Genomic DNA, 72089 nt, shown 5'->3' on the forward strand with positions numbered 1-72089 from the left:
ACCAAAAAGGAAATACACCTATGACACTCCCATAATCATAAGCTTTCTTTTGAAATAACATATGTGTAGGTATGCTCTATAACTTTCGAGTGTATAGAGGACAGACAGACAGACAGATGAACCGCTTTATATATATAGATATAGATATATATAGATTCCTGCTACTATTTCTTATTTTCTTATAGCTGACAGTCTCTTGGATGCGAGTGTGGATTTTATTCTGTATCTGTCAGTCTCTGGAATGTGAGTGTTGTGTTATTTCACTATCTTCTGCTTCTGGTATGCAAGTCTTGGATTTATTATGCACCTATGCTCTTCTGGTAAGAGAGTGTGAGTTTCACTCTGTATCTGACAGTCTCTGGTATAGGAGTGTGTGTTTCACTTTGTATCTGACAGTCTCTGGTATGTGAGTGTGAATTTCACTCTGTATCTGACAGTCTCTGGTATGTGAGTGTGAGTTTCACTCTGTATCTGACAGTCTCTGGTATGGGAGTGTGTCTTTCACTCTATATCTGACAGTCTCTGGTATGGGAGTGTGTCCTTCACTCTGTTTCTGACAGTCTCTGGTATGTGAGTGTGAGTTTCACTCTGTATCTGACAGTCTCTGGTATGTGAGTGTGAGTTTCATTCTGTATCTGACAGTCTCTGGTATGTGAGTGTGAGTTTCCCTCTGTATTTGACAGTCTCTGCTATGTGAGTGTGAGTTTCACTCTGTACCTGACAGTCTCTGGTATGTGAGTGTGAGTTTCACTCTGTATCTGACAGTCTCTGGTATGTGAGTGTGAGTTTCACTCTGTATCTGACAGTCCCTGGTATGAGAGTGTGAGTTTCACTCTGTATCTGACAGTCTCTGGTATGTGAGTGTGATTTTCATGCTGTATCTGACAGTCTCTGGTATGTGAGTGTGAGTTTCAGTCTGTATCTGACAGTCTCTGGTATGTGAGTGTGAGTTTCACTCTGTATCTGACAGTCTCTGGTATGTGAGTGTGACTTTCGCTCTGTATCTGACAGTCTCTGGTATGTGAGTGTGAGTTTCACTCTGTATCTGACATTATCTGGTATGTGAGTGTGAGTTTCACTCTGTATCTGACAGTCTCTGGTATGTGAGTGTGAGTTTCACTCTGTATCTGACAGTCTCTGGTATGTGAGTGTGAGTTTCACTCTATATCTGGCAGTCTCTGGTATGTGAGTGTGAGTTTCGCTCTGTATCAGACAGTCTCTGGTATGTGAGTGTGAGTTTCACTCTGTATCTGACAGTCTCTGGTAGGTGAGTGTGAGTTTCACTCTGTATCAGACAGTCTCTGGTAGGTGAGTGTGAGTTTCACTCTGTATCTGTAAGTCACTGGTTTGTGAGTAATGGCATTATTCTGTATCTGTTATTCTCCGGTGCCTGAGTTTTATTTTCCTCTTTATCATTCAGATTCTGGAGTTTGAGTGTGGGCTTTACTCTGTACCTGTCAGTCTCCGGGATGTTATTCTGTATCTGTCACCTTCTGATGTGCAGGTGTGGATTTCACTCTGTACCTTTCTGTCTCTTGTATGTGATTGTGGTGTTAGAATAACATTTTCCTGGACAAGATTGCTGGACAAGATTTTGCTGGAAAAGACACAAACAACAAATTCGCTGACTGGGACTAATTGAATCACTGCACAGTGAGACATGCCACTCTTACGCATGGCTGGAACAAAGTTCATCTCGTGTCCTGACTGGGACTAATTGAATCACTGAGGACTAACAAGGTTCACTGGTATCCTATCATCAAACTAATCGCTTGTATCCTATTATTGAACTAATCACATTCCACCGGGGAACAAGACGGAACGAAGACCTGAAGAGGCAGAATTGGCAACACAAGTGTGTAAACACCTGACTGGAGGAAAATAATGATATGCGCTAATAAACGAATTGATTGGATGAATGTAAATTATCTAAAACCAACTTCTTGGAATTGTATATAAGCTCGGCACGTAATACAATCGGGGAGAAGGTGCTCTCGCAGAAGCTTCTCCCAGAGCTCTGTCATTTAATAAAGTTGTCTCTCTTACTCAAAGTCTAGTTTCCGAGGAATCATTTTTCCTACAACATATTGGCGCTGCGAGCAGGGTCCATGGAGCTGAACAGTCGTTCGAATCAGTGACCAGGGTGAGTAGTCAGATTTTTGACCGCCCATAAATCAGAGACACTCGACAAGGCGACTGAACGGCGAAGCGGCACCAAAACGAATCTGGGACACAGACTGAGTGGGTAAGAGACACTACTTGATTTGTATGTGTGTATTTGTATTTCTGTAATAGTAACTAAGTAACTAAGAAAAACCTCGGATCAGGAGGACACTTGTCTCAGACACCTAGCCTCAGGCCGGTTGTTAAGAGGGCAAATGCCCCACGCGAAGGCCAGGACCATGAAGTAGGTGCTGAGACTCGAGACTCCAAGGTGTTCTAAAGTCGTGATACTAGTCGAGTATGGTTAACATTTTTTGCATTATATCGTGTTGCTAAGTGAACTAGGAGATTATTAGTGTCAGTGTTGTAGGACCCTGATCAGGTAAACAGACACCGGGGAGGGGTAGAAACCCCGTCCAACAAGCAAGCGTTACACGTCCGGGCAGTTTTGAGAGAAAGACAAACCCGTACCTCTGAGAACGCTGGCATAGAGTGCGACAAGAAGCTCGGGTATTCTTGGAAGGAAAGAATAGGGGGGCTCTCTAAGGAACAGATCTCCAGACACGAAGGAATGATCGGTGAAGCAGCGGCGATGTCTGGTGAGGAAGTTAAGAGGGGACCTTCGGGCTCCCTCACATATTCTTATATGACAAACCGACAGTCGTTAATTAAGAAGATGCAGAAAGACGGGCGGGATGTGTCACAGACTTTAGAACTCCAGAGAAGCTGGTTGACTAAACAGACAAAGGGTAAAACCAAGAAGGCAGGAGTGTTATTAGTACGATAGCAAAATACTGCAGATGTTGGAAATCCGAAATAACAACAGAAAATGCTGGAAAAACTCAGCAGGTCAGGCAACATCCGTGGAGAGAAATTTGAGTTGACGTTTCGGGTTGGACCCTTCTTCAAAACTGGAAAGAAAAGAAACTAGATCGGAGGCAGGGCTGCGATCGGACAAAAGAATAAAAGAAACAAAAGAAGTAAAAGAGATTAGAAGCTAGACGAGATAGTAATAGGCTGGGATTAGGTGTAAAGTGTACTGGCAGGGCAAAAGATAGCTGCCAGGTGTGAGAGAGAAACAAAAGGAAAGGGGGGGGGTGGAAAAGGAGTGGAACAATTACAAGAGAAAATGAAATGGGGGCCGAGCTTATGATCTGAAATTGTTGAACTCGATATTGAGTCCGGAAGGCTGCAGACTGCCTAATCGGAAGATGAGGTGCTGTTCCTCGAGTTTACGTTGAGCTTCCGTGGAACAATACAAGAGGCCAAGGACGGTGAGGTCCGAGTGGGAATGGAGCGGTGAATTAAAATGACAGGCGACCGGAAGCTCGGGGTCACCCTTACGGACTGAACGGAGGTGTTCTGCAAAGCGGTCACCCAATCTGCGTTTGGTCTCCCCAATGTAGAGGAGACCGCATTGTGAGCAGCGAATACAGTATACTAGATTGCGAGAAGTACAAGTAAATCGCTGTTTCACCTGGAAGGGGTGTTTGGGGCCCTGGACAGTGGGAAGGGGGGAGGTATAGGGGCAGGTGTTACATCTCCTCCGCTTGCACGGGAAGGTGCCAGGCGAAGGGGAAGGGCTGTTTGGGGTGATAGAGGAGTGGACTAGGGTGTCTCGGAGGGAGCGGTCCCTGCGGAATGCTGAAAGGGGAGGGGAGGGGAAGATACGTTTGGTGGTGGGATCACTTTGGAGGTAGCGGAAATGCCGGAGGATGATCCGTTGAATGTGAAGGCTGGTGGGGTGAAAGGTGAGGACAAGGGGAACCCTATCGTGGTTCCGGGAGGGAGGGGCAGGGGTGAGGGCAGAAGTGCGGGAGATAGAACTGACACAGTCGAGGGCAGTGTCAACCACAGTAGAGGGGAATCCTCGGTTGCGGAAAAAGGAAGACATGTCTGAAGCACTGGTGTGGAAGGTGGCGTCGTCGGAGCAGATACGGCGGAGGCGGAGAAACTGGGAGAATGGAATAGAGTCCTTACAGGAAGCGGGGTGGGAGGAAGTGTAGTCCAGGTAGCTGTGGGAGTCAGTGGGCTTGTAGTAAATATTGGTCGATAACCTATCCCCAGAGATGGAGACGGAGAAGTCGAGGAAGGGAAGGGAAGAGTCCGAGATGGACCATGTGAAGGTGAGGGAAGGGTGGAAATTGGAGGCAAAGTGAATGAAATTGTCAAGTTCGGGGCGAGAGCACGAAACGGCACCAACTAGCAGGACTCATTGAACAAGTAAACGTAATAAAGAAAGTTGCACAAGACAAAGTACAGATGGTTACGGAACTAGAGACAAAGGCAAAATGTCAAGCAAAGATTATAAAGGAATTAGAGTGTAAGGTATACGAGGGGGGGCGAATGGGGACTTGTCCAGACACCACCTCCCTTCCCCCATATTACAGTGCAGAACCAACAGCCCCTGCAGGCGAGGGGGACGTTGAAATAGTTGAGATGGCTCCTGTGAGTCGGGGCGGGACATTGGCTAATCCCACCGCCAGTACCCAATAAAGGCGGAGGCCAGGAAGGCAGTCATGGACATAGTGAAGGGGCTAGTAGAAAGGGGTATCCTGAGGGAAACCACGAGCACTACTAATTCCCCCACATGGCCAGTAGAGAAGCCTGATGGGAGCTATAGGTTGACTGTAGACTATACGGCCCTCAACAGGGTCACTCCTAAATTACACCCCATCGTTGCCAGCCCCTCAACAATTTTGAATGGGCTATCCCCTGAACAGAAGATATTCACCGATTTAGACATAGCTAACGGATTCTGGGCACTCCCATTAGATCCGGAATCACAAGAGAAATTTGCATTCACAGTAGGGGATAAACAATATACGTGGACCCGATTGCCACAGGGATTCCATAATAGCCCAGCTATTTTTCACCGCGTCATGAGTGATATCCTAAAACAGATAGAAGTACCTAAAGGAAGCACTATTTTGCAGTACGTCGACGACACACTAATAGCCTCGGAAACAAAGGCAGACCATCTGGCAACCCTATATTTAGTACTAAGGGCCCTAGAGACGGCTGGCCTCAAGGTAAGCCCTAAAAAAGCACAGATAGGAAAAACTCAGGTCCTATACCTGGGACATCTAATCTCCCAAGGACTTAAAGAAATGCCACAGGACAGGAAACATGCTGCCCAGGGCATGCCGAGACCCGTAACAGTACGCGGAGTCAGGAAGGTACTGGGGCTCTTTAATTATAGTCGAAATTTTATCCCGGGGTTTGCTAAGTTAGCAGAACCTACACAAAGATTAGTGAAAGGGGGTAAACCCGCGTTGGAACCGATAGATTGGGGACCGGAACAAGAGGAAGCTTATACTCAACTAAAGTCTGAGCTAGTATCAGCCCCAGGGCTAGGACTGCCAGATATGAGTAAGGACATCCACATACATTGCAACAATGAAGAAGGGTTTTACACAGCAGTAGTTACACAGGATCATGGTGATAAAAGAAGGCCCGTCGCCTACTATTCCACAGCGGAGGGACCAGTAGTCACAGGCTCTCCCGGTGCATAGCTGCATTGGATTGTGCGGCTTGGGCAGTAAAGGTTAGTGAGCCGATAGTAATGACAGGAAACATTTAATTGCACACTAAACACACTCTGGTAGAGATGCTGAATACCGGGAAATTAAGATCCGTCTCGAACATGAGACGTGCCAAGTGGGAGGCCGTCCTCCTCCCTCCGAGTAAAGCAGTAACCATTGTTAGAGACACAGGGGAGAACCCGGCAGAAGGAATACTGGGAACTGGGGAGCCCCACAACTGTGGGGACGTAGATATGAACCTGGAAGAAGATAGGATAAAAGACACCCCTTTAGCGACAGCGGAAGAGACGTTGTACGTAGATGGTTCACGCAAGTATATAGCTGGGCTGCCCCGAACGGTGTGGGTGGTGGTTAATGGCGAATTAAAAACCGTAGAGTCAGGACGGATTGATGGAGGCCTATCGGCCCAAGTGGCAGAGCTAGTGGCTCTCACCAGGGCACTAGAGTTGTCAGAGAATAAAATTGTGAACATTTACACAGATAGTAGGTATGCCTTTGGGGTGGTCCACGATTATATGACTGCATGGGGTAGGAGGGGATTCATTACTACGGGAGGCAATCCCATAAAACACCAGTTGAGGATAGAAGCCCTCCTAGAAGCTAGCGACAAACCCCAACAGGTAGCAGTAATTAAGATTAAGGCACATGAGAGGGAACCGGACCGGACTAGCCCGGACTGGTTAAATCACCAGGGGAACCAGGCTGTGGACCAAGCAGCACAAAGGGCGCTAGAGCAAGAAAGGATCGAAGAAGTACCAATAGCCACTGTGAGCAGCTCCGAGGACGAGATAAGTATTGACGAACTCCATGAGGACACCCCCGACGTCGAAACAGGTACGTGGGAAGAACAAGGCGCAAAGCGGGGAAGCGATAATGTCTGGCGAAAGGACAACAGGGTAATGGCCCCCAAGTGCATTCAAAATACGCTATTAGAACTCCACCATGGGCTTGTACACTCAGGGAGAGAAGCGATGATGGGAAGCCTCAGCAAAGAATGGTGGTGGAAGGGGATGGGAAGAGATATCGCGAGATACTGCCATCGATGTATCACCTGTGCGCAGTATAACGCCGGGCGACCCATAAAAGTCAAAATGGGACATCAACCAAGGCCGCGAGGGCCCTGGGAGCATATACAGATAGACTTCACAAATCCCCTTCCACCGTCACACGGCAAAACCTACTGCCCCGTGGTCATAGACCAATTCACCCGCTGGGTAGAGGCTTTCCCCACGTGAAATTGCACCGCTTTGACAGTTGCCAGAGTCTTAGCTGAAGAAGTAATCCCCAGGTGGGGAATACCAATTCAAATGGACTCTGATCAAGGTACCCACTTTACCGGGAGTGTCATAAAAATGGTATGCCAATTAATGGGAATTAAACAAAAATTCCACATCCGATACCACCCTCAAAGTTCGGGCATGGTGGAACGAATGAACCGAACCCTTAAAAATGCATTGGCAAAGGCAATGCAGACGTCAGGGAAAACCTGGACTGAAGTATTGCCCATTATCCTAATGAAGCTGCGAGCCACTGAAAACCGAACGACAGGCTTGACCCTTTATGAATTGATGACAGGAAGGGTGATGCAATTGCCAGAAGGCATCATAACAGGTGGGGCCGATGTAGGCCCTTTAAAAGATAGACTAAAACGATACGTTCTGGAACATAGCACTCAATTAAAGGAGATGCGAAAGAATGTCCGCGATAATTTGGCAGGAAAAATCGTAGAGCAAGTTATTATCTTAATGGCAAGAAACTGGAAAGTACTGAAGTACAAAGGGATCTGGGGGTCCTGGTGCACGAAACTCAAAAGGTTAGTGTGCAGGTGCAGCAAGTGATTAAGAAGGCCAATGGAATGTTGGCTTTCATTGCTAGGGGGATAGAATATAAAAATAGAGAGGTATTGCTTCAGTTGTACAAGGTATTGGTGAGACCGCACCTGGAATACTACATACAGTTTTGGTGTCCATACTTAAGATAAGACATACTTGCTCTCGAGTCAGTACAAAGAAGGTTCACTCGGTTAATCCTGGGGATGAGGGGATGGACATATGAGGAGAGGTTGAGTAGATTGGGACTCTACTCATTGGAGTTCAGAAGAATGAGAGGCGATCTTATTGAAACATATAAGATTGTGAAGGGGTTGGATCAGGTGGATGCAGGGAGGATGTTCCAGATGATGGTTGAAACTAGAACTAGGGGGCATAGTCTTAGAATAAGGGGCTGCTCTTTCAAAACTGAGATGAGGAGGAACTACTTCACTCAGAGGGTGGTAGGTCCATGGAATATGCTGCCCCAAAAAGCTGTAGAAGCTACATCATTACATAAATTTAAAACAGAAATAGACAGTTTCCTAGAAGAAAAGGGAATTAAGGGTTACGGGGAGCGGGCAGGAATTTGGACATGAGTCTAGTTTCGGATCGGTCATGGCCCTGTGGGTAGCGGAGCGGGCCCAGGGGCCGTGTAGCCTGATCCTGCCCCTGTTTTGTGTGTCTAATTCTGTTAGATTCAGGAGATAGTCCTGTCATAGTGGATTGGCGGTTAGGATCAGATCAGCCATGATCTTATTGAATGGCGAAGCAGGCTCGAGGGGCAAATTGGCCTACTCCTGCTCCTGTTTCTTATGTTCTTATGTTCTTATAATCAGGAGGACAAGGATCGGGCACAAGAGCTCACAATGACGGCTTATGTTCCCTCAGCGGGTAGTAAAGTCATGGTGAAAACTCTGCCCAGCAAACCAGGGTTCGCCCCAAAATGGAGTGGGCCATATGAAATCATAATCAGTGGGGATACCTGTGCCTGTCTAGACATAAGGGTTAAAGGAGTATGGAAGCATTGGACACAATTGAAAGTATATAAAGACAACTGACTGGCTACTTTCTGAATCTGTTTTACAGGTGATCTGCATACCCTTTGTCATAAAATTCCTGTAAAGACTGGACTGTAGTGATATATTAATCATGTTTAGAGTATTATGGGTAAAGGCGTTATTTCATATTGTCACAGGAAGCACGGTACCCTATTTACGTAAAGAGAGAGGATTGCATGTAAATACCTTTCTGTATATGTCATATGTCTATGCGAAAAAAATGGGCCAAAGCTCCAGCTGGGTGTGCGCCCATGTGCCCACCCACACGGGGGGAGGAATCCCATTAAGGCCTATCCCCTTTAAGGTAGAGTGGTTATTATACTCTAATACCACCTGGAATAAGGAGGATACCATACAAACCCAAAATAGCTTGAATCCAGATCAGGGGGAACATGAGTGGAAACAGGCAGGGTATAACCCCACAAACTTTAAAGGATGGTTTCATCCCCAGTACGATAATCAAAAGGTATCCAGAAGAGCTATTATTCAGCACAGGGGGAAAACTAAACAATGCAGAGGGGGAAGTCTGCTTGGTAAACTATGACGAGACAGGGTTAGTGGTTGGATGGAGTAAGTGCAAGTATAATTACACTTTCACCAAAACCAGTACTAAACCACCAGCTGCCCTAGAATGGCCCTACATGGGAATGTTTAATTTATCTGAAGTGCTAAACCGGACTAGCAATCTACCCTGGAGGGGAATACCTGGGATCATGTACCAACTTTGGAACAAATTTGAGGCCTATAATAATACCTATTTCATTAGCTGATATAAGGCATATCCATGGCTTCCACGAACCTGGACTGGGTCATGCTATATAGGATACGTAGTACCATACATCCATTATTTATCCTCCCTAACCCTCCACTACGGGTACCAGTCGTTATGGCAACCAGCCAAGCGTATTAAGAGAGCTATTAAGGAAACCGAAAGATTCTGGGCTATAGCATTCCCCTGGTACGGAACAGGAAAAATAGCAAGGGAATCCATAAACATGGCAGCAGTGCTCGAACAAATAGCCAACGATACGGCTGAGTCCCTGAGAGAAATGAGTGCCGAAATGGTGGTGATCCGGACCACCGCCTTACAGAATAGGATAGCCCTAGATTATCTGTTGGCTGCTGTACATATGTCCCAGATAGCTCCGAGAATATCACGAGCCTAGCAAATCATATCCAAGAAGAAATAAAGAAGCTCCATCAACCCACAAGCACTGGGTGGCTTGATTGGTTGCTAGGTAAAACCGGGTGGGGAGCGTGGATGATGCAAGGGATAATAATAATAGTTGTAATTTGTATGTTGATGTGCTGTGCGCTGAGCCTTATAAAGTTGTGTTGCCAAACTGCTATGAAACCCGTGATGCTGATCGCCTCTATCGAGGAGGAACACACCAACCTGCTACCAAGGGATGAAGAACACCAATACGACACTGTCGAAGGAACAACCGAACCCCCGGACATAAGTCAGTGGCTGTAAGCACCGACAAAAGGGGGACCGAGGATGGTCATCTGGGAGCAAATGAATCGTGCTCCAGGACCAAGAGGAGGGATTTTTAGTATACAATTTTGCTGGACAAGATTGCTGGACAAGATTTTGCTGGAAAAGACACAAACAACAAATTCGCTGACTGGGAATAATTGAATTACTGCACAGTGAGACATGCCCGCTTATGCATGGCTGGAACAAAGTTCATCTCATGTCCTGACTGGGACTAATTGAATCACTGAGGACTAACAAGGTTCACTGGTATCCTACCATCGAACTAATCACTTGTATCCTATTATCGAACTAATCACATTCTGCCGGGGAACAAGACGGAACGAAGACCTGAAGAGGCAGAATTGGCAACACAAGTGTGTAAACTCCTGACTGGAGGAAAATAACGATATGCACTAATAAACGAATTGATTGAATGAATGTAAATGATCTAAAACCAACTTCTTGGAATTGTATATAAGCTCGGCACGTAATACAATCGGGGAGAAGGTGCTCTCGCAGACCGTGTGGTTGCAGACGCTTCTCCCAGAGCTCTGTCATTTAATAAAGTTGTCTCTCTTACTCAAAGTCTAGTTTCCGAGGAATCATTTTTCCTACAACAGTGGTATTATAGCTGTAAATGTCAGTTTCTAATACGTGAGTGGGGTTTTATTCTGTACCTGTCAGTTTCTGTTATATGAGTAAGGGTTTTAATCAGTTACTGCCTGTTTCTGTTATGGAAGTGTAGAGTTTCTGCCAGTCTTTGCTTGTGGGTGAGGGTGACAGTCTCTGGGATGTGAGTGCAAGTTTCCCCCTGTATATGTCACTCTCTGGGATGTGAGTGCGAGTTTCTCTCTGTATCTGTCAGTCTCTTTTAAATGTGCATTGAATTTATCTATAGCTGTCAACCTAGTATATGAATGTGGGATTTCGCTTAGCAATATCCGTCTCTAGTATGTGTGTGTGGATTATCCTCTAACTCAGTTTCCAGTATATTGATGTAATGTTTTGTCTGTCAGTTTCTGTTGTAATTGTGTAATTTACTATGTACCTGTCTGTCTCTGCTTTGAGAATGTCTGCTTTATTATGTAGCTGTCAGTTTTTGCTACTGTTTGAAAGTGTGGGATTGATTCTGTATCTGTTAGACTGGTAATATATGTGAGTTTGAGAATTATTATGCAATTGACAGTCTATTATACTGTACTATTCTTGCTCTGTGTGAATGCTGGATTGCATTCATTCTCCACCTGTGTAAGCTAATGCTAGTTTGTGATCATAAGTGACTGTCTCAGGATTTGGTTCAGTCCATTATCTCCGATTCCCTGGTCTTGTATGGTAGTTGTTGGGTTTGATAGTCCATGTACTGCCAGCAGCGAGCATTGACTCCATATCAGTGTCTATCTGTTCGTGTGTGTGAGTAAGGGAGTGAAAATGGATCTGCCTATCATTGCAATGTCTTTGAGCTTTGAAATAATATCTTATTCTGCTGCTGCAAATGACATAGAAACATAGAAGATAGGAGCAGGATTAGGCCATTCAGCCCCTCGAGCCTGCTCCGCCATTCAGTTTGATCATGGCTGATCATCCAAATTAAGTACCCTATCCCTGCTTTCTCCCCATATCTCTTGATCCCCTTAGCCTTAAGAAATATATCTAACTCCTTCTTGAATATATTTAATGAATTGGCCTCAACTGTCTTCTGTGGTAATGAATTCCACAGGTTCACCACTCTCTGGGTGAAGAAGTTCCTCCTCAACTGAGTCCTAAATGGCTTACCCCTTATCCTTAGACTGTGACCCCTGGTTCTGGACTCCTCTGCCATCGGGAACATCCTTCCTGCATCTATTCTGTCTAGTCCTGTTAGAACTTTATAAGTTTCAATGGGATCCCCTCTCATTCATCTAAATTCTTGCGAATATAAGACTAATCGACCCAATCTCTCCTCATACGTCATTCCTGCCAACCCAGGTATCAGTCTGGTGAATCTTCACTGCATTCCCTCCATGGCAAGAACATCCTTCCTCAGATAATGACAACATTCCTCAGATAACGACTGTGAGATTCATAATGTAACTCTGGAAATTCGGATCAAAGTGGGACTGTTCCTGCTGCCTGTGATAATAGGACTGAGGCCAGTTCTGTGTCTCTGCGCTCTGTGAGTGATAATGTACTTACTCTGTGTGAGAAGGAGCTGCCTGCACTGTTCCTTGTATTCCGGGTGGAAGAAAGATCCTATTCATGCGGGCGCATTGAAGTATTTTGCTATGAGAATAATAATACGAGATTAATATTAGTTATAAGATAACGACAGGTTCCAGGAGAATATAAAAATAGAGTTATAATTAATGTGTTTGTTTGCAATAAGGTAAATTATCTGGCGAGGGGAAACCGCGATACAAACAGTGCCATTGTCTGACCTCACTGCAGCACAGCGGCACTCAGATTCTCCACACCAGGTGTGTAGGACGGTTCTACAGTAAGCTATCAGCATCCAGACACAACCCAAACCCAACACTGGACCAGGAATTGGACCACCCCATTGCACAGTCCACGGTTTCATTTCCCATTCCAATGGGGCAACCTATAAAATTCAGAAAGGCTTCCTGGAATATAACCACAGGTACCTGGGCTGTACAAAGAATTGTTTTCAATCTATTGAAACCGAGTTGAGGGCCTGTGCAGTTAACAGAATATCTTAGTGCCTGGATCCTGATGTATCTGAGAGAGCTGCACGGTGGCATAGTGGTTAGCACTGTTGCCTCACAGCGCCAGGGACCCAGGTTCAAATCTGGCCTCGGGCGACTGTCTGTGTGGAGTTTGCACATTCTCCCCGTGTTTGCGTGGGTTTTCTCCGGGTGCTCCGGTTTCCTCCCACAGTCCAAAGATGTGCGGGTTAGGTTGATTGGCTATGATAAATTGACCCTTAGTGTTAGGGGGGTTACAGGGATAGGGTGGTATATGTGTTGGTGTAGGGGTTACGGTGATCGGGTGGGATATGTGTCGGTGCAGGCTCGATGGGCTGAAATGGCCTCTATCTGCACTGTGGGGATTCTGTGATTCTGTATCTCTCGATCACCAGCAGCAGTGTTCTGGAGAACTCAAAGCAACGAAAGTAAATATCCGATTTTTGAAATGTGATCTTTCTCCTGCTGCCTGGAGTGGATGCACTTTGTGAAACTGCTCACATCCTCACTGTCAGGCTGTGTTTCCACTGTTCACTGTCCTAGAACAACAGACACGTTGAGATTGGAACTGAATCAGGAATATTCACTGCTGATTTGAGGAAAGAAAGCAGCAATGATTTGAACGAGCGAGGTGATTTGCTTTCTCTGTATTCTCCCCTCACAGTGAAAAGCTCTTTTAGTCTTCCTGGGTGTCCATGCGCTCAGTGTTCTGTTTCCATTCAGCTTTTATATATCAGACAGATGGTGAGACGGGGAACCGGAGCTTTCCACCTCACAATAGGTTAAACCGAGCTACTGTGACAAGAGGCCAACTTGTGAGATTATTCTCCTTCAGAAGTTTGCTTCCTCCACAGATACTGTCGGGGATTGTGGAATTCAAGGGTTTAAGAAAAGTCATTGGATGGACTGTAATGTCTCCAGTTCGAACTCTCGGAGCCCGCTGTAACCTGAGGCTACTTCGGATTGGTCGCTTGATTGAAATCTCATTACCTTAACAAAAATAACTATTGGCCTCAATTGAAGAATTTATAAATTAATCTTGAAACAATCCGCTAAATTCAAAAAAATAAATACTTTTATTTATAATTAATAAATTCGACAGAGACAGATTTTAAAATGCGGCAGTTTCCCTATTTGTCTGATAATGTCATCACCAGATTGATAGGACGTTAGCCGGAATGAATAAACTGACGAAATCAGTGCATTAAACAGGCGGCTCCTTCAGAGAGGATGTGGGTGGCTCTTAAACGAGCCGTTTTGTTTTTTTTGTCAGTAAATTGTGGAGTTTTACTTGGAGCTGGCGTTCTTGGCCACCCCGGGCTTGGCCAGCTCCCCGGACAGCACCAGACTCACGGCGGTCTGGATGTGTGGACACAATCCGCACTCTCCAAACTATTAGAGGTTGGTGCCATCTACTGGCCGACAGCGAGTGCTGCAACAAGAGACAATCATTCAGCAGAAACCATTTTGATTTCGACAGATACTTCAGTACCCTGTTTATGTTCCGCTTAAAACCATTGCCAAGTAGTTTATTGGTCCAGCTGAAAACTCCAAACAACCATTAAATGCTGGAAAAACTCAGCAGGCCAGGCAACATCCGTGGAGAGAAATTAGAGTCAACGTTTCGGGTCAAAACCCTTTATCAAGACTAAAGAGTCACAGGGAATGAAATAGAATAAGATGCCGGGCTGGGAGACAACAAGAGAAGAAGAAACATTAAGAGGTATTCAAAACGAGCGAGATGGTGATAGGACTAGTGGAGACAAAAGCCAGCTCTAGATTAGGTGTGAAATGCGCTGGCAGAATGGGAGACAGCTGCCATCCGCAGTATTTTGCTATCGAACCATTAAATGCAGATGGACACGCTCACCCGATTCTAGTGTGAACAGTGTGGTTGATCATTGAGTGTGGGATAGACACTTCCTCTGTCATTCTGGTACTATGTGCCAATGTGGGATTCACTGTTGAATATGGGATAGACACTGTATCTGTCACTCTCTGGTACTGTGCGTCGGTGTGGGATTGACAAAGGTGCCTATGATAGACAACGCCTCTGTCACTCTCTGGTACTGTGTCAGTGTGGGATTGACAGGTGAGTATAGGAAAAGCACTACCACTCACTCACTGGTACTGCATGTGAGTGAGGGAGTATTCGTTCATACAGGATAGCAATTGTATATGGCACTCTGTTACTATGTGGCAGCGTTTGATTGTCAGATGAGTGGTGGATAGATAACTTAATTGTGAAAAGTGGCAAATGATTTTCAAAGTAGATTTTAAGATTTAACATGTTAAATCAGATCTGGTATAATTGTGACCCATAGAACAGAACAGTAACCAGCCCTTTCAAAGATAATGTGGGTGGCTCTGAAAAGAGCCTTTGGGTCATTAGATTGAATCTTGTTCGGTTTACTTGCTCTTGGAGCTGGCGGTGCTGGTTTTCTTGGGCAGCAGCACCGCCTGGATATTAGGCAGCACCCCGCCCTGAGCGATGGTCACCTTTCCCAGCAGCTTGTTGAGCTCCTCGTCGTTGCGAATGGCCAACTGCAGGTGTCTGGGGATGATGCGGGTCTTCTTATTGTCGCGGGCCGCGTTGCCGGCCAGCTCCAGGATTTCAGCGGTCAGATACTCGAGCACAGCAGCCATGTAGACCGGGGCTCCGGCACCCACACGCTGAGCATAGTTGCCCTTTCGCAGGTGCCTGTGAACACGGCCCACAGGGAACTGCAGTCCGGCCCGGGATGAGCGAGACTTGGCCTTAGCCCGAGCTTTACCGCCGGTTTTTCCTCTTCCAGACATTTCCACAATCAACACGGTCAGAGAAAGAATGAAAGTCTCCTCCCACATCTGCCCTTCTTATACCTTCTGGAGGAATGCAGACAGCGAACTTGTGATTGGTCGCACTGTAGTGAATTTCATTGGTGTTTTCCGGTGACCAATCACAGTCTGCTTCTCCCACCAATGAAAAGAGGTCGGAAATAACTGCCTCAACAGTCAGACCACCAACGGTTTTTTAAATTTCAAAAGCCCCGCCAATAATTTTTAAATTGAGGATTATTATGTTAATAAATTCACCATTAGCCAAAGATTTCCAAGCACGTTTTATTCCCGTTTGTCTTATTCCATATTTCCTTTGCACAGTCCGGGCTGTGACAATCAGCCTGTTCAATTTCAGAATGTAACGGGCGGGATTCAACCCCCATTGATTCTGTAAGCGGACACATTCCAGCTCAATCTTTGTAAAAGTGAGGTTTCAATAATTGTCGATGGATCCTTTGCACAGGCGGGAGTGAAAACAGAACCGGGGGCCCTGTGAAAAGAGAAGAGGGACAGTGTTCAAACTGCCCCCGTTCCAGTCTCTGTTAGAACTCCCATTCTGGGCTGTTACACTGCAAGAAGTCTCGGGTTAATAAACCCCCAACAGTTATTTTTAAAACCTGAAAATGCCTTGAGAGAGAACGATGTGACTGGAATCTGAGTCTTACCCGTAGAACAAACCTTAATTCGTCGGCAGGCGCTGTAAATGAACCTGTCTGAGAACAAAGGGAAACAGAAGATAGGAGCAGGAGTAGGCCATTCGGCCCCTCGAGCCTGTTCCGCCATTCAATGAGATCATGGCTGATCATACAAATTCAGTACCCTCTCCCTGCTTTCTCCCCATATCCCTTGATCCCTTTAACCTTAAGAAATATATCTAACTCCTTCTTGATTATATTTAATGAATTGGCCTCAACTGCCTTCTGTGGTAGAGAATTCCACAGGTTCACCACTCTCTGGGTGAAGAAATTCCTCCTCATCTCAGTCCCAAATGGCTTACCCCTTATCCTTAGATTGTGATCCCTGGTTCTGGACTCCCCCGCCATCGGGAACATCCTTCCTGCATCTGGTCTGTCTAGTCCAGTTAGAATTTTGTAAGTTCCAATGAGATCCCCTCTCATTCTAAACTCAAGCGAGTACAAACCTAATCGACCCAATCTCTCTTTATACGTCATTCCTGCAATCCCAGGTATCAATCTGGTGAATTTCCGCTGCACTCTCTCCATGGCAAGAACAGCCTTCCTCAGATAAGGCGACCAAAACTGCACACAATACTCAAAGTGTGGTCTCACCAAGGCCCTGTACAACTGCAGCAAGACATCCTTGCTCATGTACTCGAATGCTCTCGCTATGAAAGCCAACATACCATTTGCCTTCTTAACCGCCTGCTGCACCTGCATGCTTACCTTCAGCGACTGGTGCACAATGACACCCCGGTCTCGTTGCACTTCCCCATCTCCCAATCTATTGCCATTCACTTAATAATCTGCCTTCCTGTTTTTGATACCAAAAGGGATAACCTCGCATTTATCCACATTATACTGCATTTGCCATGCATCTGCCCAATCACCCAACCTGTCCAATTCACACTGGAGTTTCTCTGCATCCTCCTCACAGCACATGCGCCCACCCAGCTTTGTGTCATCTGCAAACTTGGAGATATTACATCTAGTTCCCTCGTCTAGATCATTTATATATATTGTGAATAGCTGGGGTCCTAGCACCGATCCCTGCAGTACCCCACTAGTCACTGCCTGCCACTCGGAAAAAGACCCATTTATTCCAACTCTTTGCTTCCTGTCTGCCAACTAGTTCTATATCCAAGACAGTACCTTACCCCCCAATCCCATGTGCTTTAACTATGCATGCTAATCTCTTATGCGGGACCTTATCGAAAGCCTTCTGAAAGTCCAAATACACCACATTCACTGGTTCTCATTTATCTATTCTAGTAGTTACATCCTCAAAAAATTCCAGTCGATTTGTCAAGCACGATTTACCTTTTGTAAATCCATGTTGACTTTGTCCGATCCTGTCACTGTTTTCTATGTGCTCTGCTTTTACATCTTTTATAATGGATTCTAGCATTTCCCCACTACCGATGTTAGGCTTACCGGTCCATAATTCCCCATTTTCTCTCTACCACCTTTTTTAAATAGTGGGGATATATTAGCTATCCTCCAATCCATGGGAACTGTTCAAGAGCCTATAGAATTTTGGAAGATGACCAGCAATGCATCTACTATAAACTGCGATAGGGTGACCTAAACTGTGTTAACAGGAGCCTGGTTGCGATGCCTCGAATCGAACTTCAATGAACTCGCGAGGGAGGGCAGCGAGCCACACCACGATATAATGATCGCCCTAATTTTAAAATGTTAGACGCTGTATTTACAGATCATTCGCCATAGGTCTTTGGAGCTTTAGTCAGGACGTGTAAAACACTTTGCAATCATCTTAGACTGAACGGAAACAAGATCTTCAGGTTATTTCTCTCCAGTTTAAAATAGTTTCTGAGGAATGGTTTTCCTGTTGCACCACTGGCTGGCGGCCAGGAGATGGCACCAAACTCCAATAGTTTGGAGAGTGCGGATTGTGTCCACACATCCAGAGCGCCGTGAGCCTGGTGCTGCCCGGGAGCGGGCCAAGCACGGGGTGTCGGAAGGGACAATAGCAAATAAATTTCACAACGCACTGTAAAAGCACAAAACAAAGCAACGGCTCTTTTCAGAGGAAGTCGCAGCATTAATATAGCCGAATTATTCATTCGGGATATCGTCCTTTTATAGAATCACAGAACGATTCCGAACAGATAGGCGTTTCTGTGGCCGCAAACGTGACTCCAGGATGGTTTGTTGCCTCCCTGGGGCCAGTGTCTGGGATGTCACTGAGCGGCTACAGGGCATTCTTAAGCGGGAGGGTGAGCAGGCAGAGGTCGTGGTCCACATTGGGACCAACGACATAGGAAGGAAGGGGGATGAGGTCCTGCATCAAGAATTTAGGGGGCTAGGTAACAGATTAAAGAGCAGGACCTCGAAGGTTGTAATCTCTGGATTACTCCCAGTGCCACGTGCTAGTAAGTATAGGAATGGGAGGATAGAGCAGATGAATGCGTGGCTAAAGAGTTGGTGTAGGGGGGAGGGTTTTACTTTCCTGGATCACTGGGCCTGCTTCTGGGAAAGGTGGGACTTGTACAAGTCGGACGGGTTGCACCTGAACCAGAGCGGGACAAATATCCTTGCGGGGAGGTTTGCTAGCACTGTTGGGGGGGGTTTAAACTAACTTGGCAGGGGGATGGGATACAGAGGGGAGCTGAAATAGGGGGTGATGTGCTGCCAATTATAGAGAAAAAAACAAGTCAGCTTGGTAGACAGGGCAAATATATAAGGGCAAGGCTGGATGGCATCTATTTTAATGCAAGGAGTCTTGCAAATAAGGTGGATGAACTGAAGGTGTTGATAAACACATGGGAGTATGATATTGTTGCTATCACGGAGACATGGTTGAGGGAGGGGCAAGACTGGCAGCTCAATATTCCGGGGTACAGAATCTTCATGGGAGACAGAGGGGGAGGTATAAGAGGAGGGGGTGTCGCAATATTAATTAAGGAGTCAATTACTGCAGCAAGGAGGGATGATATATTAGCAGGTTCCTCTAATGAGGCCATATGGGTGGAGCTTAAAAACAAAAAGGGGGCAAGCACTTTGCTGGGAGTGTGCTATAGGCCTCCAAACAGTCAGGGGGAGATAGAGGAACAGATATGTAGGCAAATCTCAGAGAAATGTGCAAATAATAGGGTAATAATAATGGGGGCTTTCAACTTCCCCAATATTAACTGGGATAGTCAGAGTGTGAAAGGCTCAGAGGGTGTAGAATTCTTAAAGTGCATCCAGGAGAGCTTTTTGAGCCAGCATGTAGAAAGTCCTACAAGAGAGGGGGTGGTACTGGACCTAATTCTAGGGAATGTGGCCGGCCAAGTGGAAAAAGTGCTAGTAGGTGAGCACTTTGGTGATAGTGACCATAATATGGTAAGATTTAAGGTGGTCATGGAAAAGGACAGGGATGGGCCGGAAATAAAGGTTCTAAATTGGGGGAAGGCCAATTTTAATAGGATAAGGCAGGATCTGGCCAAAATGGACTGGGATCAGCTACTTGTAGGAAAATCCGCATCGGAGCAATGGGAGGCTTTCAGAAGGGAGATTGAGATCATACAATGGCAACATGTTCCCATAAAGGTCAAGAATGGTTCCAAGAACCACAGGGAACCTTGGATGTCAGGGGATATACGAGAAGGGATTAGGAAAAAAAGGAGGGCTTTTGGTAGATACAAAAGGCTAAAGACGGAGGAAGCCCTAGAGGAGTACAAAAAGTGCAGGGGGATACTTAAAAAAGAAATTAGGAGATCAAGGAGGGGCCATGAAATAACACTGGCGAGCAAAATAAAGGAAAATCCTAAGATGTTTTATAAGTATATTAAGGGTAAGAGGATAACTAGGGAAAAAATAGGGCCCATTAGGGACAAAAGTGGCAATCTGTGTGTGGAGCCGGAAGATGTAGGCGGGGTTCTAAATGAATTTTTTGCTTCTGTTTTCACTATGGAGAAGGATGATGTAGACATAGAAATAGGGCGGGGGGACTGTGATATGCTCGAACATATTTACATCGAGAGGGAGGAGGTATTGGCGGTTTTAGCTGGCCTAAAAATGGATAAATCCCCAGGCCCGGATGAAATGTATCCCAGGCTGTTGTGTGAGGCAAAGGAAGAGATTGCGGGGGCTCTAACACATATATTCAGGACCTCTCTGGCCACAGGGGATGTGCCAGAGGACTGGAGAACCGCTAATGTAGTACCATTATTCAAGAAGGGAAGTAGGGAAAAACCAGGGAACTACAGGCCAGTGAGCCTAACATCAGTGGTAGGAAAATTATTCAAAAAAATTCTGAGGGACAAAATTTGTCTCCACTTGGAGAGGCAAGGATTAATCAGGGATAGTCAACATGGCTTTGTCAAGGGAAGATCATGTCTGACTAATTTGATTGAATTTTTTGAGGGGGTGACTAGGTGTGTGGATGAGGGTAACGCAGTGGATGTGGTATACATGGATTTCAGTAAGGCCTTCAATAAAGTCCCGCACAGGAGACTGGTCAAGAAGGTAAGAGCCCATGGAATCCATGGTGCCTTGGCACATTGGATACAAAACTGGCTTAGTGGCAGAAGGCAGAGGGTGATGGTCGAAGGGTGTTTTTGTGACTGGAAGCCTGTGACCAGTGGGGTACCACAGGGATCGGTGCTGGGTCCCTTGCTGTTTGTGGTCTACATTAATGACCTGGATATGAATGTAAAAGGTATGATCAGTAAGTTCGTGGATGATACAAAAATTGGTAGGGTGGTAAATAGCGAGAAGGGTAGCCTCAGTCTGCAGGACGATATAGATGGGTTGGTCAGATGGGCGGAACAGTGGCAAATGGAATTTAACCCGGAAAAGTGCGAGGTGATGGACTTTGGGGGGACTAACAAGGCAAGGGAATACACAATGAATGGAAAGACCCTAGGCAAGATGGAGGGTCAGAGGGATCTGGGTGTGCAAGTACACAGATCCCTGAAGGCGGCGGAACAGGTGGATAAGGTGGTAAAAAAGGCATATGGGATACTTGCCTTCATTAGCCGAGGCATTGAATATAAGAGCAAGGAGGTTATGATGGAGCTGTATAAAACACTGGTTAGGCCACAGCTTGAATACTGTGTGCAGTTCTGGTCGCCACACTACAGGAAGGATGTGATCCCGTTAGAGAGGGTGCAGAGGAGGTTCACCAGGATGTTACCAGGGCTGGAGCGCTTCGGCTATGAAGAGAGACTGGGCAGATTGGGTTTGTTTTCCTTGGAGCAGAGGAGGCTGAGGGGGGACATGATTGAGGTGTACAAAATTATGAGGGGCATAGATAGGATGGATGCTGAGGAGCTTTTTCCCTTAGTAGAGGGGTCAATAACTAGGGGGCATAGATTCAAGGTAAAGGGCGGGAGGTTTAGAGGGGATTTGAGAAAGAACTTTTTCACCCAGAGGGTGGTTGGAGTCTGGAACTCACTGCCTGAAAGTGTTGTGGAGGCAGAAACCCTCACAACATTTAAGAAGCATTTGGATGAGCACTTGAAATGCCATAGCATACAAGGCTACGGACCAAATGCTGGAATATGGGATTAGATTAGACAGGGCTTGATGGCCGGCGCGGACACGATGGGCCGAAGGGCCTCTATCCGTGCTGTATTACTCTATGACTCTATTAGCAGGCCGAGAGGAGACTTGATTGATGTGTATATGAAGGGCCTACATAGAGTGGACAGGAAAGACCTATTTCCCTTAGCAGAGAGATCAATCACCAGGGGGTAAAGATTTAAAATAATTGGCAGAAGAAGTAGATGAGAGTTGAGCAGAACTTTTTTCACCCATAGGTTGTTGGGGGTCTGGAACGTTTTGCCTGAAAGTGAGGTAGAGGCAGAAACCCTCATCATATTTAAAAACTATATGTTACGCCCTTGAAGTGTCATAAACTGAAAAGCTAAGGACCAAGATCTGGAAAGTGGGATTCGGCAGCATAGATATTTTTTGTGCTGAATCCTTCTGTACCGTAAATGTCTACGAATCTGTGAATAAAGATCATTCAGCCCATCGTGCCTATTTTGATTTAAAACATCCACACACCAAGATATAGAACTTGGAGTAAAAAATAGATCTACACCGATCACAACGTAAATCAACTGTCTACCCTCGCTCCCAGCTCACTGCTCTCTCTTTGAGCTGGTGGGTGGCTCTTAAAAGAGCCTTTGTGTTGTGTTTGGTGGAAAGGGTCGAGTTGTTCAGCCGTCGAATCCATAGAAAGTGCGGCCCTGCCGTTTCAGAGCGTACACCACATCCATGGCAGTGACTGTCTTGCGCTTGGCGTGCTCAGTGTAGGTGACCGCATCCCTGATCACATTCTCCAGGAAAACCTTCAGCATCCCGCGGGTCTGTGAGTGGGGCTTTGTCCTGCACCTGTCATTCTCTGGTATGTTAGTGGTATTTCTTTCCTGCACCTTTCAGTTTCTAATATGTGATTGGGATTTTTTCCTGCACCTGTCAGTTTCTGGTATGTCAGTGGGGTTTTGTCCTGTACCTGTCAGTTTCTGTTATGTGAGTGCATTTGCCTGTCAGTTTCTGTTATGTGTGTGAGGTTTTCTCCTGTACCTGTCAGCTTCTGGGATGTGAGTGTGGTTTTACCCTGTACCTGTCACTTTATAGAATGTGAGTTGGAATTTGTCCTGTTCCTGTTAGTTTCTGGTATGTAAGTGTGTTTTTTCCTGTACCTGTCAGTTTCTGGTATGTGAGCCGTGTTTTGTCCCTTAGCTGTCAGCTTCTGGTATGTGAGAGGAATTTTATCCTTTACCTGTCAGGTTCTGTTATGTGAGTGGGGTTTTGTACTATAGCTGCCATTTTCTGATCTGTGAGTGGGGTTTTATCCTGTACCTGTCAGCTTCTGGTATGTGAGTGGTGTTTTGTCCTTTACATGTCAGCTTCTGGTATGTGAGTGGAATTTTATCCTGTACCTGTCAGGTTCTGTTATGTGAGTGGGGTTTTGTACTATAGCTGTCATTTTCTGATCTGTGAGTGCGGTTTTGTCCTGTACCTGTCAGCTTCTGGTATATGAGTTGGGATTTCTCATGTACCGATCAGTCTCTGGTATGTAAATGGGGTTATATCCTGTACCTGTCAGTTTCTGGTATGTGAGTGGGGTTTTGTCCTGTACCTGTCAGTTTCTGGTATGTGAGCGGGGTTTTGTCCAGTACCCGTCTGTTTCGTAATGTTTGTGTTCTTTTTTTCCTGTAGCTGTCAGATTCTGGTACCTGAATGGGGTTTTGTTATGTACCTATCAGTACCTGGTAACTGAATGGGGCTTTATCCTGTACCTGACAGTTTCTTTATGTTAGTGTTCATTTTCCTGTAGCTGTCAGATTCTGATACGTGAGTGGGATTTTGTCCTTTACTTGTCAGTTTCTGATCTGTGATTTGGGTTTTATCCTGTACCTGTCTGTTTCTGGTATGTTAGTGGGCCTTTGTCCTGTACCTGTCAGCTTCTGGGATGTGAGTGGGGTTTTGTCCTGTACCTGTCAGTTTCTGGTATGTGAGTGGGATTTTGTCCTGTACCTGCCAGTTACTGTTACGTGAGTGGGGATGTTTCCTGTACCTATCCGTTGCAGGTATGTGAGTGGGGCTTTGTCCTGTACCTGACATTTTCTGGTATGTTCGTTGTGTTTTTTTCCTGTACCAGTCAGTTTCTGTTACGTGAGTGTGGATATGCATTTGCCTGTCAGTTTCAGATATGTGAATTACGTTTTTTCCTGTTACTCTCAGTTTCTTGTGTATGAATTGGGTTTTCTCATGTACCTGTCGATTTCTGGTATATGAGTGGGTTTTTTTCCTGGACCTGTCAGTTTCTGGAACATGAGTTGGATTTTGTCCTGTTCATAAGAACATAAGAAGTAGGAGCAGGAGTAGGCCATACGGCCCCTCGGGCCTGCTCCACCATTCAAAAGGATCATGGCTGATCCGAACCTAGACACACGCTCCCCGTAACCCCTAATTCCCTTATCAGCTAGGAAACTGTCTATCTCCGTTTTAAATTTATTTAATGTCGCAGCTTCCACAGCTCTCTGAGGTAGCAAATTCCATAGATTTACTACCTTCTGAGTGAAGAAGTTTCTCCTCATCTCAGTTTAGAAACGGCAGCCCATTATTCTAAGATTATGCCCCCTAGTTCTAGTCTCACCCATCAGTGGAAACATCTTCCCCGCATCCAGCCGAAACCAAAACTGTTTGCAGTATTCCAGGTGTGGCCTCACCAGTACCCTGTATAACTGAAGCAAGAGTTCCCTGTTTTTATACTCCATCCCTCTCGCAAAAAAAGCCAAAATTCCATTGGCCTTCCTGATCACCTGTTGTACCTGCATACTAACCTTCTGTGTTTCATGCACCAGGACCCCCAGATCCCTTTGTACTGTAGCACTTTGCAGTTTCTTTCCATTTAGATAATAACTTGCTCTTTGAGTTTTTCTGCCAATGTGCATAACCTCACACTTTCCAACATTATATTCCATCTGCCAAATTTCTGCCCACTCACTTAGCCTGTCTATGTCCCTTTGCAGGTTTTTTATGTCCTCCTCACTCACTGCTTTCCCTCCCATCTTTGTATCGTCAGCAAACTTGGATACGTTGCACTTGGTCCCCTCCTCCAAATCGTTAATATAGATTGTAAAGAGTTGGGGTCCCAGCACTGACCCCTGCGGAACACCACTAGTTACTGATTGCCAACCCGAGAATGAACCATTTATCCCCACTCTCTGTTTTCTGTTAGATAGCCAATCTTCCACCCATGCCAGTATATTACCCCCAATCCCGTGATTTTATATCTTGTGCAGTAATCTGTCGTGTGCAGTAATCTTTCGTGTGGCACCTTGTCAAATGCCTTTTGGAAGTCCAAATACACCACATCCACTGGTTCCCCTTTATCCACCCTGTTTGATACGTCCTCAAAGAATTAGAGCAAATTTGTCAAACATGACTTCCCCTTCATAAAACCATGCTGACTCTGTCCGATTAAATTATGCTTATCCAAATGTCCTGTTAATGCTTCCTTTCTGTTAGTTTCTGTAAGTAAGTGTGTTTTTTCCCTGTACCTGTCAGTTTCTGGTATGTGAGTGGTGTTTTTTCCTTTACCTCTCAGCTTCAGGTATGTGAGAGGAATGTTATCCTGTACCTGTCAGCTTCTGTCATGTGAGTGGGGTTTTGTGCTATAGCTGTCATTTTCATATCTGTGACTGGGGTTTTGTCCTGTACCTCTTAGCTTCAGGTATGTGAGAGGAACTTTACCCTGTACCTGTCAGCTTCTGTCATGTGAGTGGGGTTTTGTACTATAGCTGTCATTTTCTGATCTGTGAGTGGGGTGTTGTCCTGTACGTGTCAGTTTCTGTTACATGAGTGTGGATATGCATTTGCCTGTCAGTTTCAGTTATGTGAATTAGGTTTTTTCCTGTTCCTGTCAGTTTCTGGTATATGAATTGGATTTTCTCATGTACCTGTCAGTTTCTGGTATGTGAGTGGGGTTATATCCTGTACCTCTCAGTTTCTGACATGTGAGTCGGTCTTTGTCCTGTAAATGTCAGTATCTGATATGTGAGTCGGGTTTTGTCCTGTACCTGTCTTTCAGGTTTGAGAGTGGGGTTTTGTACTGTGCCAGTCAGTTTCAAGTTTGTGAGTGGGTTTTGTGCTGTATCTCTCAGTTTCTGATATGTGAGTGTGGTTGTTGTCCTGTGCCTCTCAGTTCCTGCAATGTGTGTGGGATTCTGTCCTGTGCCTGTCAGTATCTGATATGTGTGTCTGAATTGTCCCTGTACCTGTCAGTTTCTGGTATGTGAGTGGGTTTTTGTCCAGTACCTGTCAGTTTCTGGTATGTGAGTGGGTTTTTGTCCCGTACCTGTCAGTTTCTGGTATGTGAGTGAGGTTTTGTCCTGTACCTGTCAGCTTCTGGTACGTGAGAGGGGTTTTGTCCTGTATATGGCAGTTTCTTTATGTTATTGTTCTTTTTTCCTGTAGCTGTCCATTTCTGATCTGTGAGAGGGGTATTGTCCTGTACCTGTCAGTTTCTGGTATGTGAGTGATGTTTTGTCCTGTATATGGCAGTTTCTGATATGTGAGTGGGGTTTTGACCTATTCCTGTCAGTTTCTCGTCTGTGAGTGTGGTTTTGACCTGTTCCTGACAACTTCTGATCTGCGAGTGTGGTTTTGTCCTGTACCTGCCAGATTTTGAAATGTGAGGGAGGATTTGTCCTGTAAATATCAGTTTCTGATATATTATTGGGGTTTTGTTCTGTATCTGACAGTTTCTGTTATGTGGGTGAGATTTACTAATGTAGCTGCCATTATCTTGTATGTGAGTGGGATTTTGTACTGTACCTGTCCATTTCTGATATGTGAGTGGGGTTTTTTCCTGTACTAGTCAGTTTCTGGTATGTGCATGTGTTTTTGTCCAGTACCTGTCAGTTTTTGTTATGTGAGGGGGATTTTGTCCTATGTCTGTTAGTTTCTGGTATGTGAGGGGGATTTTGTCCTGTGTCTGTTAGTTTCTGGTATGTGAGGGGGATTTTGACCAGTTCCTGGTATGTGAGTGAATTTTCCACTGTACCTGTCAGTTTCTGGTATGTGAGGGTGATTTTGTCCTGTACTTGTCAGTTTCTGGTATGTGAGTGAATTTTCCACTGTACCTGTCAGTTTTTGTTATGTGAGGGGGAATTTGTCCAGTACCTGTCAGTTTCTGGTATGTGAGGGGGAATTTGTTCTGTACCGGTCAGTTTCTGGTATGTGAGTGCAATTTTGTCCTGTAGCCGTCAGCTTCTCATTAGATGTTATCTGTACCTGTCAGTTTCTGGTGAATGACAGTGGATTTCACTCTCTACCTGTCTGTAACTGCTATGTGAGTTTCAGTTTCTGTCTATCTGTCTGTGTCTAGTATGGGAGTGTGGATTTTACTCAGTAACTGTCTATCTCTGGTATTTGAGTGTAGGTCTTCATCTGTATCTGTCAGTCAATCTCAGTTACAGTAAGTGATTGTGATTCAATCTCAATCTGTCATTCTGTGAGTGATAATGTACTTACTGTGTGTGAGAAGAAGCTGCCTGCACTGCTCCTCCTGTTCCGTGTGGAGGAAAGATCACATTTATTCTGGCTCAGTGAAGTATTTTGCTCCGAGAATTATAATATGAGAACAGAATTAGTTATACGATATGGATGTTGTGGGTAGAATATAATAATAAATCAATAATTAATGTGTTTGTTTATAATAACAAAGTAAAGTATCTGGGGAGAGGAAACTGCGATACAAAATGTGTCATGGTCTGATCTCACTGCAATACATCGGGTCCCAGATTCCCCACAGCAGGTGTGTAGGACGGTTCTATAGTAAGTTATCAGCATCCAGACACAAACCAACCCCAGCATTGGACCATGAATGGGACGACCCTATTGCTACAGTCCAGGTTTATATCTCCCAGTCCCATTGGACTACCTATCAAATTCCGCAAGGCTTCCTGGAATATAACCACAGGTACCTGGTCTGTACAAGCAATTGTTTTCAGTCTATGGACAGAAAACAGCGAATTGTGGTAAATGGCTGTTATTCAGAGAGAAGGATGGTAGACAGTAGTGTTCACCAACTGTCAGTGCTGGGGCCACTGCATTCTTTATATTTATAAATGACCTGGAAATTGGAATACAAAGTAGAATTTCTAAATTTGCAATTCACACCTCATGTGGGGGGGTGCCATAGAGTGAGGATGATACCAATCGACTGCAAGAGGACATAGAAAGATTGGCAGAATTGACAGACAAGTGGCAGATGGAATTTAAACAGAGAAGTGTGAGGTGATGCATTTTGGCAGAGGAAACAGGGAGAGGCAATATACACGTATTGGCACAATTGTAAAGAATGTGCAGGGACAGAGGGACCTGGGAGGTAATGGGCATAGGTCCCTGAAGGTGGCAGGACATATTGAGATAGTGTTAGCAAAGGATATGGGATCTTGGGTTTAACAAATAGAGGTATTGAGTACAAATGTAGAGAAGTTATGCTGAATCATTATAAAGCATTGGTTAGGCCACAACTGCAGAATTGCATCCAGTTCTGGTCACCACACTTTAGGAAGGATGTGAAGGCCCTTGAGAGGGTGCAGAGGAGATTTATCAAAAAGTTCTGCAGATTGGGGATCTTAGCTACAAGCAAATGTTGGAGATGCTGGATTTTTTTCATTAGAGCAAAGGAGGTTGAGGGGTGATTTGATAGAGGTGTACAGGATTATGACAGGTTTGGATCGGCTAGACGGGGAAAGGCTCTTCCCACTAGTTGATGGTACCAGGGCTAGGGGACACAGATTTGAAGTTTTGGGCAAGAGATGGGGTGGGGGGGACGGTGGTGTGAGGAAAAACATTTTTACGCAGCGAGTGTTGAGGACCTGGAACTCGCTGCCGACGGAAGTGGTGGAAGCGGACACATTCAATGTTTTCAAGGCGAGACTGGATAGGCACTTGAGGGAAATAAACTTGCAGGGCTACGGGTTAGAGCGGGGGAATGGGACTGACTGGATTGCTCTGCAGAGAGATGGCACAGACTCGATGGGCCGAATGGCTTCCTTCTGTGCCGTTATGACTCTATGACTATGGCTCTATGATTCCATTGAAACCGAGTTGAGGGCCTGTGTAATTAACAGAATGTCTCAGAGCACGGATCCTGATGTACCTGAAGTAGCGACTATGTATCTCCCAATCACCAGCAACACGGTTTTGGAGAACTCAACGCACCGAAACAAAATCACCGATTTTTGAAATGTGTTCTTTCACACTTCTCACCTGGTGCCTGCAATAGTTGCACTTTGTGAAACTCCTCACATCCTCACTCTCAGGCTCCAATCCACTGTTCACTGTTCAAGAACAACAGACACCGTGTGACTGGATCTGAATCAGGAATATCCACTCCTGCTTTGGGGGAAGAAAGCAGCAATGATTTGAAAGTGCGAGGTGATTGACTTTCTATGTTACCTTACACTGTACACACACAGCCCGAGAATGGCCTCTCCCTTCCCCCACTCACTCCACGTTCCGGAGCGAGTTGCTGCTCCACGCTGTCTCTTACAAAATGTCCCCGACTGCCGCTGAACTTAACCCGACTCAAAGCCCATCTGCGGACTCAGTCCCAATGCGATGTGTTGCTGTGAGGAGGCTGCTGTTTGCTCCCTTACTCGGGCCCGTGATATCTCCGCTCCCTGATGTGTTCAGCGATCATCAGCCGAGCACAGAGGAAACGGCCCCCGCTGGCAGAGCTGGGGGAGGAGAGCTCGCATGGGCCCTTCCTGTCGCTTTAAACACTGTGCGGGGAGAGGGGGAGGAGCAGGCAAGTGTTTATCACGCATGCTCAGACCTGTCTTCCTGGCACTCAAATTTAATATAGCAACAACAACAACAACATGAATATATATAGCGCCTTAAACGGAATAAATCGTCCCAATGAGCTTCTAATGAGCATTATCAAAGAAACATTGACATCGAGACTGATAAGGAGATATTAGGAGAGGAGAAAGCGACTCTGGACACGCGTCAGTTGCTGCCGGTGAGTGTGAGAGCGACTCGAATCCTATCCCTTAAGCGATTTGTCTCCCCAATACTGTATGGAACAATGGAGAGGAACAGGCTCTGTCAATCTCTGACACTGAACTGCTGGTGAGTGGGGAGTTTAATCAGTCTCTGCCTGTCTCCGCTCTGAGTCGCCGACAGATACCAGACAAGATCCCGGGCCTGTGTGACTGTCACGCCCTGTGTCTGTCTCTGTGCCTTGTGTACAGGATCAATCCTCAGTCCCACTATCCCCCAGCCCTGCCTGTTATACCTGGAACGATGCTGAACCTCTCAGTTTTCGATCTATTGAAACCGAGTTCAAGGCATGTGCGGTGAACAGAACGTCTCACTATTTCTGTGAATAATACTGTTATCTGAAAGCAGGCTAGGATCCACACAGCCAAATTGTGACACGTTCCTGCCCCTAAATCTAGGTAACAGAGAGTGCGTGGGCCGCCTGGCTCAGAGTAGGAACATTCAGACTGATACAGCCTCTCTCTCTCTCGCTCTCTCTCTCTCTGGTTGCTGTCTCTGGGTGTTGAGAATGGAATGCATCGGACACCAGTTCCTCAGTTCTGCTCCTCAGTTTCGGAGAGAGAGATAGAGCGAGGCTAGATGGGTGGTGAGATCATAAATCAAACATATTCCTGCCTGCGAACAGTATAATACCTTCAATCCAGATATGAGTGAACACAACCAGGACTGTGATTGGCTCCTGCCCCTGAATCTGGGGAACAGACACTGTGAGGAGCGCCGGCCTCAGAGTGTTTAACACTGACTGAGCTGGGAAACTCCAACTAATCCCCAGAATCGGCAGCACAGTCCGAGCGGAGAGGAAAACCTATCCCGGGAACTGTTAATCTGGGAACAGATTGTGCTGTGAATGAGCATTGTGTCAGCGAGAGTGTGTTAAATGGGCGGGAGGGTTAGACTAATGTCACTGTGTTTGTGTGTCCGCTCTCATCGCCGGATTTCAGAGACCCTCTGCTGTAAAATTCAAAGATTTCCCTGTCATAGGATCGCCCTGCCCCCCTGCTCAGCCCTGAAGTGGGAATTAAACATGAAGTTTTAGTTGATTTCAAATTTCAGTCAAAAAACAGAGAACATGTCGGCGATCGGGTGAGAGAGCGCGATCAGTGCAGCAATGAAACGGCTTTAAATAGAAATTGCTGCCTTGAATTCTGATGATACTTTCTCGACAGCAAACACCCCGGTCTTCGAGACAGAAAGAGGCCAGTCTGGGAATGTGGAGTGCCCGAGTTTAATTGGAATCGGAGAGTTAATGAGGAGAGAGAAACACAGAGAGGCTGGAGGGGCCGGGAGCTGACAGCAGGATGTCTCCGCCCCGTCCGCTCGCTGCCTTTAAGTTGCTCTGTGCCGCCGCCTCTCGTTTCATTTCTCACCCGGCTCTGACTGTCAGAGAGATTTTCTACAGAGACGCGGACATGACTGAGACTGCAGCCGCCGAAACGGCTCCAACTGCCGCCGTCGCTCATACCCAGTCTCCCAGTAAGAAGAAGAAGGCGGCTCCCCGCTCCAAGCCAGCCGGTCCCACGTTGGGCGAGCAGATCCTCAAGGTTGTGGCGAGTGGCAGCGATCGCAAGGGGATATCGCTGGCCGCGATAAAGAAGGCTCTGGCTGCCAACGGCGTCGATGTGCTGAAGTTAAGTTCCCAGATCAGGTTAAGTATCAAGAGGCAAGTGGAAAACGGCTCCCTGGAGCAGACAAAGGGCACGGGCGCCGCGGGTTCCTTCAGGCTCGCTAAGAAGGAATCGCAGCGGAAAGAGGGAAATAAGGTGAAGAAACCAGCAGCCAAGAAATCTCCAGCCAAGAAACCAGCAGCCAAGAAAACGATCATCAAGAAGGCATCAAAGTCAAAAAAGACAGCGATAGCGGCGTCTGGGAAAAAGGCGGCGGTGAAGAAGCCCAAGAGCCCCAAGAAGGCCACAGGCGGAAAGGTGAAGGCAGCTAAGAAGGTGGAAAAACCGAAGGCCAAGCCCAAATCAGCAAAGTCTCAGAAAGCAGCGAGCAAAAGAAAGTAAAAAGGACAACTTGTAAACATGTGAAACTAAAGGCTCTTTTCAGAGCCACCCACGTCTTTCCAAAAAGAGCTGATCACGGAATCAAATGATCCATGTCCCGGGGCCGCGCTCAGATTCCCGATTGAAATCTTTTCAAAGTAACCCCGGCTCCCTGGTGATTCGCTGCACCCACCCCTTCCCCAGTGTCTGCAATAAAACACAGAGAATGGGATGTCCCGGGCCCGCCTCACTCTAACTGGGGGGGTGTTCGGCTCCAGGCTCAGTTCATGGTCATTTTCAGTTCACAGGTTCAGGGTGAGAGTCTGTGAGACGGAGACACTGGCAGAGATACCCCGCGTCACAACTCAAACCGCAACACATGAGATTCTCCAAATCACCTGGAATAAGGTGTTTGTAAACTGCTGAACCCGTCTGTGTGGGGAGACGGAATAAGGTCTGAGATTGACATGGAAGGAGACGGGTTGACTTGTGACAGAAGGATCTGTATATAGGCGGGAATATTACTGATTGTTAATGGTAACAGGACCTTATTTAAAAGATTCTGGTTTCAGGAAACCCTTGAATATGAAGTCCAAGTCTGTAAGGGTTTGTGTGGAGCGCTGTGTTTCGGTTCTACTGTCGATAAACGGTTTGAATATGGCGATTGCAGAAAGCTGGAGGTGGAGCTGGAAGATCAGAGGCCGCTCTCTGCTCTGTCTGTCACTTTTGAAATTGTCTCCTCCCCTCCCGCTCTCTCGGTTTAATCTCTCACTCTGTCTCCTCCCCTCCCCTCCTCTCTTACTCTGCGCTTTCTCAGTCAGGTCGGAGTCGGCTGTATATAAAAGCAGCCAGAAGCAGTTTCTTTTTCATTCAGCAGAAAGTTTGACTGAGGAATCATCATGACTGGACGAGGTAAAGGAGGCAAAGGACTGGGCAAAGGCGGAGCCAAGCGCCACCGTAAAGTGCTCCGTGATAACATCCAGGGCATCACCAAACCAGCCATCCGCCGCCTGGCTCGCCGTGGCGGTGTCAAGCGGATCTCGGGTCTGATCTACGAGGAGACCCGCGGGATGCTGAAGGTTTTCCTGTAGAATGTGATCAGGGATGCGGTCACCTACACTGAGCACGCCAAGCGCAAGACGGTCACTGCCATGGTTGTGGTGTACGCTCTGAAACGGCAGGGCCGCACTCTCTATGGATTCGGCGGCTGAACATCTCGAATCTTTCCACCAAACACAACACAAAGGCTCTTTTAAGAGCCACCCACCACCTCACAGAGAGAGCAGTGACCTGGGAACGGGAGCTGGGGTAGATTGTTCTCAAAAATAGATTGGGGTCAGAAATATTATTAACAGATATGTGATGTGTTCTTTAATCTTTGAATTTCGCTTTCGGTTGCACCAGGTTTATGGAGAGAGTTATTTCCTCAGACGGAACATTCCCACTCGGTGTAAAGCCACATCGCGTCTACACATTTGTTCATTGTGCAGTTATACTGTAACGATTCTAATTTTAATAATTAGCCGGCTGGTCGGGCACAAGCCGTTGAATGGGTTACTGAAAAGAGTCCAACTTGTGAATTATTTGCAGCCAGACGGTGGTGTCCGGCACTGATACTGACAGGGTTTGTGAAATTGTGAAATTTCAGTTCAATCATTCGGGGACCTGAAATTACCGCAGTTTGAGCCGCTCTAACCCGACCTTATTTCTGATTGGGGATCCGCCTCCCAATCCCATTTCTTAACCAATCACAGAGCCACAGATTAGAAAGTAAGTATGTCATTGGTTGAAATTGTCGACCAACCGAAAAGTTTGATTTTTTTTGTTTTAGAAAAAGCCCGCCAATTCCAGTGCCGGGATGAAGTGAATTAATCTAAAGTCTAATTTCAAGGGAACGATTTTAAAACCTCGGTCCATTTGTTCTGTTATTCTGCGTTCACCGTCAGTAATTCCTGGCGCTGTTCTACGAACAGGTTTAATTTGTCAGCCTCTTATCTGTAATCGGCGGCAATAAGTCTCCATTCAGCAATCTAAAATGTGCCCAGATCGCTCACTGCACAGTTCCCGAATGACAGATTATTGGCCGAGGCCCTTCTCACAGGCTCCACGGGGACAGAGAGAAGCGACTGAATTCTGATCCTCTCCCCTGAAAGCGGCGGCTAACGTCACAATGGGACGGACGGAGGGAAATTCTGAATGGGCTGGAGAGGAGAGGTGAGAGGAATCGAGTGGAAGAGCGGGAGATTGGCGCGGGTTCCTTTCCCCGCTCCTGTCAGCATCAACAGCCCAGAGTGCGGGCAATGGGATGGGCCCTAAAGCACCAAGCCCAGGAAGTTACATTTAAGACATTAAATGATTCCCGCAATGGTCCTTTTAATACGTGCAGAATAAAATCGATTTGTTTCAAAACGGTTATTTCCTGTACTAAAGCTGGCGGGATTTTTGAAATGGGCGATTAATCACAGCTCAGCCAATCGGGGCCTTAGTTTCCAGCGTTTCATTGATTGGTCAGAGTTGGGTTTAAAACAGCTGGGCTCAGGTCTGCAGCCAATCACTGCTCGGGGCGGTCCCTCAGTAAGTATAACAAGGCGGACACACAGCAAACTCCGCATTAACAGTCCGTGTGTTCCAGAATGTGTTGAAAATGGCCAGGAGTAAACAGACAGCGGACAAATCGACCGGAGGGAAAGCTCCTCGCAAACAGCTGGCGACCAAAGAGTCCCGGAAGAGCGCTCCAGCCACGGGCGGAGTGAAGAAACCCCATCGCTACAGACCCGGCACTGTGGCTCTGAGGGAGATCCGCCGCTACCAGAAATCCACCGAGCTGCTGATGCGCAAACTGCCCTTCCAGCGCCTGGTGCGGGAGATCGCTCAGGACTTCAACACCGACGTGCGCTGCCAGAGCTCGGCCGTCATGGCCTTGCAGGAGGCCAGCGAGGCTTACCTGGTGGGGCTCTTTGAGGACACCAACCTGTGCGCCATCCACGCCAACGAGTGACCATCATGCCCAAAAACATCCAGCTGGCCCGCCGCATCCGCGGGGAGGGCGCCTAAACTCACCCTGCCCGGCTTCGGACTTTAGCACCAAATGCAACAACGGCTCTTTTAAGAGCCACCAAATCAGCAAAGGAAAGAGCCGCGATCGGCGCAAGGCAAATTGGTTCCTGAACGCACCGTACCGGTCTTGTAGTGTTAATGTAACTGCGGATTTATAAACTTGGGCACTGAATATCTGACTGCATTTATGATCGAGGTTAAACTGTGAGTGAGCTGCCCAGTAGACTGAATGATCTCGCCCAGTGAGTCGGAAACTATAAGTGGCAGTTATGATAGTAAATTGATCTAATTCCACATACCGGGATAGATCCGAGAGAGAACGAGGTGCCTGAATCCTGAATTTAACCTTTAAAACCAACTCTTAATGCAGGGACAGGTGGGAAATTCAAAAACTATTTGGAATATTTGAAAATTAGCCAGTGCTGTAATTCTGGTTCGATCCTGTCTGCCAATTAAAAGGGGAAATGTTTGTATGGTTCCGGATGTATATATTTTTCCCTATGGAATTATTGTCCCAATAAGAAACGGTAAGCCCAACAACCGCGCTCTCAGTTTATACTCGGCTCTAAACATCGGTTCATATTCGGCTCTCCTAGCAACGTGTTCATTGAGTGCCGGTCTCCCGTGTGTGGTTTTTTCCTGAAGCCAGACCTTCTCTATATGGATTCACTGATCTGAATATTCGCCAACAGCAAGCCCGCTGCACTGTTTGTGGATCTGGATTTCTACATGTTCGACAGATTACTGAAAATGGCTAAACAATAAGCAACCCTTTCACAAATAAAGTGGGTGGCTCTGAAAAGAGCCGTTGGGATATTAGATTGAATCTTGTACGTTTTACTTGCTCTTGGAACTGGCAGTGCTGGTTTTCTTGGGCAGTAGCACCGCCTAGATATTAGGCAGCAGCCCGCCCTGAGCGATGGTCACCTTTCCCAGCAGCTTGTTGAGCTCCTCGTCGTTGCGGATGGCCAGCTGCAGGTGTCTGGGGATGATGCGGGTCTTCTTGTTGTCGCTGGCCGCGTTGCCGGCCAGCTCCAGTATTTCAGTGGTCAGATACTCGAGCACAGCAGCCATGTAGACCGGGGCTCCGGCACCCACACGCTGAGCGTAGTTGCCCTTTCGCAGGTGCCTATGAACACGGCCCACAGGAAACTGCAGTCCGGCCCGGGATGAGCGAGACTTGGCCTTGGCCCGAGCTTTACCGCCGGTTTTTCTTCTTCCAGATATCTCCACAATTCACTCGTTCAGAAAAATAATGAGAAGCTACTCCCACATCTGCCCTTCTTATAGCTTCTGGTGGAATGAAGACAGCGAACTTGTGATTGGTCGCTCTGTGGTGAATTTCATTGGTTTTTTCCGGTGACCAATCACAGTCTGTTTATCCACCAATGGCAAGTTAGTGGAAATAACTGTTCTCAACAGTCAAACCGCCAACGAATTTTTAATTTCAAAAAGCCCGCCAATATTTTCCTAGACCAGCGAATAAATTCACTATTAGCCAAAGATTTCCGGACTTTTTTTTATTCCTTTTGTCTTATTCCATCTCTCCATTCCAGTTCAATCTTTGTAAATGTGAGGATTCACAGATTATCGATCGATCCTTTGCACAGGCGCTGCTGCGGCAGTGAAACCAGAACAGGGGGTCCTTCTGTAAGAAGGGAAGAGGGACAGAGTGATCAAACTGCCCCTGTTCTGGTCTCTGTACGAACTCCCATTCTGGGCTGTACACTGCAGGAAGTCTCGGGTTAACAAATGGGTTGACTCCCAAGTGGCATTATAAAAAAAATTAAAAGGTCTTGACAGAGAACGAAGTGACTGAAATCCAAGTCTCACAGAAACATAGAAGATAGGAGCAGGAGTACGCCATTCGGCCCTTCGAGCCTGCTCTGCCATTCAATGAGATCATGGCTGATCATCCAAATTCAGTACCCTGTCCCTGCCTTCTCCCCATATCCCTTGATTCCTTTAGCCTTAAGAAATATATCCAACACCTTTATGAATATATTTAATGAACTGGCCTCCACCGCCCTCTGTGGCAGAGAATTCCACAGGTTCACCACTCTCTGGGTGAAGAAATTCCTCTTCATTTCAGTCCTAAATGGCTTACCCCTTATCCTTAGACTATGACCCCTGCTTCTGGACTACCCGGCCATCAGAAACATCCTTCCTGCATCTAGTCTGTCCTGGCTTGACAGAATTTTATAGGTTTCGATGAGATCCCCTCTCAATCTTCAAAACTCCAGTGAGTATAAGTCCAATCGTCACAATCTCTCCTCTTACGTCATTCCTGCCATCCCAGGTATCAGCCTGGTGAATCTTCGCTGTACTCCTTCCATGGCAAGAATGTCCTTCCTCAGGTAAGGCGACCAAAACTACACACAATACTCAAGGTGCGGTCTCACCAAGGCCCTGTACAGCTGTAGCAAGACATCCTTGTTCCTGTACTCGAACCCTCTTGCTACGAAGGCCAACATACCATTTGCCTTCTTAACCGCCTGCTGCACCTGCATGCTTACCTTCAGCGACTGGGGCACAAGAACACCCAGGTCTCTAGATGTGTGAGTTAGGTTGATTGGCTATGATAAATTGACCCTTAGTGTTAGGGGGATTAAATACGTGGGGTTACGGGGATCGGGTGGGATATGTGTCGGTGCAGGCTCGATGGGCCGAAATGGCCTCTATCTGCACTGTGGGGTTTCTGTGATTCTGTTTCTGTGATTCTTTGCACTTCCCATTCTCCCAATCTATTGCCATTCAAATAATAATCTGCCTTCCTGTTTTTGCCACCAAAGTGGATAACCTCACATTTATCCACATTATAATGCATTTGCCAAGTTTCTGCCCAACCACCCAATCTGTCCAAATCGTACTGGAGTTTCTCGACATCCTCCTCACAGCTTACCCTCCCACCCAGCTTTGTGTCGTCTGCAAATTTGGAGATATTACATCCAATTCCCTCGTCCAGATCATTAATATATATTGTGAACAGCTGGGGTCCTCGGACCGATCCTTGCAGTACCCCACTAGTCACTGCCTGCCACTCGGAAAATGACCCGTTTATTCCAACTCTCTGCCTTCTGTCCACCAACCAGTTCTCTATCCAAGTCAATACCTTGCCCCCAATCCCATGTGCCTTAATTTTGCACGCTAATCTCTTATGTGGGACCTTATCGAAAGCCTTCTGAAAGTCCAAATACACCACATCCACTGGTTCTCCCTTAACTATTTTACCAGTTACATCCTCAAAAAATTCCAGTAGATTAGTCAAGCATGATTTACCTTTTGTAAATCCATGTTGATTTTGTCCGATCCTGTCACTGCTTACCAAGTGCTCTGCTATTACATCTTTTACAATAGATTCCAGCATTTTCCCCACTACCGATGTCAGGCTTACTGGTCTATAATTCCCCGCTTTTTCTCTACCACCTTTTTTGAATAGTGGGGTAACATTAGCTACCCTCCAATCCATGGGTACTGTTCCAGAGTCTATCGAGTTCTGGAAGATGACCAGCAATGCATCTACTATTTCTAGGGCCACTTCCTTAAGTACACTGGGATGTAGATTATCAGGCCCTGGGGATTTATCGGCCTTCAATCCTATCAATTTTCCTAACACCATTTCCCTACAAATACTGATTTCTTTCAGTTCCACCCTTTCATCAGGCCCTATGTGTCCCGGCATCTCTGGGAGTTTATTTCTGTCCTCCTTTGTGAAGACAGAACCAAAGTATGAATTTAGTTGGTCTGCCATTTCATTGTTTCCCATTATAAATTCCCCTGATTCTGACTGCAAGGGACCTACGCTTGACTTCACCAATCTTTTTCTCTTCACATATCTAAAAATGCTTTTACAGTCAGTTTTTATGTTCCCTGCAAGCTTACTCTGATATTCTATTTTCCCTTTCTTAATTAATCCCTTTATCCTCCTTTGTTGAATCCTAAACTGCTCCCAATCCTCAGGATTATTGCTTTTTCTGGCCAATTTATATGTTGTCTCCTTGGATCTTATGCTATCTGTAGTGTATGTGCCTTTAAGAGCCCCCTGTGTACTGTAATGCTGGTAATGGCCACTCAGGCCATATAAGCCTGTATATTGTGTTGTATCAGTTAGTTCACCTCCAGACTTTGTTCAGTAAACACCTGTGAAACCAACTCCTGCCTTCAGTGTCTCTATTAACACACGGATACAACAGTGGCGATGAATTGGAAACGGACTTACCTGCAATTCGGCAGCACCTCAAGGACATCGATTCCTCAGACGTCCAAAGTCGAAGAAAAGCAAGAAAAAAAAACTGTGGCTTCACCAGCTAGCCGAGCTGGTGGCAGGTACTGCAATAATCCTTCCTGGGTGGGCTGGGGCTCCATCGGCTGGCTCTGCGGCGAGGCCAAGCAGCGAAGGCGGAGGCAAGCAAAAACAGATGGGGGGGAGCACTCGGGAGACGGCCGGCACTGCAAAGCAGGTCGGCGTTCGAACCTAGCAGAGGGGGATAAAGTCCCAGAGAGTCCGGCGGGAACGAGTCTCCACCTGTAAATAAATTAAAAAAAAAAAAAAATACGTGGAAAACAGCGTTGTCAGCAGCAGCAGCGGCGGAAATGCGAGGGAAGCGCCATTTTTTTCCAGGATGCCTAAGGCTGGCAATATTGATGCTGTTGATAATGATATAGAGGATTGGACCACATATGTGGAAAGAGTGGAGGTATATTGCAAAGGAAATGGAATAGAAAATGATAAAAAGGCGTCAGTACTTTTAAATCTAAGCGCAAAGACATACGGGCTGTTACAAAACTTAATCACTCCAGCCAAACTAAAGGACAAGAATTTTAAGGAAATTGTTGATACCCGACAGGAGCACTTAAACCCAACACCGCTGCTGATAACGGAACGATTCAAATTCTTCAAGAGGAATCAGCACAAGAATGAAAGTAACGCTGATTACCTCACCGAATTAAGAAAGCTATCAAAGCACTGCCAATTCGGGGCAGGACTGGCAGATTCTCTTCGAGACAAATTCGTCTGCGGTCTCCTAAGTGAGGGAACACAGAAAAGGCTGCTTTCTGAGAAAGATTTGACACTGGACAAGGCTTTCAGTATGGCTGTATCATACAAAGCAAGCCGCAAGAGGAGCTGCAGAGATACAGCAAAAGACACAGGACTTCGGCACCCATGAAATGACACAGGGTTTCGAGAGATGTTATCGCTGCGGCAGACCCACCCATGACCAGAGGGACTGCTGGTTCAAGGACAAAGCATGCAGGCAATGCGGAAAGATTGGACACATTGCATGGGTATGCCGATCTGGACAAAAAAAATCCACGGACAGGAAAAAAAAAATCAATAAAGAAAAGTACAGAAAGGTACAAATGATGATGGACAGTAGCTCCGAAGACCAGAAGAGTGATAGCGACTCCGGAAACAAGAGACTAAGCTGTCTCAAATTACATAATGTAATTGCCAAAGAAGATTACCAGACCATTTGGATTACCCTCACGATAGCAGGGTCCCCAGTTAAAATGGAGCTAGATACAGGATCAGCTCTGACCGTCATAAGTCGACGGGATTATGAGCGGCTATTTCCGCATATACCTTTAAAAGACACATCCATTATCTTGAAAACATATACAGGGCAGAAAGTATACCACAAAGGAAAAATAAGGGTGCCTGTTGTATACAACGGCAAGGAAATACAGAAGTTGTATTTATATGTTCTACAAGATGGTGGTCCACCACTGTTGGGACGTGAATGGATCAGGAATATACGTTTAGACTGGCACTCCATTCAAGCACTGACGGTGACCAGTAAGAAAAAAAATGATGATGACGTCATACCTGAACGATTAAAAGACATCTTGGCCAACGCCAAGGAAGTGTTTCAAGAGAAACTAGGAACCTTGAAAGGCATCACCGCCTCAATAAAAGTGGAAGATGCGGCAATTCCCAAGTTTTTTAAGGCAAGGCCGGTGCCATAAGCAATTCGTCCAGCAGTCGAGGCAGAGCTGGAGAATTTGGAAAAGGCAGGCGTATTATCCAAGATAGATTGGAGCGAGTGGGCAACACCCATCGTCCCGGTCATGAAGAAGACGTTGAATAATGATTAATCTGAAGAACAGAGAAAAATTCGCATCTGTGGAGACTTCAAGGTGACTGTAAACCTGGTCCTTCACACGGTACAGTATCCTCTTCCGAGGATAGAAGATATTTTCGCCTCACTATCCGGAGGGAAACATTTCACCAAAATTGACTTGGCACAGGCATATCTACAGATGGAGGTTGTAAAGGCCTCTAGAAAGTATCTCACGATAAATACACACAAAGGCCTGTACCAGTACAATCGACTGGTTTTCGGAGTAGCATCAGCTCCAGCTATCTGGCAAAGAGCTATGGAGAAAGTCCTCCAAGGGATTCCGGAGACTCAATGCTACCTAGACAACATCCTTATAACAGGAGAAAACGACAACGAGCACCTTGCCAATTTGGAGCAGGTGCTCACTAGGCTGAGAGAACGGGGCCTACGAGCAAATCGCCCCAAGTGCGAATTTTTCCAGAAACAAATATCATAATGTGGCCACATAATTAATAAGGAAGGGTTGCATAAGTCACCTGAAAAAATTGAAGCGGTCATAAAAGCCTCAGCACCTGAAAATGTTTCACAATTAAGGTCGTTTCTGGGATTGATAAATTACTATCATAAATTTTTACCGAACTTATCAACTCTTCTGCACCCTCTTAATGAACTGCTACAAACAGGAGTAATTTGGAAATGGAGCGAAGACTGTAAACGTGCCTTCCATAAATGTAAAGACTTAATCACATCCAAGGAAGTTTTGGCTCATTACAACCCATCACTGCCAATCAGACTGGCGTGCGATGCATCCCCTTACGGCATAGGAGCAGTATTATCGCATAGATTCCCTGATGGCTCGGAACGGCCGATAGCTTTTGCGTCACGCTCATTGAACTCAGCTGAGCGTAACTATGCCCAAATCGACAGGGAAGTGCTCAGCTTGGTATGGGGAGTGAAGAAATTCAACCATTACCTACACGGACAAAAATTTACCTTGTTGACTGACCATCAACCCCTCATCTCCATATTCAACCCTAAAAAGTGTGTTCCCATTATGACAGCGCAAAGGCTACAGAGGTGGTCCCTTTTTCTAGGGGCACACCAATATGACATAGAATACAAAGGATCAAAACAGCATGGGAATGCTGACGGTTTATCATGCCTACCGTTGCCAACGGTAGAAGAGGCACCTACAGTAGACCCAGTGGAGATGTTCCACCCTACCATAGTCGAATGTCTACCAGTAACAAATTCTGCCTTTGAAAGGGAAACGAGAAATGACCCGACTCTCTCACGAGCCTACGATTTAACAGTGAAGGGATGGCCAGCACATGGCGAACCACTGTTGCCAGCATTCTCGCAAAGAAGAGAACAGCTGTCAGTGTGCCGAGGAACCTTGATGTGTGGATCCAGAGTGGTGATTCCACCCAAACTCCAGGATAAAGTGCTAAAGGAGCTTCACGAGGGGCATCTGGGTGGAGTGAAAATGAAGAACCTAGCCAGAGCGTTTGTATGGTGGCCAGGTATCGATGGAGACATCAAAGAAATGAGCAAAGCTGCCTAGGATGCCAGAAGGTCCAAAACGCTCCACCACAAGCCCCTCTACATCCATGGGAGTGGCCCTCATCTCCATGGCAAAGGGTACACATCGACTTTGCTGGTCCATTTATGGACTCAATGTTCTTAATCGCAGTTGATGCACACTCCAAGTGGCCGGAGGTAATAAAGATGTCCTCCACCACCACGGAAAAAACCATCACAGTATTAAGGACCATATTTGCCAGGAATGGGCTGCCTGAACAGATCTGTTCTGATAATGGACCGCAATTTGTGTCCGAAGAATTCAGGAAGTTCTTAAAAAACAATGTGGTTGAGCACTACACGTCTGCCCCATACCATCCCGCCACCAATGGATTGGCTGAAAGGTTTGTCCAGACCTTCAAGAAGGCCATAAAGGCCATGGGTAATGAAGACATAAAACTTCAGCATTAGGTAGATAACTTCTTGTTTGCATACAGGAATGCAACACATATGGTTACAAACCAAACTCCCGCCATAATGTTCTTCAATAGAAGCCTAAGATGCCGGCTGGATTTGATCAAGCCAAACACCAGAAGGGACGTGGAGAACCGGCAATTTCAAGGCATGAATGAAAGGCCAACTAGAACCTTCCAGATAGGTCAACAAGTTTTGGCCTGGGACTACCGTACCAAGAAATGGCAGCCTGGAACTATTTGCACACGATTAGGACCGCTGATGTATATCGTGGACATTGGAGAAAGCATAATAAGGCGCCATGCTGACCAGATCATAGAGTCATCCGAAAAGGGACAACCTACACTACAACTCTATACGCCTAATGATGAAGTAGAGATACCCATAGTATCTACCTCCGATCCTCTGATACTGGAACCAGATGAAACCGACACTGGCATTCAAGCTGAATCAGCCTTGCCAAAAGAACCTACTACACCACCAGAAACTACTACACCACCGAGGCGTTAACCGGACCGAGTCAGGAAGCCTCCAGAGAGACTGACTTATAATTGATTAACTGCAGCAATGTGTAGATTATTGTTCTTGTAACATGTAATTAATGATTACTTAAAATATTATGTACTGGTTGGCTAAAAGGGGAGGAATTGTAATGTATGTGCCTTTAAGAGCCCCCTGTGTACTCTAATGCCAGTAATGGCCACTCGGGCTATATAAGCCTGTATATTGTGTTGTATCAGTTAGTTCAACTCCAGACTTTGTTCAGTAAACACCTGTGAAACCAACTCCTGCCTTCAGTGTCTCTATGAACACACGGATACAACACAATCCCTAATTTCCCTTGTTAGCCATGGTTGAGTCACCTTTTTTGTTTTATTTTTATGCCAAACTGGGATGAACAAATTCTGTAGCTCATCCATTCGGTCTTTGAATGTTTGCCATTGCCTATCCACCGTCAACCCTTTGAGTGCCATTCCCCAATCAATCCTGCCCAACTCGCTCCTCAGACCATCGTAGTTTCCTTTATTTAAATTGAGGACCCTAGTCTCTGAGTCAACAACTTCATTCTCCAGCTTAATGAAGAATTTGATCATATTATGATCGCTCAGACCCAAGGGGCCTCGTACAACAAGATTGCTAATTAATCCTTTCTCGTTACATAATACCCAATCTAAGATGGCCTGATCTCTGGTTGGTTCCTCGACATATTGGTCCAGGAAACCATCCTGTAAACACTCCAGGAATTCCTCCTCCACAGTATTGTTACTAATTTGGTTGGCCCAATCTATATGTAGATTAAAGTCACCCATGATGACTGCTGTGCCCTTATTGCACGCTTCTTTAATTTCCCTTTTCATGCCATCCCCAACCTCTGCCTTACTGTTGGGAGGGCCATATACCACTCCCACTAATGTTTTTTTCCCCTTAGTATTTCTCAATTCTACCCACACAGATTCCACATCATCAGAGCTAATATCCTTCATTACAACTGTATTAATCCCTTCTTTAACCAGTAATGCTACCCCACCTCCCTTTCCTTTTTGCCTATCTTTCCTGATTATCAAATACCCCTGGATGTTGAGTTCCCAGTCTTGGCCATCCTTGAGCCACGTTTCCGTAATCCCAACCAAATCATATTCGTTTACCTCTATTTACGCAGCCAATTCGTCCACCTCATCCCTAACACAAGATTTTAATTTGTCCGGTCTGAGAGTAAAGACAACGAACGACCATGGACCATGTTTGTAGTTTGCTGGGAAGGAAATTCAACAGCGACACTCAGGTCGAAACGGACTATGAAAATGCTTATCTGAGAATTCCAAACTAAATCTGCATCCGGAACTTAAAAGAATGATCTCAAAAACATTTGATCAGGAAATAATTACAGTAAACTGAGAAAAATAGCAGCAAATTGTGTCGAAAGGGACACGGGTTTGAGAAGCTCTTTCAGAGAGGTTGTGGGTGGCTCTTAAAAGAGCCGTTGTGTTTTGGGTTTCTTCTTTCAGAACAGCATAGAGTTTTATCTTGGAGCTGGTGTATTTGGTCACCGCCTTTGTCCCTTCCGACACGGCGTGCTTGACCAGCTCCCCAGGCAGCAGCAGGCGGACGGCGGTCTGGATCTCCCAGGAGCTGATGGTGTGCCGCTTGTTGTAATGGGCCAGGCGGGAAGCCTCACCCGCGATGCGCTCGAAAATATCTTTCACAAACGAGTTCATGATGCCCATGGCCTTGGAGGAGATGCCGGTGTTGGGGTGAACCTGCTTCATCGCTTTGTAGATGTAGATGGAGTAACTCTCCTTCCTCGACTTTCTGCGCTTCTTGCCGCCCTTCGCTGCCGGTTTAGTGACGGTTTTCTTGGCGCCCTTCTTGACCACTGTTTTCTTTTCGTCAACCATTCTCAAACTCGATTTCAACACAAAATGATGCAAACCGGGTCCGCGCTCGGCTTAAATAGGCTGTCCCCACAGCCCTATACTAATGAGGGATGGGTGAAGGCAATAATTATGATTGGCTGGTTAGGAATGATGTCAGTTTCCATTGTTCTGCATCTCTCTGATAGGTTTCTTTATGTATCCAATCAGATTGCGTGTTTGCCACCAGCGCGCCCCCTGCAGTCAGAAAGGTCATCCCAAGAACAGAGGGAGATTCATCTCCCCATTCACCAATTCCCACACCATTATGCAATGCCCCAAGCATATCAGACGGGACAGCAATTTAGATGTACTTCCTCCAAACGGTGCACCATATTCACGCCTTGCGGTGTGGTCCCCGCCACATTAGTTCAGTATCTGCCAGTCTCGAGTAATTTGTGTGTGGGAGAATACTTCTGTATCACTCAATCTATGGTGATTTGTGTAATTGTGGGAATCATTCTCAATCTCAGTCTCTGTTACAGTATGTGAGTGTGGGATCCATTAGATTCCTGTCCATCACCGATATCACGTGTCAGGGTGGGATTCCATCTGTATCCGTCAAAATCTGGTACCGTGTGTCAGTGTTTGGATTCATTCAGAATCTGTCATTCTCTGGTAATGTACGTGTGCGATGTTAATTCTGTATCTGTCTGTCACTGGGATGTGCGAGTCTGAGATTCATTCTGTATCTGTCAGTCTCTGGTACTGTATGTTAGTGTCAGATTAGTTTTGTATCAGTCTGTCTCTTGCACTGTTTTTCAGCGAAGGATTCTGCATGAATATGCTACACACTCGGTTTTTGAAAGTGGGATTCGTACTGCATCTATCAGTCTCTGCTACTTGATGTTAGTTTGAGATTCCTTACATTTCAGCTAGTTTCTGGTACTGTATCTGAGTGTGGGACTGAATCTATCTGTAATCAATTGTACTGCAAGTGATTGTGTAGTCATTCTGTATCTGCCAGGCCCTCTGATGCTCTGTGTTACTGTGAGATTCATTCTCTGTCTGTCAGTCTCTGTTCTGTATGTGAGTGTTAGAGTAGAGTCATAGTCATAGAGTCATAGAGTTATACAGCACAGAAGGAGGCTCTTTGGCCCATCGCGTCCGCGCCGGCCATCAAGCCCTGTCTAATCTAATCCCGTTTTCCAGCATTTGGTCCGTAGCCTTGTATGCTATGGCATTTCAAGTGCTCATCCAAATGCTTCTTGAATGTTGTGAGGGTTCCTGCCTCTACCACCCTTTCAGGCAGTGAGTTCCAGATTCCAACCACCCTCTGGGTGAAAAAGTTTTTCCTCAAATCCCCTTAGATAATTAGATATCTTTCAATCTCTGGTACTTTATGTGAGATTGAGATTCATTCTACACCAATCAGTCTTTAATGTGGGGTTAACTGTGTCTCATTTACTGATACTGTATACGAGTGTGTATTAATTCTGTGTCTGTCACCGTCTGATACTCTGTGTTAGTGTGAGATTCATTCTCTTTCTGTGCCAATCTGTGATACTGTATTTGAGATTGAGATATTTTATATATTTGTCAGTGCCTGGTATGGCACGTGAGTTTGAGATTTATTCTGTACCTGTCACTCACTGATATTGTATGTGAGAGTTAGATTAATTCTCTCTCTCTCACTATCTGGCACTGTATGAGAGTGTGAGATTCATTCTGTATAAATGTCTTCTCTGATACAGTATGTGAGCCTGAGATTTATTCTGTACCTGTCAGTCTCTGATAATCTGTCAGTGTTGATTGATTCTGTATGTGAATGTGGGTTTTACTCTGTACCTGTCAGTCTCTGATGAGAGAGTTTGGGTTTTATTCTGCATCTTGCAATATCTGTTCTGTGAGAATTGTTTTTATGCTATTTCTGTCAGCCTTTGGTTTGTGAATGTGGGTTTCAGTCTGTACCTGTCAACGGTATTTTAATGCATTTTTTATTTTCTATCTATTAGTGTCTGAAGTGTGAGTGTGTGTTTTATGCTACCACTGGCTGTTTCTGATCAGTGATTGTGAGATTTACTCTGCATCAATCAGTCTCTGGTTTGTGAATGTGGGTTCTATTCTGTCGATCTCTAGTACGCTAGTACTGGTTTTACTCAGTGCCAGTCAGTTTCTGATACATGACTGTGGGGTTTCCTATCTAACTGTCAATTTCTGCTATGGAAGAAAAGGTTCACTCCGAATCTGTAAGGATCTGGTTCGTGGGTGTGATTTTTCTTCTTTATCTGTCAGTCTCTGATATGTGAGTGTCTTTTTCACTCTCTTCATTTTCTGTTATGCAAACGTATGTTTTATTAAGTACCTGTCCGCTTCTGGTATGTGAGTGTGGGTTTTTCTGTATCAGTCAGTCACAGGTGAATGAGTGTTTGATTATTCTGTCTCTGTCAGTTTCTGGTATCAGTGTGTGCATATTTCTTTGTACCTATCAGTGTGTGAATTGTGAGGACAGACATTATTCTGTACATTTTGGTTTCTTGTCTGTGTGAGTAGGTTGTATTCTTTACTTTTTAGTTTCTGTTGTATGTGTGAGGATTTGAATCAATACCTGCTTGTTTCTGGGATGTGAGTGTGAGACTTACTCTGTGTCTGTTAGTCTCTGGTATGTGAATGTGGGACTTACAATTTATCTCACAGTCTTTTGGGTGTGAGTGTGGGTTTTACTCTGTATATGTCACACTCTGGGATGTGAGTGTGGGTTTATCTCTGTAAATGTTATACTCTGGGATGTGTGTTAGGGTTTTACTCTGTAAATGTCATAATCTGGGATGTGTGGTGGGGGGTTTACTCTGTATATATGTCATAATCTGGGAAGTGTGGTGGGGCATTTACCCTGTATCAGTCAAACTCTGGGATGCGAGTGTGTTTTTTTCTCTGTATCTGTCATACTCTGGGATGTGTTTGTGGGGTTTGCTTAGTATCTGTCATACTCTGGGATGTGTGTACACGTTTTACTCTGTATTTGTTAGTCTTTGGTGTGCAAGGGTGGATTTTACTCTATATCTGTCAGTTTCTGTTTTCTGAGTGCCAGGTATTAATCTTTACCTGTCAGTTTCTGGCATGGAAGTGTGTATGGTCATTCTGTACCTGATAGTGTCTTTGGTGTGAGTGTGGCTTTATTCTATATCTGTGAGGCTCAAGTAACTGTATGAACTATTGGTGCTTCTAATGCTTATATCTCTGGGATGTGTGTATGGGTTTTTGACTGTAATATTCAGTTTCTGCCACGTGTGTGTATTTTACTCTGTACCTCTCTGTCCCTTTGATGTGAGTGTGATTTTTTCTTTGTAACAGTCAGTGTCTGGTATCAAAATGTAGGCTTTATTTTGTACCTGTTTTTTCTAGTATGTGTGAATGTGTTGTATTATATATCTGTCAGTTTCTGTTATATGATTGAGGATTTTACACTATTACTCACTGTCTCTGGTAGGTGAATGTGGGTTTTTCTCTGTCCCTATTCAGAGGGATTTGAGTGTCCTTTTACTCGAATCAGAGAAAGTTATCATGCAGGTACAATTAGAATGGTAAAAGGTATGTTTGCATTTATTGCAAAGGTGTTGCAGTAAAAGTATAAGTATGTGTTGTTGCAATTTTATAGGCCTTTGGTTATACCATAACTGGAGTACTTTGCACAATTTGGACTCCTTATCTAAGGCAGAATATCCATGCTTTAGATGGGGTTTATCAAATGTTCACGAGATTGATTCCTAGGATGTCCTATGAGGAGAGATTGATGATAATAGACAAATATTCTCTGGAATTTAGAAAAATGAGAGGTGATCTCATTGAATCATTTCAAATTCTTAGAGTGTTTGCCAGGGGTAGATGCGGCGAGGCTGTTTCCACTGGCAGGAGAGTCTAGGACTAGGGTTCATAGGCTCATGATAAGGCATCGGACAATTAGGAATGAGTTGATGAGAAATGTATCCACTCAGAGTGTTGTGAATCTTTGGAATTCTCTACTGCATGGGGCTGTGGATGCTCAGTCGATGAGTATATTCAAGACTGAGATAATATATTTTGTGGCACTAAGGGAATCAAGGGATATAGGGACAGGTTGGGATATTGGAGTTGTGGCAGAAGATCAGATATGGGCCCAGAAATTCGGGTCTCCACGAGTGAGTACGCACGGGGTACTCACCCATAAGCCCAATGGAAGTGCCAGTTTCCTGCATGCACTTAGCATGCGCGGGAAACCGGCAGTTCCGTTCCGCTGAAAGAAGGGGTTCAGAGTTCGAACGCATGCATGGGAGAGGCTGCGCGTGCGCATCGAACTTTCGTTATTTTCACAGGTTTTCCCGGGAGGGTAAGTCTCCAGAATTTACACATGTAAAAAGCAGGCGTAGGGCCTGCTTATTACAAGGTAAGTGGTGAATTAATTAAAATTAAAATATTTTTTCCACAGGTTTATTATTTTTAAATACTTTAAAGCAAGGTAAGTTTATTTTTAGCCCGTTAGAAACAAAATTATTTTTTTCAAAAATTAAATTATTGTTTAAAATAGTTATTTCATGTAATTTATAGTTTATTTAAAAAATGTGATTTAAAAAAAAATTAATTTGAACATTTAGTGCTTTTTTGGGGCCGTACTATTTATAAGTCTTGACAGCTCTTCTTGTCAATCTTATGAATGGAGCATTCCCTGCTCCGATTGGCTCCCCATGGCCCATGTGATCCCGGGGAGGCATTGAACTAACTGCATCCCTGGGAGACGCAAGCACTGTGCGCCGGCAGCTGGACCAGGCCCCGGATCGGATTTCCATGGGGGCCCACAGCTCAATGGCTGGCGCGCAAGCTAAGTGCAGGTCGGGGCCATAATTTGATTGAATGTCGGAGCTAGCTTGAGGGGCTTTATAACTATTTCTTATTTTCTTATAGCTGACAGTCTCTTGATGTGATTGTGGATTTTATTCTGTTTCTGTCAGTCACTTGAATGTGACTGTTGTGTTATTTCACTATCTTCAGTTTCTGGTATGTGAATTTGAGTTTCACTCTGTATCTGACAGTCTCTGGTATGTGAGTGTGAGTTTCACCCTGTATCTGACAGTCTCTGGTATGTGAGTGTGAGTTTCACTCTGTATCTGACAGTCTCTGGTATGTGATTGTGGGTTTTATGCTGTACCTGTCAATTTCTGTTGTAAGAGTAAGGGTTTTGTTCAGTACCTGTCAGTCTCTGGGATGGGAGTGTGGAATTTAGTCTGCATCTGTACGTCACTGGTTTGTGAGTAATAGCATTAATCCCTAGCTGTTATTCTCTAGTGCCTGAGTTTTGTTGTCCCCTTTTTCATTCTGAGTCTGGAATTTGTGTGTGGTCTTTACTCCGTATCTGTCAGTCTCTGGGATTTTATTCTTTATCTGTCAGCTTCTGCTGTGTGAGTATGTGTTTCACTCTGTACCATTCTGTCTATTGTATGTGAGTGTGGTGTGATCTCTGTAAATGTCAGTTTCAAGTACGTGAGTGGGGATTTATGCTGTATCTCTCAGTTTCTATTATATGAGTAAGGTTTTAATCAGTCACTGCCTGTTTCTGGTATGGGTGTGTGGATTTTAGTCTGTATCTGCCCGTCTATGCTTGTGCATGTGGTTGTCACCCTGTACCAGTCACTCTCTGGGATGTGAGTGAAAGTTTCACCCTGTACCTTTCACTCTCTCTGGGATGTGAGTGCAAGTTTCACCCTGTACCTTTCAGTCTCATTTAATTGAGTGTTGATTTTATCTATAGCTGTCAACCTGGTATCCGAATGTGGGATTTACTCTATAGCTATCTGTCTCTGGGATGTGTGTGTGGATTTTACTCTAACTCAGTTTATAGAATATGGATGTAATGTTTTGTCTGTACCTTTCATTTTCTGGTGTGATTGTGGATTTTTCTTTATACCTGTCTGTCTCTGCTTTGTGAGTGTGGGCTTTATTCTGTAGCTGCCAGTTCTGCTACTGTTTGTGAGTGTGGGATTGACTCTGTATCTCTCATACTGGTAATGTATGTGAGTGTGAGAATTATTATGTAATTGACAGTCTCTTGTATTGTACTATTCTTGCTCTGTGTAACTGTTGGATTCCATTCCTTCTCCACCTTGTGCAGGCCAATGCTAGTTTGAGATTATCTGTGACTGTCTCAGGAGGAGGTTTGTTGCAGTCCATTACCTCGGATTCTCTGCTCTTGTATGTTAGTTATTGGGGTTCACTGTCCCTGTACAGCCAGCAGTGAGGATTGACACCGTATCAGTGTCTATCTGTTCGTGTGTGTGAGTAAGGGTGTGAAAATGGATCTGCCTATCAGTGCAATGTGTTTGGGCTTTGAAACAACATCTTATTCAACTGTTGCAAGTTACTGTAAGGTTCATAATGTAACACTGGAAATTGGGATTACTGTGGGACTGACTGCTTCTGTTGCCTGTGATAATAGGATTGAGGCCAGTTCTGTGTCTCTGCGCTCTGTGAGTGATAATGTTCTTACTGTGAGTGAGAAGGAGCTGCCTGCACTGTTCCTTGTGTTCCTGGTGGAGGAAAGATCCATTTATTCCGACTCCCTGAAGTATTTTGATCTGGGAATAACAAAGAGAACAATATTCGTTGTAGGATATGGACAGGTGCTGGGAGACTATAACAATAAAGTAATAATTAACGTGTTTGTTTATATAAAAGTAAAGTATCTGGAGAGGGGAAACCGCGATACAAACAGTGTCATTGTCTGACTTCACTACAGTACAGCGGCACTCAGATTATCCACACCAGGGGTGTTGGACGGTTCTACAGTAAGTTATCAGCATCCAGACAAAACCCAAATCCAGCACTGGACCATGAATGGGACATCCGATTGGCACACTCCAGCTTTATATCTCCCACTCCCAGGGGTGCAGGTGTACAATGTTGAATCGCTTCGTGGTATAATTCCATAGGTAGCTGGGCTGCACATCTATTTTTTCCAGTATATTGAAAACGAGTTGAGGGCCTGAATAGTTAACAGAGTGTCTCAGAGCCTGGATTCTGATGTATCTGAGGGAGCCACAATGTATCTCTCGATCACCAGCAACACGGTTCTGGAGAACTCAAAGGAAATAACCGATTTTTGAAATGTGTTCTTTCACACTTCTCACCTGCTGCCTGCAATCGATGCACGTTGTCAATCTCCGCACATCCTCACTGTCAGGCTGTGTTTCCACTGTTCACTGAACAATAACAACAGACACGGTGAGATTGGAACTGAGTCAGGAACATTCACTGCTGATTTGGAGAAAGCAGCAATGATTTGAAAGTGCGAGGTGATTTACTTTCTATGTTACCTTACACTGTACACACACAGCCCGAGAATGGCCTCTCCCTTCCCCCACTCACTCCATGTTCCGGAACTAGTTCCTGTTCCAATCTGTCTCTTACAGACAATCCCCGGCTTCCGATGAACTTGCCCCGACTCAAAGCCCATCTGTGGACACAGTCCCAATGCGATGTGCTGCTGTGAGGAGGCTGCTGTTTGCTCCCTTACTCGGGCCCGTGATATCTCCGCTCCCTGATGTGTTCAGCGATCATCAGCCGAGCCCAGAGGAAACGGCCCCCGCTGGCAGAGCTGGGGGAGGGGAGCTCGCATGGGCCCTTCCTGTCGGTTTAAACACTGTGCGGGGAGAGGGGGAGGAGCAGGCAAATATTTCAATGCTGAAGCCTAACAGCTGGGGGCGGAGCTGAAGCTCGGAGGACGCTGTCTCTGCTCTGCCTGTCACTCTGATTCTGTCTCCTCACAGCCTCTCTCACACTCTGCTTTTCTCAACCAGATCCGGGCTGGCTTCATAAATGTATCTGGACGGCGAGAGTTTATCATTCAGTTTATATTCCTGTGAGGAATCGTCATAACTGGAAGAGGTAATGGAGGCAAAGGACTGGGAAAAGGCGGAGCCAAGCGTCACCGTAAAGTTCTTAGTGACAACATCCAAGGCACAAAACAAAGGCTCTTCTTAGAACCCCACACCGCCTCACAGAGAGAGCAGCGCCCCAGGACCGGGAGCGGGGATATATTGGGGTGAGGAGTAGCTTCAGAATTATAAGGATTATGGGGTTACAAGTGACTCTTTGGCACGGACCCCGTATTCTCCCCTCACAGTGAAAAGCTCTTTTAGTCTTCCTGGGTGTCCATGCGCTCAGTGTTCTGTTTCCATTCAGCTTTTATATATCACACAGATGGTGTGACGGGGAACCGGAGCTTTCCACCTCACAATAGGTTAAACCGAGCTTCTATGGCAAGAGGCCAACTTGTGAGATTTTTCTCCTTCTGAAGTTTGCTTCCTGCACAGATACTGTCGGGGATTGTGAAATTCAAGGGTTTAAGTAAGTCATTGGATGGACTGTAATGACTCCAATTCCAACTGTCGGAGCCCGCTGTAACCTGAGGCTACTTCGGATTGGTCGCTTGATTGGAATCCCATTTCCTTAACAGAATAAACTATTGGCCTCAATTGATCAGTTTTAAAATTAAGTTTGAAACATTCCACCAAATTCAAAAAAGAAAGATTTTATTTATAATTATTCAATTCAACCGAGACAGACATTAAATTGGGGCAGTTTCACTAATTTTCTGATAATTTCCTCACCAGATTGACAGGACTTTAGCCGGAATGAATAAACTGGCGAAATCAGTGCATTAAACAGGCGGCTCCTGCAGAGAGGCTGTGGGTGGCTCTTAAAGCAGCCGTTGTGATTTCTATATTTCTGTCAGTAAATTGTGGAGTTTTACTTGGAGTTGGCATTCTTGGCCACCCCGTGCTTGGCCAGCTCCCCGGACAGCACCAGACTCACGGCGGTCTGGATGTGTGGACACAATCCGCACTCTCCAAACTGTAAGACGTCTTTGCCATCTGCTAGCAGAAAGCGAGTGCTCTAACAAGAGACAATGATTCAGCAGAAACCATTTTGTTTTCGACAGATACCTCAGCACCGTGTTTATGTTCCGCTTAAAACCATTGCCAAGTAGTTTATTGGTCAAGCTGAAAACTCCAATAAACCTTTAAAAGCAGATGGACGCGCTCACCCGATTCTAGGTTGAACAGTGTGGTTGATCATTGAGTGTGGGATAGACACTTCCTCTATCACTCTGGAACTATGTGACAAGGTGAGATTCACTGCAGTATATGGGAAGATAGATACTGTATCTGTCACTCTCTTGCAGTGTGTTAGTGCGAGATTGACAGGTGAGTATAGGAAATGCACTACCACACTCACTAGTACTGCTTGTGAGTGAGGGAATATTCGTTCATACAGAATACCAATTGTATGTTACTGTTACGGTGTGGCAACGTTTGATTGTCAGGTGAGTGGTGCATAGATAAATTAATCGACAAATCTGTGAATTTCAAAGTAGAATTTAAGATTTAACATGCTAATTTGCATGAGATAATTGTGACCCATAGAACAGAACAGTAAACAGCCCTTTCAAAGATAACGTGGGTGGCTCTGAAAAGAGCCTTTGGGTTATTAGATTGAATCTTGTTCGCTTTACTTGGTCTTGGAGCTGGCAGTGCTGGTTTTCTTGGGCAGCAGCACCGCCTGGATATTAGGCAGCACCCCGCCCTGAGCGATGGTCACCTTTCCCAGCAGCTTGTTGAGCTCCTCGTCGTTGCGGATTGCCAGCTGGTGTCTGGGGATGATGCGGGTCTTCTTGTTGTCCCGGGCCGCGTTGCCGGCCAGCTCTAGTATTTCAGCGGCCAGATACTCGAGCACAGCAGCCATGTAGACCGGGGCTCCGGCACCCACACGCTCAGCGTAGTTGCCCTTTCGCAGGTGCCTGTGAACACGGCCCACAGGGAACTGCAGTCCGGCCCGGGATGAGCGAGACTTGGCTGGCCCGAGCTTTACCGCCGGCTTTTCCTCTTCCAGACATTTTCCCAATCAATACGGTCACAGAAAGAATGAAAATCTCCTCCCCCATCTGCCCTTCTTATACCTTCTGGAGGAATGCAGACAGCGTACTTGTGATTGGTCGCTCTGTGGTGAATTTCATTGGTGTTTTCCGGTGACCAATCATAGTCTGCTTTTCCCACCAGTGAGAAGGTGGAAATAACTGCCTCAACAGTCAGACCTCCAACGACTTTTTAAATTTCAAAAGCCCCGCCAATAATTTTTTAATTGAGGATTATGTTAATAAATTCACCATCAGCCAAAGATTTCCAAGCACGTTTTATTCCCGTTTGTCTTATTCCATATTTCCCTTGCACGTTCCAGGCTGTGACAATCAGGATTATTTGCGTGTTCAATTTCAGAATGTAACGGGCGGGAATCAATGCCCATTGATTCTGTAAGCGGACATTTTCCAGCTGAATCTTTGTAACAGTGAGGTTTCAATGATTATTGATCGATTCTTTGCACAGGCGGGAGTGAAAAACAGAACCGGGAGCCCTGTGAAAAGAGAAGAGGGACATTGTTCAAACTGCCCCTGTTCCGGTCTCTGTCAGAACTCCCATTCTGGGCTGTTACACTGCAAGAAGTCTCAGGTTAATAAACCCCCAACATTTATTTTTAAACTTGAAAACGCCTTGATAGAATGTGACTGGAATCTTGAGTCTTACCCGTATAACAATCTCTTAATTCGTCGACAGGCGCTGTAAATGAACGGGTCAGATCCACAGCTGGAAATTCAAACGTTCTCAATGACACTTGTTCAGGAAATAATTGCAGTAAATTGTGTCTAAATGGAGATGCGATTGTGTCGCTCTTTCAGAGAGATTGTGGGTGGCTCTTAAAAGAGCCGTTGTGTTTTGGGTTTGTTCTTTCATGACAGCGTGGAGTTTTACTTGGAGCTGGTGTATTTGGTCACCGCCTTTGTCCCTTCCGACACAGCGTGCTTAGCCAGCTCCCCGGGCAGCAGCAGGCGCACGGCGGTCTGGATCTCCCGGGAGCTGATGGTGTGCCGCTTATTGTAATGGGCCAGGCGGGAAGCCTCACCCGCGATACGCTCGAAAATATCGTTCACAAACGAGTTCATGATGCTCATGGCCTTGGAGGATATGCCGGTGTCGGTGTGAACCTGCTTCATCACTTTGTAGATGTAGATGGAGTAACTCTCCTTCCTCGACCTTCTTCGCTTCTTGCCGCTCTTCGGTGCCGCTTTCTTCACGATTTTCTTGGCGCCCTTCTTGGCAGCGGATTTCTTCTCATCAACCATCGTCTCATCAGTATCAGGAAACAACTTAAGCAAACGGTGCTCCGAGTTCGTATTATATAGGCAGCCCCACAGTCCGTCCCACAGAGCTATGCTAATGAGGGATGGGTGAAGGCAAGGATTGCGATTGGTTTATTGGCAGCTTTGTTAATTTCCTTTGTTCTGTATCTCTCTGACTGGTTGCGTAAAGTAACCAATCAGATTCAGCGTTAACCACAATCTCAAATACTGCAATGCCCCTTCCATATTTATACTGTCCTCAAGTCATGTTTCTATTTCCTCAAACATGTTCAGCGACGGCCGGTGTTACGTTGAAGGTTATTTGTGTTATAGAAACATAGAAGATAGGAGCAGGAGTAGGCCATTCGGCCCCTCCAGTCTGCTCCGCCATTCAATGAGATCATGGCTGATCATCCAAACTCAGTACCATGTCCCTGCCTTCTCCCCATATCCCTTGATCACTTGGAAATATATCTAACTCCTTCTTGAATATAGAAACCAAGAAACATAGAAGATAGGAGCAGGAATAGGCCATTCGGCCCTTCGAGCCTGCTACACCATTCAATGCGATCATGGCTGGTCATCCAAATTCAGTACCGGTCCCTGCTTTCTCCCCATATCCCTTCATCCCTTTAGCCTTAAGAAATATATCTAACTCCTTCTTGAATATATTTAATGAATTGGCCTCTACTGCCTTCTGTGGTAGAGAATTCCACAGGTTCACCACTCTCTGGGTGAAGAAATTCCTCCTCATTTCTTTTCTAAATGGTTTACCCTTATCCTTAGACTGTGACCCCTGCTTCTGGACTCCCCGACCACTGGCAACATCCTTCCTGCATCAAATCTGTCCAGTGCTGTCAGAATTTTATAAGTTTCAATGAGATCGCCTCTCATTCTTCTAAACTCCAGCGAGTATAAGCCCAATCGACCTTATCTCTGCTCATACGTCATTCCTGCCATCCCAGGTATCAGCCTGGTGAATCTTCACAGAACTACTTCCAAGGCAAGAACATCCTTCCTCAAATAATGCAACCAAAACTGCACACAATACTCAAGATGTTTTCCCACCAAGGCCCTGTGCAACTGCAGCAAGACATCTTTGTTCCTGTACTCAAACCCTCTCGCTACGAAAGCAAACATACCATTTGCCTTCTTTACCGCCTGCTGCACCTGCATGCTTAACTTCAACGACTGGTGCACAAGGACACCCAGGTCTCGTTGCACTTCCCCTTCTCCCAATTTATTGCCATTCACATAATAATCTTCCTTCCTGTTTTTGCCACCAAAGTGGATAACCTCACATTTATCCACGTTATATTGCATCTGCCATGCTTCTGCCCAATCACCCAATCTGTCCAAATCATCCTGGAGTTTCTCAGCATCCTCCTCACAGCACACACACACACCCAGCTTTGTGTCGTCTGCAAATTTGGAGATATTACATCTAGTTCCCTTGTCTAGATCATTAATATATATTGTGAATAGTTGGGGTCCAAGGACTGATCCCTGCGGTACCCCACCAGTCACTTCCTGCCACTCGGAAAAAGACCCGTTTATTCCAACTCTTTGCTTTCTGTCTGCCAGCCAGTTCTCTATCCAAGTCAATACCTTGCCCCCAATCCCATGTGCCTTAAATTTACACGCTAAACTCTAATGCAGGACCTTATCAAAAGCCTTCTGAAAGTCCAAAAACATCGCATCCACTGGTTCTCCCTTATCTATTTTACCAGTTACATCCTCAAGAATTTTCAGTACATTAGTCAAGCACGATTTACCTTTTGTTAATCCATGTTGACTTTGTCCGATCCTGTCACTGTTTTCCAAGTGCTCTGCTATTACATCTTTTATAATGGACTCTAGCATTTTCCCCACTTACCCTAATTCCCCGTTTTCTCTCTACCACCTTTTTTGAATAGTTGGGTAACATTAGCTACCCTGCAATCCATGGGTACTGTTCCAGATTCCATCGGACGTTGGAAGATGATAGGAATGCAACAAATATTTCTAGGGCCACTTCCTTAAATACCCTAGGATGCAGATTATCAGACCCATGGGATTTATCGGCATTCAATCCCATCAATTTCCTTAACACCATTTCCGACAAATACTGATTTCTTTCAGTACCTCCCATTCATCAGACCCTATGTTCCCCGACATCTCTGGGAGGTTATTTGTGTCCTCCTTTGTGAAGACAGAACCAAAATATGTATTTAATTGGTTTGCCATTTCTTTGTTCCCCATTATAAATTCTCCTGATTCTGACTGCAAGGGACCTACGCTTGACTTCACCAATCTTTTTCTCTTCACATATATATAAAAGCTTTTACAGTCAGTTTTTATGTTACCTGCAAGCTTACTCTCATATTCTATTTTCCCCTTCTTAATTAATCCCTTTGTCTTCCTTTGTTCAATCCTAAACTGCTCCCAATCCTCAGGTTTACTGCTTTTCCTGGCCAATTTTTATGTCTTCTCCTTGGATCTTATGCTATCCCTAATTTCCCTTGTTAGCCACAGTTGAGTCACCTTTTTGCTTTTTTTTATGCCAAACTGGGATGAACAAATTCTGTAGTTCATCCATGCGGTCTTTGAATGTTTGCCATTGCCTATCCACCATCAACTGTTTGACTGACATTCCCCAATCAATCCTACCCAACTCGCGCCTCAGACCATCATAGTTGCCTTTATTTAAATTCAGGACCCTAGTCTCTGAGTCAACTACTTCATTCTCCATCTTAATGAAGAATTCTATCATATTATGATCTCTCCGACCCAAGGGGCCTCGTTCAACAAGATTCCTAATTAATCCTTTCTCGTTACATATTACACAGTCTAAGATGGCCTGATCTCTGGTTGGTTCCTCGACATATTGGTCCAGGACACTATCCCGTAAACAATCCAGTAGTTCCTCCTCCACACAATTGTTACTAATTTGGTTAGCCCAATCTATATGTAGATTAAAGTTACCCATGATGACTGCTGTGCCCCTATTGCACGCTTCTCTAATTTCCCTTTTAATGCCATCCCCAAACTCCACATTACTGTTTGGAGGTCTATATACCACTCCCACTAACGTTTTCTGCCCCATGGTATTTCTCATATATTTAATGAATTGGCCTCAACTGTCTTCTGTGGTAGAGAATTCCACAGGTTCACCACTCTCTGGTTGAAGAAATTCCTCCTCATCTCTGTCCTAAATGGCTTACCCCTTATCCTTAGACTGTGACCCCTGGTTCTGGACTCCCTCCTCATCAGGAACATCCTTCCTGCATCGAGTCTGTCTAGTCCTGTTAGAATTTTATAATTTTCAATGAGATCCCCTCTCATTCTTCTAAACTCCAGCGAGTACAAGCCCAATCAACCCAATCTCTCCTCATATGACATTTGGGCCATCCCAGGTATCAGTCTGGGTACTATCGCTGCACATATATTTGTATATGAAAAGAATCTTAACAGCCAACGCATGGTAGTGTTTGTTGATCTAGATTTCTAAGCATTCGACAGACACCGGGAGATAAAAGAGTCTACTCAAATCGGGACAATGCCAAGGGAACTACTATAAATGCTTTAATATAAAACTAGCTCCAGGACAATTGCAATCAATTGATCGACAGAAACCAGCCCTTACAAATACTGTGGGTGGCTCTGAAAAGAGCCTTTGGGTTATTAGATTGAATCTTGTCCGCTTTACCTGCTCTTGGAGCTGGCGGTGCTGGTTTTCTTGGGCAGCAGCAGCACCTGGATAGGCAGCACCCTGCCCCGAGTGATGGTCACCTTTCCCAGCAGCTTGTTGAGCTCCTCGTCGTTGCAGATGGCCAGCTGCAGGTGTCTGGGGATGATGCGGGTCTTCTTGTTGTCGCAGGCCGCGTTGCCGGCCTGCTCCAGGATTTCAGCGGTCAGATACTCGAGCACAGCAGCCATGTAGACCGGGGCTCCGGCACCCACACGCACGGCGTAGTTGCCCTTTTGCAGGAGCCTGTGAACACGACCCACAGGGAACTACAGTCCGGGCCGGGATGAGCGGGACTTGGCCTTGACCCGAGCTGTACCTCCGGTTTTTCCTCTTCCAGACATTTCCACAATCGGCAAGTTCAGAAAAAGAATGAAAGTCTCCTCCCACATCTGCGCTGAGCGTGTGGGTACCGGAACCCCTGTCTACATGGCTGCTGTGCTCAAGTATCTGACCGCTGAAATCCTGGAGCTGGCCGGCAACGCGGCCCGCGACAACAAGAAGACCCGACTCATCCCCAGACACCTGCAGCTGGCCATCCGCAACGACGAGGAGCTCAACAAGCTGCTGGGAAAGGTGACCATCGCTCAGGGCGGGGTGCTGCCTAATATCCAGGCGGTGCTGTTGCCCAAGAAAACCAGCACTGCCAGCTCCACGAGCAAGTAAAGCGAACAAGATTCAATCTAATAACCCAAAGGCTCTTTTCAGAGCCACCCACATTATCTTTGAAAGGGCTGGTTACTGTTCTGTTCTATGGGCCACAATTATACCAGATCTGATTTAACATGTAAAATCTTAAAATCTACTTTGAAAATCATTTGCCACAGTTTTGCCCATTAAGTTATCTATCCACCACTCATCTGACAATCAAACGCTGCCACATAGTAACAGATACAATTGCTATCCTGTATGAACGAATACTCCCTCACTCACATGCAGTACCAGTGAGTGGTAGTGCTTTTCCTATACTCACCTGTCAATCCCACACTGACACAGTACCAGAGAGTGACAGATAAAGTATCTAGTGTAGACTCACCAGACAATTTAAAAATGTCACACTGTATTAGACAGTGTCAGATACAGTATCTATCGTTTTTCAACAGCCAATCTGCCACCGACAATACAGAGAGTGACAGAGGCGTTGTCTATCTTAGGCACCTTTGTCAATCCCACACTGACGCACAGTACCAGAGAGTGACAGAGGAAGTGTCTATCCCACACTCAATGATCAACCACACTGTTCACACTAGAATCGGTTGAGCGCGTCCATCTGCATTTAATGGTTCGATAGCAAAATACTGCGGATGGCAGCTGTCTCCCATTCTGCCAGCGCATTTCACACCTAATCTAGAGCTGTCTTTTGTCTCCACTAGTCCTATCACCATCTCGTCTCGTTTTGAATATCTCTTAATGTCTCTTCTCTTGTCTCCCAGCCCGACATCTTAATCTATTTCATTCCCTGTGCCTCTTTAGTCTTGATAATGTGTTTTGACCCGAAACGTTGACTCTAATTTCTCTCCTGGCCTGCTGAGTTTTTCCAGCATTTAATGGTTGTTTGGAGTTTTCAGCTGGACCAATAAACTACTTGGCAATGGTTTTAAGCGGAACATAAACAGTGTACTGAAGTATCTGTCGAAATCAAAATGGTTTCTGCTGAATGATTGTCTCTTGTTGCAGCACTCGCTGTCGGCCAGGAGATGGCACCAACCTCTAATAGTTTGGAGAGTGCGGATTGTGTCCACACATCCAGACCGCCGTGAGTCTGGGGCTGTCCGGGGAACTGGCCAAGCACGGGGTGGCCAAGAACGCCAGCTCCAAGTAAAACTCCACAATTTACTGACAAAAAAAAACACAACGGCTCGTTTAAGAGCTACCCACGGCCTCTCTGAAGGAGCCGCCTGTTTAATGCACTGATTTCGTCAGTTTATTCATTCCGGCTAACGTCCTATCAATCTGGTGATGACATTATCAGACAAATAGGGAAACTGCCGCATTTTTAAATCTGTCTCTGTCGAATTTATTAATTATAAATAAAAGTATTTATTTTTTTGAATTTAGCGGATTGTTTCAAGATTAATTTATAAATTCTTCAATTGAGGCCAACAGTTATTTTTGTTAAGGTAATGAGATTTCAATCAAGCGACCAATCCGAAGTAGCCTCAGGTTACAGCGGGCTCCGACAGTTGGAACTGGAGACATTACAGTCCATCCAATGACTTTACTTCAACCCTTGAATTTCACAATCCCCGACAGTATCTGTGCAGGAAGCAAACTTCTGAAGGAGAATAATCTCACAAGTTGGCCTCTTGTCATAGAAGCTCGGTTTAACCTATTGTGACGTGAAAAGCTCCGGTTCCCCGTCACACCATTTGTCTGATATATAAAAGCTGAATGGAAACAGAACGCTGAGCGCATGGACACCCAGGAAGACTAAAAGAGCTTTTCACTGTGAGGGGAGAATACAGAGAAAGCAAATCACCTCGCTCGTTCAAATCATTGCTGCTTTCTTTCCTCAAATCAGCAGTGAATATTCCTGATTCAGTTCCAATCTCAACGTGTCTGTTGTTCTAGGACAGTGAACAGTGGAAACACAGCCTGACAGTGAGGATGTGAGCAGTTTCACAAAGTGCATCTATTGCAGGCAGCAGGAGAAAGATCACATTTCAAAAATCGGTTATTTACTTTCGATGCTTTGAGTTCTCCAGAACAGTGCTGCTGGTGATCGAGAGATACATTGCAGCTCTCTCAGATACATCAGGATCCGGGCACTGAGATGTTCTGTTAACTGCACAGGCCCTCAACTCGGTTTCAATAGATTGAAAACAATTCCTTGTACAGCCCAGGTACCTGTGGTTATGTTCCAGGAAGCCATTCTGAATTTTATAGGTAGCCCCATTGGAATGGGAAATGAAACCCTGGACTGTGCAATGGGGTGGTCCAATTCCTGGTCCAGTGCTGGGTTTGGGTTGTGTCTGGATGCTGATAACTTACTGTAGAACCGTCCTACACACCTGGTGTGGAGAATCTGAGTGCTGCTGTGCGGCAGTGAGGTCAGACAATGGCACTGTTTGTATCGCGGTTTCCCCTCGCCAGATAATTTACCTTATTGCTAACAAACACATTAATTATAACTCTATTTTTATATTCTCCTGGAACCTGTCGTTATCTTATAACTAATATTAATCTCGTATTCTTATTCTCATAGCAAAATACTTCAATGCATGAATAGGATCTATCCTCCACCCGGAATGCAAGGAACAGTGCAGGCAGCTCCTTCTCACATAGAGTAAGTACATTATCACTCACAGAGCGCAGAGACACAGAACTGGCCTCAGTCCTATTATCACAGGCAGCAGGAACAGTCCCACTTTGATCCGAATTTCCAGAGTTACATTATGAATCTCACAGTCGTTATCTGAGGAATGTTGTCCTTATCTGAGGAAGGATGGCCTTATCTGAGGAAGGATGTTCTTGCCATGGATGGAGTGCAGTGAAGATTCACCAGACTGATACCTGGGTTGGCAGGAATGACGTATGAGGAGAGATTGGGTCGATTAGTCTTATATTCGCGAGAATTTAGATGAATGAGAGGGGATCCCATTGAAACTTATAAAGTTCTAACAGGACTAGACAGAATAGATGCAGGAAGGATGTTCCCGATGGCGGGGGCGTCCAGAACCAGGGGTCACAGTCTAAGGATAAGGGGTAAGCCATTTAGGACTGAGTTCAGGAGGAATTTCTTCACCCAAAGAGTGGTGAACCTGTGGAATTCATTACCACAGAAGACAGTTGAGGCCAATTCATTAAATATATTCAAGAAGGAGTTAGATATATTTCTTAAGGCTAAGTGGATCAAGGGATATGGGGAGAAAGCAGGGACAGGGTACTGAATTTGAATGATCAGCCATGATCACACTGAATGGCGGAGCAGGCTCGAGGGGCTGAATGCCTAATCCTGCTCCTATCTTCTATGTTTCTATGTTTCTATGTCACTTGCAGCAGCAGAATAAGATATTATTTCAAAGCCCAAACACATTGCAATGATTGGCAGATCCATTTTCACTCCCTTACTCACACACACGAACAGATAGACACTGATATGGAGTCAATTCTCGCTGCTGGCAGTACATGGACTATCAAACCCAACAACTACCATACAAGACCAGAGAATCGGAGATAATGGACTGAACCAAATCCTGAGACAGTCACTTTTGATCACAAACTAGCATTAGCTTACACAGGTGGAGAATGAATGCATGCAATCCAACATTCACACAGAGCAAGAATAGTACAGTACAATAGATTCTCAATTACATAGTAATTCTCAAACTCACATATATTACCAGTCTAACAGATACAGAATCAATCCCACACTCTCAAACCGTAGCAAAAACTGACAGCTACATAATAAAGCCCACATTCTCAAAGCAGAGACAGACAGGTACATAGTAAATTACAGAATGACACCAGAAACTGACAGACAAAACACTACATTAATATACTGGAAACTGAGTTAGAGGATAATCTACACACACATCCGAGAGACGAATATTGCTAGGCGAAATCCCACATTCATATACCAGGTTGACAGCTATAGATAAATTCAATGCACATTTAAAAGAGACTGACAGATACAGAGTGAAACTCGCACTCACATCCCAGAGAGTGACAGGTACAGGGGGAAACTTGTACTCACATCCCAGAGACTGTCACCCTCACCCACAAGCAAAGACTGGCAGAAACTCCACACTTCCATAACAGAAACAGGCAGTAACTGATTAAAACCCTTACTCATATAACAGAAACTGACACTCACACTCACATACCAGAGACTGTCAGATACAGAGTGAAACCCACACTCACATACCAGAGACTGTCAGATACAGAGTGAAACCCACACTCTCATACCAGAGACTGTCAGATACAGAGGGAAAGTCACACTCACATACCAGAGACTGACAGATACAGAGTGAAACTCACACTTGCATACCAGAGACTGTCAGATACAGGGTGAAACTCACACTCACATACCAGAGACAGTCAGGTACAGAGTGAAACTCACACTCACATACCAGACTGTCAGATACAGGGTGAAACTCACACTCACATACCAGAGACTGTCAGGTACAGAGTGAAACTCACACTTGCATACCAGAGACTGTCAGATACAGGGTAAAACTCACACTCACATACCAGAGACAGTCAGGTACAGAGTGAAACTCACACTCACATACCAGACTGTCAGATACAGGGTGAAACTCACACTCACATACCAGAGACAGTCAGGTACAGAGTGAAACTCACACTCACATACCAGACTGTCAGATACAGAGTGAAACTCACACTCACATACCAGAGACTGTCAGATACAGAGTGAAACTCACACTCACATACCAGAGACTGTCAGATACAGAGTGAAACTCACACTCACATACCAGAGACTGTCAGATGCAGAGTGAAACTCACACTCACATAGCAGAGACTGTCAGATACAGAGTGAAGCTCACACTCACATACTAGAGACTGTCAGATACAGAGTGAAAGATATACTCCCATACCAGAGACTGTCAGATACAGGGTGAAACTCACACTCACATACCAGAGACAGTCAGGTACAGAGTGAAACTCACACTCACATACCAGACTGTCAGATACAGGGTGAAACTCACACTCACATACCAGAGACTGTCAGGTACAGAGTGAAACTCACACTTGCATACCAGAGACTGTCAGATACAGGGTGAAACTCACACTCACATACCAGAGACAGTCAGGTACAGAGTGAAACTCACACTCACATACCAGACTGTCAGATACAGGGTGAAACTCACACTCACATAGCAGAGACTGTCAGATACAGAGTGAAGCTCACACTCACATACCAGAGACTGTCAGATACAGAGTGAAACTCACACTCCTATACCAGAGACTGTCAGATACAGAGTGAAACTCACACTCACTTACCAGAAGATCATAGGTGCATAATAAATCCAAGGCTTGCATAATAAATCCAAGACTTGCATACCAGAAACAGAAGATAGTGAAATAAACCAACACTCACATTCCAGAGACTGACAGATACAGAATAAAATCCACACTCGCATCCATGAGTCTGTCAGCTATAAGAAAATAAGAAATAGTAGCAGGAATCTATATATATCTATATCTCTATATATAAAGCGGTTCATCTGTCTGTCTGTCCTCTATACACTCAAAAGTTATAGAGCGTACCTACACATATGTTATATCAAAAGAAAGCTTATGATTATGGGAGTGTCATAGGTGTATTTTCTTTTTGGTCGGACTAAAATTGTTCGGACAGTATACAAAAAACTTTCAAAAAATTGACAACTCCGCTCATTAGCATTGAGTGACGTGATGGTTGCCCAATCGGTGCATCACGGGGGGGTTCATTGTGTGTGTGGGCGGGCCATCCTTTGGGGGATAGCGTTGAGTGATGTGATGGTTGACCAATCCTGCAGTTGAGTGACCTGATGGTTGACCAATTGGTGCATCACGGGGGGCATTTCATGGCGTGTGTGGGCAGGCCTAATCCTTCTGAGCTGAGGTGAGTGGCCGCCGTCTTGATTCCTAACTATTGATTTATTTTTCCCACTTTCTGTGTGTTTATATCTCCCACTTTCAACACAATTAAATAGTTTTTTTAAAAAGTACATTAATTTGTAAATATTTTTTTTAAGCTCATTAATTTTCCTGGCTTTCACCCTCTTTTTTTGCTCTTGACTCGCTGCCTCCGCCGGGCACTGCAACCTTGGAGGGTTACCCAGGGAACTGGGCCCGGGCCTCTCTCACAGCCTGTAGCTGCACATGAGGGTGGGGGTGGGGGGAAGAAGGTTTTCCCCGGTAACCGGGCCCGGGCCTCTCTCACAGCCTGTGGCCGCTCAGGAGGGCGGAGAAGGGGGGAGGAGGGTTACCCCGGCAACCAGGCCCAGGCCTCTCTCGCAGCCTGTAGCCGCTCAGGAGGGCGGGGAAGAAAGATTTCCCTGGCAACCGGGCCCGGGCCTCTCTCACAGCCTGTAGCCGCTCAAGAGGTGGGGGAGGGGAGGAGGTTTACCCCGGCAACCGGGCCCGGGCCTCTCTCAACGTCAACCGTGCGGCCCGAGAGCCCGACAGAAACCGCGCAGGTCAGCGGCGGCGTCGCTCGCACGGGGGATCCATGCCACCAAGACCTCTCCCTCTCTCCTCCCACCCGACTCTCTCTCCTCCCACCCCCCCTCTCTCTCCTCCCACCCCCCACTCTCTCTGCTCCCACACCCCTCCCTCCTCTCTCTCCTCCCCCGCTCACCCCTCTCTCTCCTCCACCACTCACCCCTCTCTCTCCTCCCCCTTCTCTCTCCTCCCCTCTCTCTCCTCCCCCCTCCCCCCTCTCCTCCCTCCTCCCCCCTCTCCTCCCTCCTCCCCTCCTCTCACCTCCACCCTCCCCTCCCCCCCTCCTCATTCTCCCCCCTCTCTCCCCCCTCTCTATCCCACCCCCTCTCTCCTCCCCCTCCTGTCTCTCCTCCCCCCCTCTCTCCTGCCCCCCTCTCTCTCCCACACCCTCTCTCCTCCCCCTCCTGTCTCTCCTCCCCCCCTCTCTCCTGCCCCCCTCTCTCTCCTCTACTTTATTCATAACAACATGCCCTCAAAAAACCCTCAGCACCGCCGGGCACTCCAGCTAGTAGATTATAAAGCCCCTCAATCCTGCTCTGACATTCAATAAGATCATGGCTGAACTTCAACCACAACTCCAATATCCCACCCTATCCCTATATCCCTTGATTCCCTTAGTGCCCAAAAATCTATGATCTCAGTCTTGAATCCACTCATCGACTGAGCATCCACAGCCCCATGCAGTAGAGAATTCCAAAGATTCACGACACTCTGAGTGGATACATTTATCATCCACCAGTCCTAATTTTCCGACACCTTATCGTGAGACTATGAACCCTAGTTCTAGACTCTCCTGCCAGGGGAAACAGCCTCGCAGCATCTACCCCTGTCAAGCCTGCTAAGAATTTGAAATTTTTCGATGAAATCACCTCTCATTCTTCTAAACTCCAGAGAATATCAGCCCATTATACTCAATCTCTCCTCATAGGACAGCCCTCTCATCCCAGGAATCAATCTTTTGAACATTTGATGCACCCCCTGTAAAGCATGTATATCCTGCCTTAGATATGGAGTCCAAAATGTGCAAAGTACTCCAGTAATGATATAACCAAAGGCCTATATAATTGCAGCAACACATACTTACGCTTTACTGCAACCCCTTTGCAATAAATGCTAACATATGTTACCTTCCTAATTGATTATTTTACCTGCATGACAACATTCTGCATTTCGTGTAAAAGGACATTCAAATCCCTCTGAATATTGACAGAAGTAAGCCCACATTCACATACCAGAGACGGTCAGGGAAAGAGTAAAATCCTCAATCATGTAAAAGAAACTGACAGATATATAATACCACACAATCACACATACCAGAAAACACAGGTACAAAATAAAGCCCATAATTACATACCATACTCTGACTGGCACAAAGAAAAACCCACACTCACATCCCAGAGACATTGAGGTAAAGAATAAAACACACACACACGTGGCAGGAACTGAATATTACAGTCAAAAACCCACACTCACATCCCAGAGATATAAAAATTAGAAGCAAGAGGAGGCCATACAGCTCCTCGAACCTCACAGATACAGAATAAAGCCAATCTCACACACCAGAGACTGTCAGGCACTGAATGACCACGCACGCTTCCATGCCAGAAACTGACAGGTAAAGATTAAAACCTGGCACTCTGAAGCAGAAAGTGACAGGTATAGATTAAAACTCACTCACACACACCAAAGACTAACATATACAGAGTAAAAACTGCACACACATCCCAGCGTATGACAGATACAGAGTAAAACCCGCACATACATCCCAGATTATGGCATATACAGAGTAAAACCCCCACACACATCCCAGAGTACAACATTTACAGAGTAAAACCCACACTCACATCCCAGAGACAGACAGATACAGAATAAAGTGCTCACTCATACACCAAAGACTGAGATACAAAGTAAGTCCCACATTCACATACCAGAGACTAACAGATACAGAGTAAAACTCACACTCACATCCCAGAAACTAACAGGTACTGATTGAAATCCACACATACAACAAAAACTAAAATGTACATAATAGAACCCACTGGCACATACAAGAAACCAAAATGTACAGAATAATTCTGATCCTCACGAACCAGACACTGACAGGTACAAAGAAAAACACACACTCTGATACCAGAAACTGACAGAGACAGAATAATCTCACACTCACTCACCTGTGACTGACTGATACAAAAGAAACCCACACTCACATACCAGAAGCTGACAGGTACATAAAAAACACACCTTTGCATAGCAGAAAAAGAAGATCGTGAAAAAGACACTCACATAGCAGAGACTGACAGATAAAGACGAAAACCCACACTCACAAACAAGAAACTTTCAGATTCAGAGTGAACCCTTTCTTCCAGTGTGGAAATTGACAGGTATAAAGGAAAACCCACACTCATGTATCAGAAACTGACTGGTACTGAATATAACCAGTACTAGCATACCAGATATCGATGGGTACAGAATAGAACCCACATTCACAAACCAGAGACTGATTGATGCAGAGTAAAACTCACAATCACAAATCAGAAACAACCAGTTATAGCAGAAAACCCAGAATCACATTTCAGACACTGATAGATAGAGAATAAAAAATGCATTCAAATATCATAGACAGACAGACTAAAACCCACATTCACAAATCAAAGACTGACAGAAACAGAGTAAAATCCATTCTCACAGAACGGAAATTGAAAGATGCAGAATAAAACCCACACTCACATATCAGACTGACTTGTAGAGGAAAACCTAAAATTCACACAGCAGAAACTGACAGGCACAGGGTGAAACCCACATTTACGTACCAGGGACTGACAGGTATAGGTTGATTCAAACACTGACACAAAGTATCGGAGGGTGACAGAATCATAATGAATCCCACACACACATGCAGATCCAGAAAGTGATAGAGACACAATGAATCCCTCACTGACACTGATTATTAAAGACTGATTGCTACAGAATGAAACTCACTCTCTCACAAAATCCAGAGACTAACAGAGAATGTGCCTCACTGTCACATACAATACTAGACACTGACAAATACAGAATCAATCACACAATGACAAGAGTTTCAGAGACAGATATACAGAATTATTCTCACTCTCACACAAAGTACTAGAGACTGAAAGACACAGAATTAATCTAATTGCAAGACAGACCACAAGAGACTAACATATATAGCATAAATCCCACTCATACATACAGTATCAGAGAATGACACATACATAGAATCATAGAAATTTACAGCACGGAAGGAGGCCATTTTGGCCCATTGTGTCCGCGCTGGCCAACAAAGAGCTATCAACCTAATCCCACTTCCCAGCTCTTGGTCCGTAGCCGTGCAGGTTAGAGTATCCCAATTGCGCATCCAAGTACTTTTTAAATGTGGTTAGGATTCCTGCCTCTACCACCCTTTCAGGCAGTGAGTTCCAGACCACAATAACCCTCTGGGTGAAGAAATTTCCCCTCAAATCCCGTCTAAACCTTCCCCTAAATACTTTAAATCTGTGCCCCTGGTTTTTGACCCCACTGCTAAGGGAAATAGGTCCTTTCTATCCACTTTATCTATGCACCTCATAATTTTACACACCTCAATAAGGACTCCCCTCAACGTCCTCTGTTCCAAGGAAAACAGACCCAGCCTATCCAGTCTATCCACATAGCTAAGATTCTCTACTCCTAGCAAGATCCTTGTAAATCTCCTCTGTACCCTCTGTAGTGCAATCACATCTTTCCTGTAATGTGGTGACCAGAATTGCATGCAGTACTCTAGCTGAGGCCTAACTAGTCTTTTATACAGTTGAAGCATAACCCCCCTGCTCTTGTGTTCTATGCCATGGCTAATAAAGGCAACCATTTCTTATGCCTTCTTAACCACCTTATATACTTGGCCTGCTACCTTCAGGGACCTGTAGACATGCATTCGAAGGTCCCTTTGTTTCTCTACACTGCTCAGTGTCCTACCATTTAATGTGTATTCCCTTTCCTTTTTACCCCTCCCCAAATGCATTACCTCACACTTCTCCGGATTGAATTGCATTTGCCACTGTTCTGCCCACCTGACCAATTTATTGATGTCTTCCTGCAGTCTACAGCTTCTTTCTTCAGATTCAACCACACAGCCGATTTTAGTATCAACTGCATACTTCTTAATCATACCCCCTATATTCAAGACAAGATCGTTGATATATACCACAAAAAGCAAGGGACCTAGTGCTGAGCGCTGCAGTATGACTCCCACACTCACATGCAGTAGCAGAGACTGACAGATACAGAATTAATTTAACTCTCACACACAGTAACAGGGAGTGACATATACAGGATGAATCCCATACTTTCTTACAACACCAGAGACTGACAGATACTGAATTAATCTAACTCTCACATAGAGAATCATAGATTGACAAAGAGAAAATGAATCACACACTAACTCAGAGAATCAGAGACAGACAGGCACATAATGAATCCCACACTCATATACAGTACCAGAAAATGATAGGGACAAAATGAATCCCAATCTGATACAGAGTATTAAAGACTGACTGATACAGAATGAATCTCACTCTCAAACATAATACCAGAGACTGACAGACACAGAATGTACCTCACTCTCACATAGAGTATTTTAAACTGAGTAATACAGAATCAATCCACACTGACACAGATTATCAGAGACTGACAGGTACAGATAAATCTCACGCTCACATACTGTATCAGAGATGGTCAGATACACAGAAATAATCTCACACTC

At 45.4% G+C, this 72089-nt stretch overlaps 2 protein-coding genes across 2 annotated transcripts; one reads left to right on the forward strand and one right to left on the reverse strand.

The window, feature by feature from the left end:
- Positions 1-15120: 15120 nt before the first annotated feature.
- On the reverse strand, positions 15121-15543 carry LOC147098352 (histone H2A type 2-C-like). The gene has a single exon (XM_085970010.1). The coding sequence runs from the start codon at positions 15535-15537 to the stop codon at positions 15148-15150; it is 390 nt and encodes a 129-aa protein (XP_085826136.1). The 5' UTR covers positions 15538-15543; the 3' UTR covers positions 15121-15147.
- Positions 15544-31189: 15646 nt separating this feature from the next.
- LOC147098353 (histone H1.5-like) lies at positions 31190-31803 on the forward strand. The gene has a single exon (XM_085970011.1). The coding sequence runs from the start codon at positions 31190-31192 to the stop codon at positions 31784-31786; it is 597 nt and encodes a 198-aa protein (XP_085826137.1). The 3' UTR covers positions 31787-31803.
- The last annotated feature ends 40286 nt before the right edge of the window (positions 31804-72089 follow it).

The sequence above is a fragment of the Somniosus microcephalus genome, chromosome 29, assembly GCF_052327205.1.
Source record: "Somniosus microcephalus isolate GS21.2 chromosome 29, FLI_Smic_1.0, whole genome shotgun sequence".
Taxonomy (NCBI): domain Eukaryota; kingdom Metazoa; phylum Chordata; class Chondrichthyes; order Squaliformes; family Somniosidae; genus Somniosus; species Somniosus microcephalus.

What these genes read in the sequence shown, in the direction of transcription:
- LOC147098353 (XM_085970011.1), top strand. Translation starts at nt 31,190, where the DNA reads ATGACTGAGACTGCAGCCGCCGAAACGGCTCCAACTGCCGCCGTCGCT.
- LOC147098352 (XM_085970010.1), bottom strand. Translation starts at nt 15,537, where the DNA reads ATGTCTGGAAGAGGAAAAACCGGCGGTAAAGCTCGGGCTAAGGCCAAG.